At 38.9% G+C, this 72,089-nt stretch overlaps 1 gene segment (V, D, J or C); it reads left to right on the top strand.

Moving 5' to 3' along the window:
* Window positions 1-38,820: 38,820 nt before the first annotated feature.
* Window positions 38,821-62,046, top strand: LOC102695699 (T-cell receptor alpha chain constant-like). The segment is given in 5 exon segments: window positions 38,821-38,842; window positions 59,662-59,901; window positions 60,108-60,158; window positions 60,529-60,636; window positions 61,139-62,046. Coding segments are annotated over 4 exon segments (405 nt in total).
* Window positions 62,047-72,089: the final 10,043 nt, after the last annotated feature.

Below are 72,089 nucleotides of genomic sequence, written 5' to 3'. Positions count from 1 at the left end.
CACATCTGAATGTTTTCATTAATTTCGCAGTACAGGAGAAGCCTCCAGGTATTTGTGAATGAGTATAATGCTTTCGTAAAGAATCCCTGTTTTACAGCTGGTGTTTGTGAATTTTGGGCAGTAGAGGTTAGGGCTCAGGATGCCGAACCAGAGGGCAGAAGGTTCAACGGCTGCTTCAGACTGTCCAGTAAACACTGGTAAATAAAATGCTTGATTGTTGGGTCTGCAAGTCCTTATTATGAATGAGAATTTTATTTCTGCTGAGGTATTTAGTTAAATAAAGGTAGAAATATGTTTCATCCGAATTAATGGTGCTTTCTCTGGTTGTGGAAAGTCACAATCATGAAAGTCTTTCAGGTTCCTCGTAAAAACATCAGGTAATAAAGATGTGACACAGGCGTTTCAGAGAAATTCTAAACTTTATTAGCAGTGGATTAGTCCAGAAGGGTCCACAAGGAGTGCAGTAGCTCAAGTTTTCATTCCAAAAGCGATCTTTAAATTTGAAATTCTGATAGATCCCCTGCTAATCTGGCCACAGAGAAAAAGAGTCAAGTGCTTCCAGCGTGATGATTAATTTCCAGATGCCCTCAGGGTGTGTTGAGAGTGCTGTCCTGTGATGGAGCTGGTCTGGGAGAAGGTGGGATACTGGGTTCTGGGGGTGACTGAGTTGCTGAACACTTGCCTCCTCTTTGCTTGGGCTGATTCCTAACTTACCATGAAACCTTAGGCTGTCTTTTGTCGGTAGGTGTAACTGCATCTGAAGAAACCTGTTAAACAAGGCTGGCTGAGGCCGTGGCATCCTTCAATCAAATGTCACGTCATCTGTATGCCGAAACTCTATTTAGGAAATGGTGGGCAGGCAGGGAGCACAGGACCCTACTTTACAAAATAGTCTGAAAATTTGAGAAACACCACAGTTTGTAAATACAAAACAAAATGTTACACAGTGTAATCAGAAATTAGTGACAACATAACAAGAAGGGACTTCGATTTCCCTTACACAGATAGAGAATTCTCAGCTGCAATAGCTGAGGCTGACATGAAAACACCTTTGTTTGCTTGTCAAATGAATTTATGAAGCTGCTCTCAAAAGGAAGGTTCTTGTCCCAGTCTAAGAGTTCTAAATAACCTAGGCAGAGCTGAGAGTTGGATCCATAAAGTGGTAGATTTTAAAACACTAGGTAGAGTCTAAAGCTGACATTCTTAGTTTTACACTTTCAGAAAAGCAGCTGGCAAAAGATGATGGCAATTTAGAAAATAAGAGAGATCTGTTACAATTGCTAGTTGCCAATCAGTACAGAACAGACTGTTGGATTGCTCATGTATATTGGTAGAGAGACAGAGCCAGTGCTTAACTGATTACAAATGTGTGCTTTATATATATACAGACAGACTTCTTATTCAGCCTACAACTTGATGAAAAATGTTAGCTACTTCATAACCTTAAGGGACTCTTCATGCCCGCTTTTCTGGTAAACAAGCTGAAGACGCAAAGAGAGAAAAAAACCACCTGATACGAATCTAATTCACGTCTCGGTTTCCGAGAACAGGAAGCTATTCGTTGCTCAAGTGGTTTCGGTAGCTAGTGTTTAAAGAAACTGTTACACCACAGATCTCATTTTTTTTTTCCTGTTGATTTTAGGTTTCGGTTTAGGTAGAAAATATTTATGAGCACTTTGCTTATTTTTTATAAGATTATAAGATTGAGAGATTAGGTCTCACACGCCTCAACGAGACATATCCTGGAACTATTTTCTACAAAGCACTGATCTTGCTCTTCCTGTTGTTATTATCGGAATGCACAGAGACACACTTACAAACGGTTGAGGTGTTAATGGCGTTCCAAATGGCAGAAAGCTCAATGCAAACGACTGCTGTCTTCTGTAAGGTGTTTTTAATTTGGGCAGCAGGTTGGAGCAGTGGTTGGTTAGTGTGGGGGGGTCTGGGTTCAGTTCTCGACCTAGGGTGGGATCTGTGTGGGGTCTGTGATGTGACGAACTGCTGTCTCTGTCCAGGGTGTACCCTGCCTTGTGCCTGTTGCTTGCTGGGATAGGCTCTTGCTCCCCCATGGCATTGCATTGGAGGAAGCAGCAAGAAAATGGATGGGTGTTAAGTATTTTCCCTCATCAAATATTTTGTCCAAGATTTGCTCATGTTCCAGTAATTAATAGAATTGTTTCATAGTAATAATGCATACATCAGTACACTTGAAATCATTGACACCCAATAGTACAGGCAAACTTAAAATAATAGATATATTTTTTTTAAATATAAATATATATGTATATATAAAACTTAAAAATTTAAAAAATATACATTTAAACCAATTACTGTATATACAGTAAGTTGTATTCAGACAACTGGATCCCCTTAAAAGATCAATTCTCCTCATAGGTGATCATTTAAATTTAGTTTTTAGATTTGTTTCCATTACCTCACACATAACAGAAAAGGAATTTATATGTAACAGATGTCAGACTTATTGGTCTGTAAAAACCTGGTTCACTTTTCTTACCCTTTTGAAGGATGTGTATATACTAGCAGTTCTCTAGTCCCTGGGTGCGACCTGTCTTAAGGAACTGTTGACGAGTTCTGTCAATAGCTTCTGAATAACATATTTCATTTTTAGTACAAGGCTAAAATCCTGTTTGGCTCGAGGGAAGTGTTAATCTGGGTGCTTCGCGTATCCAAAACACTTCTCCCTCTTGTGTGCCAGTATTATTTTATAATAATATAATATTATTATGATATTATTTATAATATTCAGGCCCTAACAGAGCCTGAAACGTGAGACTTTTTCATTAGGGAATACCTGAGTGAAATATTCCTTTAGCACAACAGCTTGACTGTCTAAATGTTTCCCATGTTTGTGCCAATATACTGCATAATCTACTCAAAGTGCTTTACAGGTAATGGGGACTCCCCTCCACCACCACCAATGTGCAGCCCCACCTGGATGATGCGACATCAGCCATAGTGCGCCAGAACGCTCACCACACATCAGCTATCAGTGGGGAGGAGAGCAGAGTAATGAAGCCAATTCATAGAGGGGGATTATTAGGAGGCCATGATTGGTAAGGGTCAATGGATGCCGGGGTTACACCCCTACTCTTTTCGAGAAACACCCTGGGATTTTTAATGACCACAGAGAGTCAGGACATCGGTTTTACATCTCATCTGAAGGATGGCACCTGTTTACAGTATAGTGTCCCCATCACTGTACTAGGGCATTAGGACCCACATGAGCCGCAGGGTGAGCGCCCCCTGCTGGCCCCACTAACACCTCTTCCAGCAGCAACCTTAATTTTTCCCAGGAGGTCTCCCATCCAGGTACAGACCAGGCTCACACCTGCTTAGCTTCAGTGGGCTGCCAGTTGTGAGTTGCAGGGTGATATGGCTGCTGAAATAACCAACTTTCCTTCCCATTATACCTGTATTCAATTGTGTTTCTCCTTACAACATCTGCTTTCCAGAGACTGTCAGTTTTTTTGCTTTGGTCTCAACCTGAACAGCTTTAAAATATACTTCAAAGCTGACCACGATCACAGTTCCTGGTAGGTTCTCTCCTCTCTGATCGCCTCACTCTGTCTTGATCGAGTGAAGAGACATGATCTGCACAGGCATTCCCTCTTGTACAGTACTGTAGGTGCTCTGGGTAAGAGAGCAGTCATTAACCCTGTCCAGCATGTCAGCCTGTGCTGCTGATATTGCTGTAGGTCTACATTGGGAATGTCTGCCATAAAAACTGCTTCTTCTTTTGCACAGAAATTCTCCATTTCATTATGCAGTTCAGAATTAGAATCAACATCTGTATTTGGTGGTATATACTATAAGCTTTACATGACACCATTGGAGTGTGTTTGTTTTAATTATTCTGACCCACCTAGATTCGGAGATTCTTGATTGTTCTATGTGAAGTTCCTGAACCCGAACAAACTTTTCTTGATATTATACAGTGTGACCCCTTTTGTCTGTCCAGAACACAGCAATCTTCTAATTTTTCAATCCTCCCCCTTTATTTTCAGTCAGCCGGTTACCGTGACTGAAAGAACAACTGAATACCTGCTAATTTAGTGGCTCGGATCTCAACTAATTTGTTTCTGATCATCCCAGCAGTTAGGCACGAGAAATGAATTACCTGATCTATTAAGGGCTCGGGTGAAAGAAAAAAACAGCAAACTTCTGGATCTCCAGAACCAGAACTGCCCTCCCACCCGACGTATCGTCTACTTTAAAATGTTACTTCTCGTGTAACACTTTAAAAAACATGTATCGCTATCGAATGTATGTCATTCAGAAAAAGGCACACTAAACACTATTATGACCTACTGGCTCAAACTAATGCTTGGGGAATGATTATGGGACGATTGCAGCCCCCAAATTCCTCTTTTCTTATACTTATTTACTTCTTAAAGGGATTTCTACAGCATCACGCTGGCGTCTTATAGCGGAGTTGCGCCATCTACTGATGTGTGAAGGGATTTGGGTAAAGGCACGATACTCATAGCACCATGGTTAGATGTGGTTTGTCACCTTCAGGGACGGTCTTACTAGTGAGGCGTCCTGGGTATTTGCAGAGGGACCTCCCAGCGGCAGAGTGTGGGCTCGCTTTTAACTCTTAATTGAACTTTGTACAGTAAGTCTTAGACACGTCATACTATCAAAACCGTGGTTCACGTTCCTTTATGTCACTAATATGCCCTGCGATGGACCGCTGCCCGTTGCTTGTCCGGCTCCCTCACACACCCCCGAAATAATGTATAGGTTTTTATTCTAGATTTCTCATACTGCACATTTGTCACCTCTTTTCTATTACTGCTCAAATCTGATGCGAGTGAAAAAAACATCTGGACTCCCATCTGCATTTCCGCACCCTTAAGAAAAAAGGTTTTTGCTCGGAGGGCGCGCTTTCTGCCTCACTGTGTGGTTTGAGAGCGCAGTAATAAACTCCGGCGTCGCTGAACTGAACCCCCGACACCGTGAGAGGAAAAGTTTTACTGGAGGAAGCTTGAGGAGCCGAAAATCTCCCGCCCGTGAAGTCAGCGTCCCGCTTGGCGCTGTTATCTCTGTACAGGACAAACTGGATCACCCCGTCGCCATTCTGGCGATACCAGTAAAGATCGGGGTTGGATCTGCTAGTGTCGTAGCTGCAGGAAATTGTCAATTTACTCCCCTCGGTGACCGTGAGCGGCTCAGACTGCTGGCTCACAGAGTCTCCACAAACCAATCCTGAAAAAAAACAAACCAGTGGAGAACAAAAACTGTTAACACGGTATAATTCAAATCTTCTCACCCCTTTTCGGTGATTGAAAGGTTACGTTTGCACTGGCTGATAAGAGCGAAATCTCCAATTCGAAAAAGGAAATCATTTGAAAACGTTTTCTCGTCTGCGCTGTGTACCCCGTACTTACTCAAAAGCAAAAGACTGAACACAGTCACCACGGCGGCGGTGGTCATTGTTAGGATGAAACGCGCAAACCGCCCTCCTAGCACAACTGCTTTGGGACAGACTTGGAAAGCGAACCCCTCCTATAAATGAACAGACGCCCGGTGTTCCTGCTGGGGACAGCAGAGCTCCGCCCCGTCTTCAGACCCGGCCTCCAGCTCAGAGTTATTTCCCGTGACGATGACACATAAGCGCCTGAGAAATCCTAGTCTTGAACTGTAATGACACTTTCCAAGTGTGGATTGTGTTCTTGTGAATGGTCACCAGCGACGAGCTGCTCTCTGTGCTCTGGGGAGTCTCTCAGGCCGGTCCCCCGCTACTTCAAACAGCGCCCTAATTCACCGCATGCATCAATTCGACAATTACGTTATTCATTAAAAGCAGCGGGCCCTTTGCAGACGGGAAAGTTCTGATTTGTGCTCTAATTGAAATTTAAACTATTTAACTTAACAGCTCGCCTGCTGAGCTAATCAAATTCTTGGGGAATTGGGGAATTAAGAGCGACTTGAGAAACGTGTTGAGAAGGCTATAGTCCCATATCTCGCCTCTTCCTCCGTTCAAGGTCAATTCATCTGCACCCACCGTACAGACAGCGTGAGGTCCTCGCACAGACAGTGAGCTGTTGGATAGTGTATTAGACAGAGGTGCACTTCCTACTACACTGTGACAGATACTCTGGGATTGGAAAAACATTCTTCCCTAAATTAATAGATCTAATCCCAGAGTTCCCACACCTGCCAGAATCACAAGGGGTCCCAATCCTACTGGGAGAGGGAGGAGGGAACTCAGTTGAACTGGCAGCCCAGTATGTGATCTCCTGTCACAGCCTGAGGAACAGTGAGCCTGTCTCCCAATAATGCTCCATCTGTTTACAGTATATGTACATATTTTCTGATATGTCTTTGTTGTAAATGTCTGTAATATGTCTGTAGATTTTATTTTACTTTTATTTTTTGTTTTGTTTCATGTGAATTTCATTATTTTATTTGCTTTGGCAACACTGATTGTACCCATCGGTCATGCCAATAAAGCACCTTGAATTGAATTGAATTGAATTGAATAGGGCTTTGGACCGAGTGTTTTCTTCATCTCGGTGCCCCGCAGACCTCAAGCACGCGTGCTTTTTCAGATCGTGTGTGTTTCCACGCTGTATTCATACGTCACGTGTTCCCCTTCCTCCCAGCCGCCCTGAACCACAACCTCAGCAGGTTTTTGCTCGGAGGGCGCGCTTTCTGCCTCACTGTGTGGACTGAGAGCGCAGTAATAAACTCCGGCGTCGCTGAACTGAACCCCCGACACCGTGAGAGGAAAAGTTTTACTGGAGGAACCTTGAGGAGCCGAAAATCTCCCGCCCGTGAAGTCAGCGTCCAGCTTCCTGCTGCTATCTCTGTACAGGACAAACTGGATCATCCCGTCGCCATTCTGGCGATACCAGTAAAGATCGGGGTCGGAGCTGCTAGTGTCGTAGCTGCAGGAAATTGTCAATTTACTCCCCTCGGTGACCGTGAGCGGCTCAGACTGCTGGCTCACAGAGTCTCCACAAACTATCCCTGTTACAAAAGAACAAATGAGAAAAAAAAACGTATCTCAACCTACGAGTAAACAATCGAATAAAGTCGATTTAAAGTTTAATTTACATTAGTTAATGGAAAGAATGGCACATTCGGAAAAGGAAATGTTTCAATTTGAACGTGTCGTCTGTGTTTGAGTACTTACTCGACTTTAAAAACCAGAGAAGTGCCACGATAACGCCGTTAATAATCATTCTTAAACAGGACCTCCTGGTACCTAGTGTACGATTAATCCCGTCTGACAATGAAAGATTTTATACGGGAGACAGGAGTATGACGTTATTCGTGACGTCAGCCGCTCCCTGCCCTCAAGGGCAACGTCACTCCTGTGTGTTTGATGACAAGCCCAGCTCTCCAAGACACAAGCGAATGAAATACTGCAAGACTGTAAAAATACATGCAGTTACTTGGGGCTCAGACTTTTCGTGTGTGACTGGAAAAACAGGAATCCTAAATGGAATGGCGTTCAGATGTTTTAGTAAAGATTATCACAGAACTACGTTATTTCTAAAACGTATTTAATCATTAAATATGTTCAGACCGAGTCGCTGGTTTTGTGAAGGGTTCCGAGTCACTCATAGAAATCCTGCTTATCTTAATCCGCGTCATTAATGGGAAATGAGATATTTTAAACCCACCAGCCGCTCTGGATAATCGCGAGGTGTCTAAATCTAATTTTTCGCAGCCCTGACCCTGTTCGTTTTAAAGAGCATCGTATTATCTGCTTGTAAAAGCTTAGAAACAGTCAAATATCGATCAAATAAGCTTGCACTTTATTTAGACAACTGGTCCTTAATGACTGAGTAAAACGTTGATTTGCATGATATCAGAATGACTTTAATCTAACAGGGCGCCTGTTTAACTGATCAATGTGTTGGAGAAATATTTCCCGCATCCCCTTAAAAGACAGTCAGGAGTCTGTCTCAGAAACAAACAGAGATGCTCGGTGTGTTTTTCTTAAAGTAATTGAACTAGAACAATCCTTAAATATATTCCGTTATCTATCACGCTTCCCTGTGCTTTACAGATTGGCAGTGTTTCAAAAATAACTTCTTACAACTGGTTACTTAGGTTCGTAGCACGCATTCCTAATAACAGTACAGAATTACACAGTAGCCCTTATGTCCAGCATTCGTCCAATCCAGTTCAAACCGGTTCTAAATGTCCACCTTATAAAATATTGCAGCTTCAGCAGAAAAAAGTGTGTACAAAGTTCAGAGAGACCCTCTGAACACATGTCTCTGGAAATAGTTAATTTAATACTTAATCGTAAAATGTAAAAATGACCGGGTTTAGCGCTAGGCTTACACTGAATGGAGAAAAGGCGTCTCCTAGTGGCGACCTTCTAGAAAAGATTCACATTACTCTTCAATCGTTTGCTAATTAACCTGTGGGAAGTAGCTTCCATTTTCAGCTCTTTTTCAAGGCGAATGTGTGACGCGGGAGACACGTGTAGCTGTTTTGAGTCAGTGAGCGCTCGTTTCGCTGGCTGTTCCTTTTGAGGTCTCATTCTCAAAAGATCGGAAATGTATAACGCGGAGCCTAAATTCAGTTAAACTAAAGTGCACAGAAAGTGTGTGTAACGTAAATGAAATAAACACTAGCTCTATAAAACACACACAACATGTAATAGATGCAGATGAAAGTAACAGAAACGCATATTTCAACAGGAACCGAACTTGCCCCACTACAAATGCAGGTTTCATTGAAAATAGATCACAAAACAAGGCCAGGTCATACAGTCTTTTTAATTTTATCTTTGGTTCCATACATAAATACAAACAAATACTCTATACATAATTACGGCAAAAGAAAGCTGCACACAGCGTATTTTATTTTAGAGTGTAGGCCGCATCTTAGCTGCAATGGCTCCTGTAGACTCGAGGTTATTCCCAAAATAACGAGGAATCAAAATGAAGGACTTCTTCAAAAAGGAGAGACCAAGAACAGCCAGCCTGTTACCCCTACTTTTCATTGAGGCAAAGGCAGTGCATTTATAAAAAGAAAGAGAAGTGCTAATCCAGCATATACCTGTTCAAAGCCCCGTAATTCAATGGGAAGACAGGTGTACTATTCAGAAATGATCAAGTCTTTACTTCCGTCTCAACGGCGACCTCTAGTGGGCAGTGTGATGCGTCACCAAAGCGAGTCCAGTCGGAGGTGGGAGATCGGAAAGGCCAGAATGAATAGTGTTAACACACCATGTACCGCCGGCCTGGCGTCCGGTCCGGTCCGGTCTGTGCCCCGCTTTTCACCCGACTCCCCTGCGACCCCGAATTGGAAGGAGTGGTTAGAAAACCGAATGGATGGACAGAGGAGCCCTAACAGGTTAAGACACACTTCTGTGAGTCAGTGTTGTTTTCAACCAAAAGGCCTTTCTGTCTGAAGTAAACCTATTTCAAAACGTCGTCCAGCTGCGTCGAGGTAGCGGGAGCAGGTGTCTGACGTGGTTTGCAGGACCTGCTCAGCAGCACCAGCCATCAAAGCAGCAGGTGATGGAGATGGAGAAGCAGCAGGCGCAGGTGATAGCTGAGGCCTCGTGTTCCCCACGGCCTGCTGTACTACACAGTGACACAGAAATCTGTTCTCTGGCAGATGCCTCAAGGTGTCAGTTTTGAAGGTGCCAACACAGTGGGCAGACAGTGACGGCTGTGAGGAAACACCCCGTCTTTCACTCTGTGGAAACGGGGAAACCTAAGCTTTTAGGCTGGGAGTGATTTGTGGACTGGGAATATGACCTGAGGATCTCTTGAAGTACCTGCATTTATTTAGAGTCTTTTTTCATGCAATACAGTTGCCAAGACATTACATAAAGAATGAAAATATATATATATAGTTAAGGACTTTTTATATAAAAAGTAGAATAATGTGGACTGTCAATATGTATCAATTTGGGAATTGAAATCAGACTGAAATCAAACTCAGTTTACATTGCACATCCTGAAGTGAGAACTCCTGAGTGTAACAAGCGCCCACCATCTCTTTTCTAAGCGCTTCAGCCAATTCGGGGTCTCGGGGTACCCGGAGTCTATCCCGGCAAGCAGGACGCAGACACACAGACACAAACACCCGCAAAGCATCTCTCAGGTGCTTACACTGGTGTGATGATCACTGAGGTATTTCTCTGCTGCCTCAGACTTCTTTGCTAAAGATTGCCTGGTGTGCAGAAGCAAAAACAATAATGTATTGCCATAAATCGTCTTGAGTCTGTCTTCTGCAGCAAGCGGTGTTTATTAGCGGAAGCAGAGCACTGTTAAACGGAATCAGGGCAGACAGAGCAGGGAAGGACCGTGAAACATCTGATCACACTGTAATGATTTTCTTTTGTAGGCATTAACCATTTGAGCAGATTCGATCCCTGTTTTACACGATTGGTGCATCAGTCTCCATGAAGGTAGGACCGTGGCCTATCGCATTATGAAGACCACGTGAGGCGTTGTTTTCATTCGCTTTCAACTCCCTGAGACAAAAACCCCGAACGAGCAAAATGTAATACAATAATCTGACAAAACAAAGCGTGTTTTGTGTTGTTTTAAGCAGGAATACCTGGCAGATGGCACCTCCCCTAACAGGGCTTGTTCTGCTGTATAGACGAGTTTGTGGGCCAGTAGGTCATGCTCATTGACACCTGCGTCTACGTCATTTCCTCTACTGTACCACCTTTTTCACACCCAGCGACTATCTCAATGTTATATATATATCTGCTTTTATGTGTCTGTTTATTTGTGTGTTTGTTCAACGAAACACACGGAGCTTTTGGTTAGCCGTGCGCAGTCCGGAGAAATTATATTATCTGGGAAAGGAAGTCTTCACGTCTTATCAAGCAAGTCGATGTTGTTATTGCTGTTGTTGTCGTTATTGCTTACCTATAAAGGCGAATGTCCCATCTTTACTTCAATAATCATCAAATTCGTTTTTTTTTATTTCAAAATGTCTTGACGTTTGTTGTTTTATGTACAATGGGTGTGGTACCGGAGATATTTCGATAGTATATTATAATTATGTATACTGATTATAATTATATATCATACTTTGTAATTCAACACGTATATTCTGAACCGAGCATGCTAAAATAGGCACGCGCAATTGAGAATGTACGTGTTGAATTAACAAATGATCGTTTATTTGACCTAAGAATATAGTATTTTCACAAGCTTGTAGTCGTTTTTTAGAAGCTGTAGTTGTAGAAGGGGCTTAGAAGTTTCTGACAAGTTAACAATTGTAGGTACTGTACTGTTAAGTGGACCAGTCTTCAGTCGGGATTGCTAGATAGCAAGGCGGAGAATTTGATTTGACTTGAGTCACTGTGGGAGTTATGTAAAATCAGACAAACCGATTTTTGGAAAAGGAACCCGTCTGACAGTGGAATGTAGTAAGTACAGTACATTTAGATACTGTTGGCTGTTTTTTTTTTGGGGGGGGAGGGGTAATTATGTACAGTTTTACTGTTACTTTGGACAAAACGATCAGTCCGAAGTCTTGATCAAGGATTTTGCCTATTGAAACGTGACGGACAGGGCTGTGTATCAGTTCTTCTGGTTTATCGCTCTAATAGGTCTAATTTAGTTCTAATCTACAGCATTCTAAAACAGCTATTGTCATTCTTATGGCGAACACGTTTAAATGCCCTGATTATGACAGAATGGCTGCATTTATTCCATTTTCCCAACTAGATTTATTTCTTTAAGAGTTTAAATGCGATGATCACCACTTTCGTTTAACGGTATCGCTTACTGTGGTTGATTTCACCAAAATACTCAGGAAGACGCTGAAGGAGATGCCTTTTTAGAAATTTGAGCCCAGGTTGGTCCTGGGGTTTTTGCAGTGTGGTTTTACACTGTGTGATGTCGGGGGTGATAAATTACTATTTGGAGGTGGAACAAGGCTGGTTGTCGAAGCAAGTAAGTATTTTAGTTACTTAAAAATGTTATTTACGTATGCCTGAACAAAACAACGTTTTCATTAGAAAAACACGTGCAGTGTGGTGTTTACATCTCTTGCTAATTAGGCTAATGAATACCTGATTATTTGTTGATTGGAAAGACCTGTGCTTAATCTGCACGCAATTAAGATTTTTAAACTATGATATTTTCTGCTCTTCGATGGGTGCGCAGATACAGCGGGTCCAAATTCCCCATGTCTTGAAAAGATTAGATTAACATTTCATTAATGGCGTTTAACTATATAACTCTTCACTCATAACTCTTATTAAGTATGACGTAAAGTAAGACTAAAATTATACCCGTCTATAATTCGCCGTTTAAAATGTCGTTCCCATTATTAGGGGGAATTTTCGATTAACTCCACCACCACTATTGCTAGTCTACTCCTATGATGAAGAACTTTTCTACGGTGAGTTTGCAGTTCCGATTTTAAACCATTGCCAAACGGGGGACAGTCGATATTATAATGCAACAATCGATCAAGAAAAAAATGCACTTGTCCGCAATGCAACGGACACCGCACTGTCGAGAAATGTGACCGTGACATTTCAGTTACCGCGATCCATTGGCCATTGGACTAATTAGGCCATTGGACTAATATGTACAGACGAAAATACGGGGGGCAGTTTGTTCACTGTATTGTTATCCTGGGAAAACTGGGGAAGTCAGGGAGTATTTTTTACGCGTACAGTACCTGCAGATTCATTCGAGGCAGAAGACGGAGGAGCGCATTGGAGCCTACAGGTGTTTTTGTTATGTCCTGTATTGCCGTGTGGTTACGGGGAGCGCTAACAAAGTGGTCTTTGGATCGGGCACAAAGCTACTTATTTTACCAAGTGAGTGAAAATGCATGTCGTCGTTGTCTTTCCGTGTTCTGCTACATTTATGTTCTCTTGCAAAATTTAGTGACGGATACAGACCTAATGCCGAATCTCCGGATTTGTCCAAGAGATGCTGTGGTATATATATTATGAATTCACTGTAAATTGACACCTGATGGCTTGCAGAATGGTAAATGATATTTTATTTTATTTTATTTTTTTGTCGTGATTTGACTCAACTGCCGCAGGGACCAGTCCATCAGAGCACAGGCGTTTTGTTGTTACTTTTGATCACGTTACAGTGTCCTTAGTACTACGTTCTGTGTATAAGATGTACGTTTTTGACAAAGGTTATGATACGGTGTGAATCAGCAGGGAGTGAACAAGCTAATATTTGGGTCTGGGACAAAACTTCGAGTTCAACCCCGTAAGTACAGTATTACTTTAATACTCTACTGCCCATCTCTGAGGAATACTTTAGTACTGTACCTTAATACCCCTTTGGCTTCTACTGAGGAATATTCTTTTAGGTTTAATTATTACTCATGTTGGCGTTAATGCAGCGTAAATATGGAAAATAGGTTCAGGACTAACCATGTAAAAACATCGAGAATGCAGACATTTTAGAAAGTCAGCACCAGAAGAGACGTGTAGTCAACAACCCTGAGAGATTTAAGGGACGCACTGAAATCATCCGTCATCTCAGCACTTGGCCCACCTTTGCTTAAACCACTGAGATAGATATTTGGTCGATTAAGGATTGATGATCCGAAATTGACATTCCAAAAGTTGTAGCTCTGTCGGACCCCGGTTTACTAAGAACTCTTCACCTGGATAAGAAGAAAACACTTGAATTCTCCGTCTCAAGTTGAAATGAAATTCTCACACGAAATCGTAAAAAAAAAAACAATTGATTTGTGAGTTTAGAAAACAGTGATGGAATTATACAGTACTTTACAACCGGTAAAATGCAAACCGTGAATTTCTAATAATGTGTCAGTTTAAAATATTTTCACTTAAGTCAACGTCGCACATTAACACAACACATAATTTTAGCTCAGGTAGATATTAATTGCAAAAACTGCCCCAGGACTGTATTTGTCACGAACTGTATTGATGTGTGACTTCGTCTGGAGGTTATAAGATCATCTTTGGATCAGGAACGCGTTTATCAGTGGAACCAGGTATTTGCAAACCCAGCTTTTAGTTTTTAAAATACTTTTATAACTGTTGTAGGATAGAAACGGATTTTGTTGTGATCCGTAGCAGCGTGTGAATGCTGTATCAGGACAAAAACTTATATTCGGGGATGGAACCAAACTGAGTGTAGATACACGTAAGTACTGCGAAAGAAAGTCAAAATTATTTTAACGTTTACTTCAAGATTTAAAAGTATGAAGATGATATTCATTTTTTTACGTTTTAATTTACAAAATTGAAAAATAACTTAAACAAATTACATCGAAAGAGATTAATTTCAACAATCCTTTTCCTAATTTTAATTGGGGATTTATGGAGTTTTAGTTCGTTCATAATCTTGTTAAAACTCACAGATAGTTGGGTTAAACCGATTATATTGTAGCGGCACTTTTAAAGTCTTAATAAAAGCAAACATTTCATCCTATTCCTTTCAGTATTACACAGTTAATGCAGATATCCCATATATGATTAAACGATGCATTCCTATTTCAATTCCAATTGACTACAATGTGACATTGTGCTATAAGTACCATTGGTTTAATTTGCTGAGGACGTCTATGGGTTTGCACAGGGATATTTTAAATATGTTTAATGAAAATGTTAGATCCTCTCAAAGCACGAATTTTGTATGACGAGGAACTGATGTGTGACTACTGGGAATTATAAGACGATTTTTGGCGAAGGAACGACACTACACGTTCAGCCCAGTAAGTGTTACTGTTATTTCCAGGGATCATACTTATTAAATCATATTGTACGAGAGTGAATATTAAAATATTTTTCAAGGTGTGTTCGACCAGCAAAGGCACGTATGTACATAATGTCTATTCGCTTTAGTTGTGTTACTGTTCAGTTCAAATGGGACGCAGGCTGAGGAAATGCTGGTTCATTAGCTTTAAAACAAATACGAATTCTGCTTTTTATTCATCATGGGTTTTTGCATCCGTGGATATTTAACCGTTTTTTTAATTCGAGAGAATATATTTACGTCCAGCAATTAGTAGGTTTAATATTAGATTTAAGTAAGTAGTGTAAGGGAGATTTTGCATTGGTCTGAAATGGCGTGTGACACAGGGCAGTGGATACGGAAAGCTGATATTTGGTACCGGTACCAAATTGAAAGTCCAATTAAGTAAGTCTGTGCTTACTCTTCTTTATGAATACTGTGAAATTTCATTCATTTAAACATAAGGTCGTAATTACATAACTAAAGATAAGCCTTTATTTAAACATTTAACCCCATAAACAAATACCAGCAGGAATTCTTGTGATACAGGCTATACAGTACATCAGAGATATCAGGACTAAAATGCATGCATGTATGCATTATGAAGTTTTTTTTACATGTTGTTTCTGAACCAGTTTGTCATAACATCTGATCTTAAGAGCCCCGTTTTCTGTTATGATGTGTGAAGATGGATTTGTGAACGGTTCTCTTGCACTGTGTGACTGATGGGAGCAACAAGCTCATATTTGGACACGGAACTAAACTGACTGTCGAACCTCGTAAGTTCAATTTTGTTGAAGAGCAGTATTTATAGTTGATGTGTTGTTATATGTTGTATTCTAACAATCCCAAGGTAAATTATTCTACAAGTACAGTTAATTACCTTAGTACTATAGGTGTTCTCTGACCATACAGATACAGTAATTAGTGTTCGTATTACACAAATTAGCTATGAAAAGTTAGCTATGAAACTGAATTTTTCTATATAGCATACCGAAAGTAGGTTGAAATTAATTATTATTGGACTGCTACTCCGTTATTACGTATACTTCTAAATAACTACCCAGGAATCTGGAGCGGAGAGCTGTGTCAGTGAGTGCTGACTGCAAAATACAAGTACAGTTCAAATCTTCGTAGAAAAATAATATATATATATACGCAGCTTTTCAGCTGTTTTTCAATTTTGACTAACTCAACACCGGGAATGAACTTTTACAGTTAGACTTTTACAGAATATGAAACGAGAAAATCTTCCAAATGACAGTTATCGAATCTTGTGTTGAAAAACGTGCAAAATCTGTGTAGAGGAAAGACAGACAAATTTATTGCTCGCTTAGCAGAAATGATTGTGATTAAGTTACTTCTATACTTGTTTTACTTTCTGCTTTCTAAACGAAGAGAGATGATATCCGTACTCTTCAGTCGGGGGGGAGTTTTTGAATAGTTCTCTGACACTGTGTGAATGATGGTACCTACAAGCTTATATTTGGACAAGGGACTAAACTCATCGTTGAACCTGGTGAGTTCTGATTTGTTTAATGCAAGCCTAAAGGAAAGTTGAATTCAGTATTCTGACGTCTAGTAAGAATGCCATTAGATTCTGTGGTTGACATACAGTATCAGTCTCAGAATCGGCAATCGTATATCTTTCATGAATGTGTTGAGGCACAATTATTGAACTTTCTGTGCCAATGTGAAATTGGCAATTGGCTCTAACTTCTGGGTAACCAAGATTTTTTTTCAACAAACAGAAGAGATATTTGTGCAGACGAATACTGTAAATAGCAGGTATGAAAAACCTTAAAATACAAAGAAGGTTTTAAGGAAATATTCAGCAGCTTTTTTCATGATTCTTTCAAAAAGACCATGTTATTCAGTCATGGGATGAATTCAGGAATCTGAACAATTTCACTTTCTGTAAACTGAATGGTTAAGCATGATCTGGAGCCGTGTTTCCAGTAAACGGAAAAGTAGAGACAGTTTTATGTTACATTATTGTGGAAGTTAAGTTGTTTAGTTATTGCTTATCTAATTTATAAGAAAGAGGTTGTTTTGTAAAGGTCTTTAACTCCAGTTGTTTTGACTGGAAACTAAGCTGCTACCGGGAGAGAGGTGATAGTAGAACCGGAAAATTATCGGGAAATAAACCATAGGGAACACAATCAATTAACATATAAAAACAGATGGATTAAAACAATCCTAGCGCATATTAATGAGGCTCCCTTCTTCTGATAACCAAACACTATCAAATAATTCTGCATGAGCTCAGATGTGACTAGGGCTGATTTAAGCACGTCCTGCAGGACTTTTTTGTCTGGGGGTTTCTGTAGAGCTCTGTGCCAGTGTGTGAATGCTGGGGACAGAAAACTGCTCTTCGGAAAAGGAACTAAACTGATTGTGGAATCCAGTAAGTAATAAGCCTTATAATTCAGAGGCATGGGGCGGATTTAGAGGAATGTGTCCGGTAGTGAAAGCCATTTAAGTTCGAACGGGATAAACGTGCTCTTCTAATCTAATTATGAGATGATTGTGTGAATTAGAACGATGTCATTGCATTGGAACTTCTGTAGATATAAGGTTCACATTCTCTGTGTAAAACAAAGACAATTCATGCATGTTGCTAGAGACTTGCTACCTTTCAAGATTTTTGACAGGAGAGTTTCCACTGTGTGAATCAAGCAGACAAGCTCATGTTTGGAGGTGGTACAAGACTTTTAATAATCCCAAGTAAGTGGCTTTTTAAATCAGGTAAAAAAACGCAAAGGCAATGATTTATTTCTGTTTATTGCTCTACCTGTGTGCCCTCTTGATCTGTCAGATTTAAGCATTTCACATTGTAGTTTGATTTTGCTACTGTATATGGATATCACCATTATATCCCAGTAACATGGGAGCAGTCTGAACTGTTTCTGTATGGCTGTACAGCACTGTGTGAATACTGCAGGTGGACAAAAACTCATTTTTGGGAAAGGAACATATCTCCTCATTGAGCCACGTAAGTTCTTCTGTACTTCACTTGTGTGAAAGCAAGCTTTTGCAGGAAAGTTGGAAATTTAAAAGAGGTTATCACTGGTCAAGAATGTGTAGAACAATCTGGACTCATGGTCATGAAGAAATAAACCCAAGAGGCCCAATTTTATCTAATGTGTTATATTTCTGAATGCAGAAATACGAGTCTTAAAATGTAATGCTTTTTAATCTTTAGTAACAAATGAAAAACGTGATCAATCTTTGGGATAGTGAAAATCAATTGGTGCTCAAAGTCCTGGTTATATTGAACAAGAGCAACTGGTAAAGATGCAGTAAAGAAGAGGTACAGAACAAGTACCACAGGTCAACAGGGTTTTTGACAGGAGGTGTGATGTTGTGGGAATGCTGAGGGAGGATACAAGATGATTTTTGGCAAAGGAACTCAATTAAACGTGGAGCCAAGTAAGTGCAGTTCATGAATTGTGTTCAGTGAAGGAATATTGATTCTTACTGGGGCTTTGAAGTGATGGAATTTAAACGTGTAAGCCTGATTGTAAAATGAAAAAATACAAATGCTAACATTAAGTTATTAAAAGCAAAGAGCCCCTTAGTAAAATTACAAATAAAGCAAAAAAAAAAAATTACATCAATTAAAACGAATAATTCTAGTACCGTATTTATAATGTGAGATGGATTTTTGTTACAGGGACAAATAGTGCTGTTGATTGAAAATATGAACATGTACCTTTTGGAAGCAAGACCAAGGATTAACTTGCAAATATAGCTCACCTTGACAAAAAACACATTTAAACACTGGATTTTAGTCCAGCTCAGAGAGATTTACAGCAGTCTGTGCTAACGTTTTAGATTATGAACCTGTTAATAACTGTTGATAAACAGACTACTAATTTGTTCTAAAATGTATGATTTATCCACATATTTAGAGTTTAGAAATGTGTTTCAGTCTATAGTCAGGATTAATGTTTTGTTATTATCTTCTAAATAAAAAAGGATTTTGATACTTCACCTCTAGATCAGGTTTTTGCTGCAGAGTTACCTACAGTGTACATCAGCTGAGAAATTAATTTTTGGAAGTGGAACCAGATTGTTAATACAGCCTCGTAAGTAGAGCTGAATTACATTGTAGTTGTTAAATATTCAATTTTTTTCTCATCTTATTTATCTATCTTTCAACCGATAATAGTTCACAAATTCTAACAACATTAAGCTTTTCTGTTATTTCATTGTCCTGGGTATTATTGCTTTAATCCTTTATAATATACAAGATTGAGAGGCTATATGCTCAACATCCTCTTTAACTTTGCATAATTAGACCTGCCTCACAATTCGCAGGTTTGATTTTTATGGTAAAGCCTTCTAATAATAATTGAATCCCCTAGAATATGCTCAGAGAAATACACAGACAATGTGAATTGTGACATTGCATTTCTAAAAGCTATAAGCACCAGTTCATAGGACTAATATTCCCTGTTATTTGTTATACATATTAACCACTCATCTCGAGACATTCTGGAACCAGTAGGTTAAATAATTTAGGTTAATTTAGGAACAAACTATTTAATTTAACCTCTTCAACAAGTAGACCTGGTAGCTCTCGGTTTACGTAGAGGAGCTCGGCACTGTGTGAATGCTGGTAGTGGAGCTGACAAGCTCTTATTTGGGAGTGGAACAAAGTTGATTGTAGAAGCAAGTAAGTTGTGTATTTGTCTGTTTTGTGCACTTCCAAACCTTGCCGGATCTTTCCGGGAATGATGGAACTGAGGGCTTGTGGTTGGGCAGGAGGGAAATATTTGCAATTCACAGCATATGTATCTTTTTGTGTTACTGTAGCTACATTTCTCCGTCTCTGATCATCTGTTTTTATGTATCCTTTCAACAGCTGCACATAGAGTAGAGTAGTTAATCAAGGTTATCATTGCATGTTGCCACATGTAGGCCAATGCTTATAAATTGTAACAGAGGGTCTGAGGATTAATGTGATAGTTCAGCTGTACAGTAGATGTCTATGGAGCAATGGATATAAGAATTGGTGACCCATGGTGACTTCATAACCAGGTGAATAATGCTTTGTAGAGGAAGGGTGCCAGTGCTTTTGCCTGTAGCTCTAGGTGGGAGTTTATGTACTGCAGTGTGATACTGTGTGAATGCTGGAAATACAGGAAAGCTTGTATTTGGGAAAGGAACTAAGCTGGCTGTGCAGTCTAGTAAGTATTGTTTTCTTGTTCATTTGGAAAGAAAACAGTCCAACATAGAGGATTGTGCAAAAATTCACTGACTTCATTTCAGTGGAAATGATTCAATAGCTTCATGGACTAAAGTTGGGTTGTGATATTCCATTACACCCTCAATAACCTATTTAACATTTTATGTCAGTAGTGATTAAGACCCTTTTTATGTGCATTTAAACAGGATATTCTGTTTCCCATTGTAGCAGGATATTATGTAGTCCGTTGCTGTAAATGCCCATCAGATTAGTATAAAAGGTTTGCATCTTTATCATTAACCAGATGCATAGAAATAGATTATAGAGGCCAGTTGAGACAATTTATAACAAGCATATTGATAATGCTCTAATGAAAACATTTCACAGCAGGAATATGACTGGGAGCCCCTGTAGGTTTCTGTCAAGCTCACTGTCACTGTGTGACTACCTCAGGGGTTACAAAGCTTATATTTGGAAAAGGCACTCTTTTAACAGTGGAACCAAGTGAGTACAGTAGAAATCAATTGAAGTGAATGTATACAGTATATGTCTCAAGAGAACATTTATAAATCATTCTGTTGCATTATTAAGAGGGGAAGGTGTAGAATGAACCAGTTTTTTGCATTTTAGGAATCGTGAACTTTATTTTGAGCTTCTTGTTAATTGAATTGTTTGTCGTACTTATTATTCAGTTTAAATAGTATACTTCAGACATTCTTTTGGAAGGCTAAAGCAGTTGGCGAAAGGACTTGCCTGCACTAAAGATTTTTGATAGGAGAGTTTTCACTGTGTGAATCGAGGAACAGACAAACTCATTTTTGGGAGCGGTACAAGATTGCTGGTTGTATCAAGTAAGTGAACTCTTAATTCACTTGAGAACATCTATAAGTCAAACTACATTAGCTCCTTTTACTTGTATCTGTCTATCTGTTTAACTGGCTGCTGTAGAATATCTCAGTACAGTACATCTACATATCAGTTATACTGATATAACTAATACCCTGGTTAGATCAATATGTCACATACAATACATCTTAACTTCAGTCACTTACATAGAAATACACTGTTTTTGGAATCAGCTAAATCATTTGTTTATGTGTTTCATAAGGATTAGAAGAGAATCAATCCCATTATGTGAATAGTCCCTGCAGAGTTGAGTTTCTGTAGAGGGGTTCAGCACTGTGTGAATACTGGTGGTGCTAACAAACTCATATTCGGGAGTGGAACTAAGCTCATTGTGGAAACAAGTGAGTGTTTTTTTTTAAAAACATTAAATTACAGAATCTAGGAGCTAATTATTGCGTGACAGAAGCAGGACAGGTGTAACTAATCATAAAAAATAAAATTTGAAAGTGTTTATATACTGTACTGTGCACTGTACTGAGTGATCCCGGCAGAGTTGAGTTTCTGTAGAGGAGCTCAGCACTGTGTGAATACTGGCGGTGCTGACAAACTCATATTTGGAAGTGGAACAAAGCTGATTGTGGAAACAAGTGAGTTGGTTTTTTTAAATATTGAATTACAGAATATAGGAGATAATTACTGTGTGACATTAGCAGGACAGCTATAACTAATAGTAAAAAATAAAATTTGAAAGTGTTTATATACTGTACTATGCAGTGTACTGAGTGATCCCAGCAGAGCTGGGTTTCTGTAGAGGGGTTCAGCACTGTGTGAATGATAGAAGTGGTGCCAGCAAACTCATATTTGGAAGTGGAACAAAGCTGATTGTGGAAACAAGTGAGTTCTTTCTATTGTCCTAGGTATTTGTGTGTGTGTGTTTTTTTTAAATCTATTGCAGAATCTAGGGGCTGATTACAGTGTGACAGAAGCGGAGCAGGTATAATTAATCTTAAAAAATAAAATTTGAAAGTGTTTACATCCTGTAGTTATCCACTCTACTGAGTGATCCCTGGGTTTCTGTAGAGGGGTTCAGCACTGTGTGAATACTGGTAGTGCAGCTGATAAACTCATATTTGGAAGTGGAACAACGCTGATTGTAGAAACAAGTGAGTGTGTTTTTCAACATTGAATTACTAAATCTAGGAGCTAGTTACTGTGTAAAAAAAGCTGGACAGGTGTAACTAATCATAAAAAATAATATTTGCACATTTTAACATGCTGTACTGTGCACTGTACTGAGTGATCCCAGCAGAGCTGAGTTTCTGTAGAGGGGTTCAGCACTGTGTGAATACTGGTGCTGCTGCTAAACTCATATTTGGAAGTGGAACGAAGCTCATTGTGGAAACAAGTGAGTGTTTTTTTTTAAACATCGAATTACAGAATCTAGGAGCTAATTACAGTGTGACAGTAGCAGAACAGGTATTACTAATAGTAAAAAATAAAATTTGAAAGTGTTTATATACTGTCCTATGCAGTCTACTGCGTGATCCCAGCTGGGTTTCTGTAGAGGAGCTCAGCACTGTGTGAATACTGGTATTGTAGCTGGCAAACTCATATTTGGAAGTGGAACGAAGCTGATTGTGGAAACAAGTGAGTTGTTTCTATTGTGTTTTTGCATGTTTTTTTAAAGAATTGAATTACAGAATCTGGGGACTGATTGTGATGTGGCAGAGGGTGCAGGTCTAATTAGTCTTAAAAATAAAATATTAACATTTCATATACGTTTACAACATTTACACACTCTACTGCATGGTTTCTGTAGGTTCTGTAGAGTTTCTGGGTTTCTGTAGAGGAGCTCAGCACTGTGTGAATGCTGGCAATGCTGACAAACTCATATTTGGAAGTGGAACGAAGCTGATTGTGGAAACAAGTGAGTTTTTTTTTAAAACAACACTGAATTACAGAATCTAGGAGCTAATTACTGTGTGACAGAAGCAGGACAGGTGTAACTAATCAGAAAAATAAAATTTGCACATTTTAACATGCTGTACTGTGTACTGTACTGAGTGATCCCAGCAGAGCCTGTAGTTTCTGTAGAAGAGCTCAGCACTGTGTGAATACTGGTGTAGCTGGCAAATTCATATTTGGAAGTGGAACAAAGCTGATTGTGGAAACAAGTGAGTGTTTTTTTTTAACATTGAATTACAGAATCTAGGGGCTAATTACAGTGTGACAGAAGCAGGACAGGTGTAACTAATCATAAAAAATCAAATTTACACTGTACCAAGTGATCCCAGCAGAGCTGGGTTTCTGTAGAGGAGCTCAGCACTGTGTGAATACTGGTATTGTAGCTGGCAAACTCATATTTGGAAGTGGAACGAAGCTGATTGTGGAAACAAGTGAGTTGTTTCTATTGTGTTTTTGCATGTTTTTTTAAAGAATTGAATTACAGAATCTGGGGACTGATTGTGATGTGGCAGAGGGTGCAGGTGTAATTAGTCTTAAAAATAAAATATTTACATTTCATATACGTTTACAACATTTACACACTCTACTGCATGGTTTCTGTAGATTCTGTAGAGTTTCTGGGTTTCTGTAGAGGAGCTCAGCACTGTGTGAATGCTGGTATAGCAGACAAGCTCATATTTGGAAGTGGAACGAAGCTCATTGTGGAAACAAGTGAGTTTTTTTTAAAACAACATTGAATTACAGAATCTAGGAGCTAATTACTGTGTGACAGATACAGGACAGGTGTAACTAATCATAAAAAATCACATTTGCACATTTTAACATGCTGTACTGTGCACTGTACTGAGTGATCCCAGCAGAGCTGAGTTTCTGTAGAGGAGCTCGGCACTGTGTGAATACTGGCAGTGCAGCTAATAAACTCATATTTGGAAGTGGAACAAAGCTCATTGTGGAAACAAGTGAGTTGTTTCTATTGTTCTAGGTATTTGTGTGGGGTTTTTTTTTAAATCAATTGTAGAATCTATGGGCTGATTATAATGTGGCAGAAGGGGGCAGGTGTAATTTGTCATAAAAATAAAATGTAAAAGCTTGAACATACTGTACTGTGCACTGTACTACATGATCCCAGCAGAGCTGGGTTTCTGTAGAGGAGCTCAGCACTGTGTGAATACTGGTATAGCTGGCAAAATCATATTTGGAAGTGGAACAAAGCTGATTGTGGAAACAAGTGAGTTATTTTTGTGTGTTTGAAACCTTTGAATTATAGAATCTAGAGTCTGATTACAATGTGGTAGATTGGGGACAGGTTTAATTTGTCATCAAAACATAAAATTTGAAAGTTTTAACGTACTGGACTGTGCACAGTCCGAGTGATCCCAGCAGAACTGCGTTTCTGTCCAGGACCTCAGCACTGTGTGAATACTGGTGCAGCTGATAAACCCGTATTTGGTAGTGGAACAAAGCTAATTGTAGAAACAAGTGAGTTTCTTCTGTTTCACAGTTTTTTATGCGCTTAGGAAATTTCAATGAACTTTATTAAAGATGACATCAAATAGCTAATGTGACTGACAACAAGAAGGAAAGATATTTATGAATACAGTACCGTATAGGGGTTATCTTTTTTATTTTGCTATATATTTACATGACTAATAATAATGGGCAGCACAGTGTGCAGTGGTTCGCATTACTGCCTCCCTGGGTTCAATTATGGACCTGGGGTGCTATCTGTGTGGAGTTTGCATGTTGTTGCCGTGTTCATGTTGGTTTCCTCAGGGTGCTCTGGTCTTCTTCCACAGTCCAAAGACATACTGGTAGGTTAATTGGCTCCTGGGAAAATTGTCCCTGGTGTGAGTGTGTGCGTGTCTGTATCTGTGTTTGTTTGTCATGGGCAGGTCCAGTGTCCCTTCCAGGGTGTACCCTGCTCTGCGCCTGTTGCTTGCTGCGGCTCCCGTGCGACCCTGAATTGGACCCAGACAAATCGGTGCTTAAAAAACTGCTTAGAACAGATATTTAACAGTTCAGAGTCCTCATAGAATGAAAACAGTTCTAATGGAATTGTGCCCATACTTGTGCCTGTGTCTGCGGACTTAATGCTGTGCAGTGTAACACTGTGTGAATAGTGGAACAGCTGGGAAGCTTGTGTTTGGAAAAGGAACTAAACTGGTTGTTGTGCCACGTGAGTATTTCAGGGTGTTTTGAAAGAGAATGTAATATATTCAAGTTTAAAAACTGAGTTACACATCCACTCTACTGTCATGAACTTGAAATTTAACAAAGTATGTTGGTGTTACTGCAATCTATTTAGCAGTATTTCTTCATGGAGATGTGGAAACCCGTACTATTCTAAACATTGTGATTACTTGGTTATGGTTAAATTAATTCTGCTAATATTTTGGCTTGTTTACATGTACATTCTCCATATTTAGGCAGAGCTAGATTTCCCACTGTGCTTTAGCGATTTGGTTCTTATTATAAAAGCAGATTTTCAATTGCTTCTTGAAATAATTTTAAATAGCTTTTTGTTTTGCTGTAATGTTGAAAATGAGAAAACATGGTTTAAAACTGTATTAGTCATTGATTATGATCTTCATCACAAACAAAGGAATGTTGTTGTTTTTCTAAAAAATTCTGAAAGGTCATAAATTCACAGGAATCAGAAAGGTGAAAATTCTGTTATGTCCTGTTACAAAATAAGGCAACTTTAAGGATTTTAACACAGTGGAGGCGTTAGGGCATGTTGTAGGTTTTTGAAATGCTCAGGCTCATTGTGTGACTGATTCAGGAGGCAGAAAGCTCATATTTGGAAAGGGAACTCATTTGAAAGTTGAACCAAGTGAGTCTACTTTAACTTCATTTTTAACAGATCGTAGATAACAGGAGTTCATACTAATATGTTCTGTCTTGCTGTTTTTAATGCATGAGCTGAAAAAAGTTGATTGTGCATTAGTAAGAACAGACAATTCTCATTTCACTGGAAAATCTACCAATGGCTTGGTGACACATGCTTATTTTTGTTTTTTATAAAAGTTCTTGACACCTTATTTATGTAAAAAGAGTCTACATTTCTGGGGAAGAAAAGCCCCCTCTTGTAAAGCTATTTGTCAGGAGAGTTTGTACTGTGTGACTCGTGGAGGAGCAGACAAGATCATTTTTGTAAGCGGTACAAGTTTGGTAGTCGTCCCAAGTAAGTAAATCATTTTCTAGGTCCTGCCTGTTCTAACTGTCTGTTTCATCGAATCCTTTAATGGCACACAAAGTTTTCTTACGATTAGCTCATGCTAATCTCAAGTAGTACAAATACAAAGAAATGTTCAGTGAGTATGTTTATAAAGTACACAGCCGCCGACGTAACTGTATCAAGGAATTCTGTTTTAAACAAGAAGCTCTGTATTTTGAAGCCAGGAGTTTACGAAGGGCAGTGTAGCACTGTGTGAATTCTGGTGGTGGGGCACAAAAGCTCATATTTGGAACAGGAACGGAGCTCATTGTGAAACCAAGTGAGTTTTATTTTTCTTGTATGAGAGCAACGCGTTTAGAATTTCCTATTATGTGATTCTATATAATACCTCATATATTAGCACATTAGATTAGTGTCATTGTACTATTATTCTTTTTCTGCTGTGGTCACCAACAGTGAAATTCATCACAGCAACAAGCAAAATGTGTATTTTAATGTTTTCCTCTTCATAAGTTAAAAGAAATATCTTCTGCTTTATTACTTTGTTGCATTAGCCAGTACAGTATATAACATTTATAAATAACATAGGCACCCATATTAACACACACAGGGCTTGTCAAAGAGGCGTTCTCTCTCACAGCTGACTCTTGTGAATTTCAAGCACATCTAGAAGTCCAGTGATAACTGCTGTGTCCATGTGTTCTAATTAACCTCCAGTTTGAAACCCCCACACCGATACACCATTAACTAGCCTACAGGCTAGGTGTTTATGTAGTGCAGTACAACACTGTGTGAACATGGGTAGTGGTGTTCAAAAGCTCACTTTTGGAAAAGGAACTCAGCTCCTGGTGCAGCCAAGTAAGTTTATTTTCTTAAAATACCCAGCTTAGAATCTTCTTTTAAATATCAGAAATATTGCTCATATTTATTAGTGAGCGATGTCACGCATTCAAGGACCTTAAACCCATTAATATATAGCTCATAATTAATTATTTTATGTAATTTGTTTTACGGGAATCCGGTGGTCATGTACAGTACAAACATATTCTAAGCAAATGCTGCAAGTATATCTCCCTATGAAAATAGGCACTAAACCAAATGTGTGCTGAAGATTTTACATTGTATAAGCAGTTAATAATTAATGTTAATTTTAGTCTTAATTTGAACCTGCAGTCAGAAGTTCATTTTATGGTATAGTAGCTAATTTGACCCATCTGTGTCTCAGTGAGTTTCTGATGGCTGAAGTTTAAGGGTTTTCCAATCCTGTGGTAATTTTGAAAATGATGTGCTCTAGCTTTGTAAGTATAGAAATCTTTGCCAGTATTGCTGAAGCGAGATTATTGTTCATATTAAGTGAAACATTTGTTGGTAACTTGTACAGTACGTTTTTGTTAGTTATGATAAGAAGCTACAGAGTGTTGCTTATATTATGTCTTCTAATATTTGTGTATATTATGACAAGTTGATTTTTTTCTCTAGTTATTCCTCGGTTTTTATGTGTGCAAGTCGTGACAGGAAAACAATGTAAAATAGACTCAATGTGGTACTTTGTGTTGTGTGTTCACCACACACGATGACTTTACTAAACATCTTGTGCTTTAAATATATGCTAGTTTAGCGATTTTCTATCCAGTCAATGCTGGTCTATTAGAATTGCTGTGTATTTCTTCATGGAAGAGCTTTGCCTGTCTATCTGCATGCAAAAGGCTGCCAGTATTTGTATTGAGATGCACTGATGTGTGAATGCTCAGTTAGGAGGATATAAGATCATTTTTGGAGCTGGAACGAAACTTAATGTAGAGCCAAGTAAGTAAAATTTCACATTATGCTACTGTATATGATCATTAGTGGTGGTAGTATTCATCTAGTAGTAGAAGTATGCATTATTTAGTTATACAAACAATAATGTCATATTTTTTTCTAAAATGCATTCAAAAGCCAATGACCGAGAAAAGATGACTGCTCTCCTAACAGTTCAGAATAATCCACTCCAGACCTCAAATATGAAGTATTTGTCCAAACTTGATAAAATTGATAGGATAATGAGAGAGAACTTATGAATAATAGTACCTTAAGGAAAGAATTAAAAAAAACTTTTAGTTCAACCAAGCCCAACAAAAATGTGGCAAAATTCAAGTCTAGATGGACATCCTGGTCAGCAGAGAGGGGCAAGTATTTGCCCTGCAGGTGGAGTTTCTGGTCAGGAGAGCAGTATTTGCCCCACAGGTATAGATTCTGGTCAGCAGAGAGGGGCAAGTATTTGCACTGGGGTAGATCAGTGTGGGGTGCTGGAGGAGGGCTGAACAAGCTGGTGTTTGGCACTGGAACGCAGGTGTCTGTGGAGCCCAGTGAGTATCATCTGGGGGTCGAGTCCAGCAGGGAGACAAGGGGAATTCTGACAAGCAGCAGGGATGAGCATTTCTGTACAGTTCAGTCCATCCTATGGAGCCCAATCACGCTATGAGCAGCAGACTTCTGTCGTATCAAAATTGTACCTTTGTTCAACACAGGAAAAATGTTCAAACGTTTTTTCCTTTCTAGTTACAATTCCATACATCCATGTTTCACACTCATTCACCAGTGTAGGTTAAAACGGGTGTCGTGCAAGTATTGTATTGGCAAAGCAAAAGATCTTGTTCAAAATGAGATTCCAGGTTTCAGCAATATGCACAAGGCAGGAGGTTTAAGGTAGGATATCAGGATTTCTTGCTTATTTTATTTAGTGTGAAGTTGGTGCTGGATGAAGACAACAGGTGTCAAATTAATTTCTGAAAGCAGAACCAGACTATTGACACAACTGATAATTGATATTGATCTTTTGTAAGGAAAAATAAGACATCAACCTGTAGTGTTTCTATTCATGTGTAATCTGCATTTAATCGAGAAGGTTTAGGACATTGTGTACCCTTCTTATGTACTTTTCTTACAAACAATTTAACAATTTTACAAAGCCCCTGGGATTATTGCAGAATGTTTTTCTAATATAATGGGAAACATTAAAGGACCCCAACATATTGAACAGATAATTGACTCCAATTCCTGTATTGGCATTATTATTATATTGTGTGATTAGATACAGACAGCTTGGAAATTATATGAAACACCTGCATGCTTTTTTACTGAGTGGACTCTCAGAGCCTGTAGTTTCTGTAGAGGAGCTCAGCACTGTGTGAATACTGGTGGTGGTGCTGGCAAGCTCATATTTGGAAGTGGAACAAAGCTGATTGTGGAAACAAGTGAGTTTCTTTATTGTATTTATGGATGTGCGAAAACGTCCTGACAAATGTCAAATTTATAGAAAGTCCGGGGATGTAATTTAAGAAAACTACGCATTTGCGCTGCATTAGGAATTCTTGTACAGAGTTGGTATCTCTGGTGTATGGGCGTTCGCCAGAAGAAAGAAAGAGAAGAAAGCTTTTAGGGTTAATAAAAAATAAAATAAATGCTGTGCTTGTAGTTAGGATCACAGTCATATTGGCACATATGGGTAATATGGTATAAACCTTTAGCATATATCTGGTTTTGTGAAAAGAAAATAGTTTTTTTTTCATTTTCTGTATTATACAGTATATAACATGTGCTCATGTTTTAGACTGTGAAATCAAGCATCCGGATTGTGATTTGTCAAAGGGCATGCAAACCTTGCATTGTGTTAAAATGCAGACATTCCTGCTCTCTGCTTGTTCAACGTTAGTCTTTTTAGGAGATTTAAGAGATTCTTAATCATGCTTCCACTCTTACAACGAACAGGCATCAAAATTTAAATAAGAATCTATTCATGTTTTGGATTACAATACTGTACAAGTTAAGTACCTCTCTACAGAGTAAATAATACTTAACCCCTGAATACTGTCTTACAATGGCTGAAAGGGTGATGATACATATTCAGCTGTAGGTTCTTGTAGTGAAGTGTGATACTGTGTGAATACTGGTGCAAACATTGTGTTTGGAAAAGGCACCAGGCTAGTTGTGCAACCAGGTAAGTTCCTATCTTTTTAAAGCTTTTAGTTTTCAAGCATATCCGAAAATAATAACTGGATTACACTCAATGTTATTTGAGTCATAAGGAGCATGAAAGCTCGTTCTTGGTAGAGGAAATCAGTTAGCTGTTTGTGAATGCAACATTTAACATGAGTGAATGGAGTGGACGAGCCTGATTAATGTGGCATTTTTAGAAACAGGAGCCATACTGCTGAACCACACTGCTGTGCATTCAGATCTTGTGTGATGGGACAGTCTGTGCTCTTATGGTTAGGCATTTAATAACCACTGGGATTCAGGAGGCATACAGAAAATTGTTTTTGTACAGGAATTAATAGTTTAATCAAATTCCATATTTTACGGTTAGGATTTGCAGTCTTTTCCATTGTAGTTGTACTTTGAAAGGATGTATTCAGGAACGTCACTTGGCTGTTTTGGCAAGAGACATCTCATTTGTTGGCACATACAGTTACAATACACATTTAATATCGGCTTGATAATAGCATCTATATACTGTACGCCATCAGTCCTGTTGTGCTGTCTTGCGTACTCTTTTGTATGGATTTATTTCACTGAAAATGAAAAAATACAATTAACACGTAGGTCCCAAGTAGGAAACAGGTATTTGTTGTGGATTATTTCAGTGTGTGAATACTCAGTCGGGCTATAAACTTGTCTTTGGCACTGGAACAAAGCTGAATGTGCAGCCAAGTAAGTAATGTTAATGGTTTTATTGTCATTTTATCATTGTTTGCTGATTTAGGGTTATCAAGTCCGTTAATCAGGAAATAAGAAAGGAAGAAGATTAAATCTGCATAAGAATTATTGTTCTTTTATTATTGTTCCTCTTATCAAAAGATCTGATGTTGGTCAATTTAGTTTCATCAGCTGCTTCAGTGGAAACTGTAACCTGTGTGTAAATTGTGTGGTCATTCTTCATGGGAAGAAGATAGTGTTCTAATTAACCCTGGAGGTGGGACAAAAATATTCCAGTTCTGCAAACAGAAATAAAAAAGGACAATTTATATAATGGAAAGTGTTCCAGGATGGTGTAATTTCAGGAAATGTGTTTTGTTTCTGTGTCAGTTCTGTCTTCCTGGAACAGCTAGGATTTTTGATGTAGAGTCTAACACTGTGTGAAAACATCAACTGACAAGCTTTTTTTTGGAAGTGGAACGAAGCTATTGATACAACCCAGTAAGTAGAAACAGATAGTGTGGTTTGTGTTCGTACAGTACACTGTATTTATTTCTTATGTATACCAAGTGTTTAAAAGCTTTATTTACAAACCATATCGCAGCAATTGTCTTCATGGTTTTCAAAAACAGTAGGCATGAAAGATATAGACACTGCCATATTTCTGCAAATTACCTGAAATTTAGGTTGGCAACTAAGGACAGAAAATAAAACTCACTTATCGATGAGATCCCACTGGTCTTTGGTTTCTGTAGCAGTGTTTAACACTGTGTGAATGACGGAACTGACAGACTGGTATTTGGAAAGGGAACTAAACTGATCGTGGAAACAAGTAAGTCATTTGTTTTCATACTGCTCTACTTTATTAATACCGGCAAGAGAAGACACAACATCTGAATTCAGATCCAATAACAAATCGACAATTAGGACAATAGTTTTGTTGTCAGTCTATGTTTGTGTGTAAATTATCTCATATTTTTTCATTGTTGTAGAATGCCATGGTTTCATTCTTTGGTAGGTAAACGACATTATTAAACTCCCAATGTGAAAAAGTGTGTTTCTGTCAATGAAACTAAACAATGTAGGTAAGCACTGTCTTAGGATATTGTTGACATGATATTGTGTTTTAGTAGAGTGCATAATGCATCATTGTAGTTTACAAAACTTTTCTATTACTATAACAGTTCAGAAAAAAAATAATTAAGGGGCTTGCTGGTGTCAGGAAGCAAAGTATTTGCTATCTAGTCTCGCACTGTGTGAAAGGCCAGGGGGGAGTTAAAATCTTTTTCGGGACTGGAACGCGTCTGGGTGTGGAGCCACGTAAGTTCATGGATTTTGTGAGTCTAGGGCTGTGGACGTTCAGTCGTGCTAGTTGTGTAGTTGTGAGTCAGGACATGAGATTGTTGTTGCTGTTAGCAAGCCAAGCCTACAAGTAACAAATATATTAATTGACTGGTGCCAATATATTCAGAAACTCTTGTAGTCCCTGTCAAAGGGAATTAATGCAATTTGTTGTTGTGCTGTAGTTATATTCTGGACATGGTAGGTACACATTTTTTGCTGTTTGTCAGTGAGTTTCTTACTGATGGCTTGTTCCTTTCATCTGAGATGATAATAAGACAGTGAAAGAATCTTGTCGCAAGAGATTCATTTATTCAATCATCCAAATCGAGTATCATCTGTGCTGCTATATAGTATGGACAGAGACAGGAATTAAAATAACATGTTTATTCTCATGTGCACAAACTTCACAGTGACAGTGATTGTGTCTGGATCAGCAGTGTATTTAACCTGGAATTTATTTTATATATTAAAAAATAAAGTTTATTAAAAGAGTGTCGCCAACTGTCAATGCAGTAACTGCAAAAGCATTCTCCATCTAGCTCAGGTGTTAAGAGAGACAAACTTTTTGTTAAAGAGCTGAACAGTGTGGGTGACTGGAGATGGGTGGAACAAGCTGATGTTTGGTTCTGGAACCAAATTGTCTATCGAGCCCCGTAAGTTAACAGGACTTTAATAGAGTCCTTTCTACCACTTTGACACGTGCCAATAATAATTGAATAATAATAAGTGAATATCTAAAGATGGTGATGGAGCTATAACACAGTATAGTATAGATATGAATAGAGAATTCTGTAATTTCCTACATTGTATACCTTTTGAATTGATCATAGTTTGAAATGTATGTTGCACAATCATACTGGTTATCTTAATGTCTTGGCCTCCTTTATTCTAATGAGGAACCTTTTCAAACTGGCTGTAAAACGACTCAGACAGTTTTTAGTGTGGAGTCTAGTACTGTGTGAATGGAGCAAGTGACAGACTGATATTTGGCAGTGGAACCACATTGTTAGTCCAGCTTTGTAAGTAGAAATTCCTATGAAACATATTATCTTTCATTTCAGAAGACTCCTGGAATTGTGGTTAGGGTTTTCTAAAAAGTCAGTCATTTCTCATATTAGTATTTAAAACCCAATAAAACCGGGAATTGTAAAAATTATTAATTATTAAATTACACAGGTCTGAAATTATTGCGAGTGATAAAGTTCACTATGCCTTATTCATGATGAGCTAGTTTGTTTTATGGTTCATATAAAAGGAGAACAATTTCACAGCTACAAAAAAGACAGAAACAGAGAGCACAAATGGCAGGTATCTTAGAGGGTTTTTGATACAGTTCGTCGTGCTGTGTGAATGATGGAGGTTATAAGTTGTTTTTTGGACAGGGAACAAAACTTGTCGTGGAGTCTGGTAAGTGATATATGAACAACATGCAGGAGTTTTCTTTGAGTTAGGAAAAGCAAAGTTTGGTAATGTGTGTACAAAAGAGATGTTGAGGAAGAAAAAAGTGAAAAACTTAACCTTGTGGATTAGTATCTAAGGATGGCTTGTCAACTTTTTTAATGACCCTCCACCAAACTAGACGTGACGAGGTGATGTGTACCAGTTAGAAAAGAGTTTTAAAGCCCTGGTCACTGTCACTGTTGTCTGGTGTCCTGTCTGTGTGTGGCTGTTGGTTTGTGTCATGATGTTTTCTGCTGTGTGACTACTGGGGCAGGAGACAAGCTCATATTTGGAGAAGGAACTCAGCTAATACTAGCAATAAGTAAGTTTATCAAACTCTTGGATTTAACATGCATGGTGAGAAATAAGTAATCAGGAGGAGAGGTGGTTACTGATTTTGTAAAAAGAGCAAGTCCTTTTGTCCAGGTGTCTTGCATAGAATGGACTCTCTCAGGGGAGTCTGTGGCAGACAGCTGGAAGCTCATGAATTCATGGAACTAGAATCAACCTGAATCTCTCCTGATTGCTGAGGCTGTTTGGACCTTTTAGATGTGCTGCTCCCCACAGGTAGCCAGGCATGAAAATAGAAATTGTTTTTTTTTCAGATGAGGCTGAGATTTGTCTGGGACAGTCCTCAAAATCGCAAGCTGTTCCAAGAGTCAAAGTATAGAATTTTCCACAACTGGGTCCAAGACATTGGAGCCCTAGACCCTTGATATTTAATTTTAAATTTAAAATTCAGTTGTCAGTATAACTGAAACACCAAGGTTTCACATGTTCTCATTAGAACAGAGTAATGTACACAGCTCTGGGGTTATTGTAAGGAGAGGTTCTGCTGTGTGAATAATGCTGGCACAAAGATAATCTTTGGTTCTGGAACAAAGCTTCTTGTAAATCCTGGTAAGTGCAGAAGACCACTGAATACAAATTACTTTGGGGAAATTTTGTTTGCACGTTTATGGTCCTTGGAATTCACGTTGGATGCCTAACTATTGTTCCTTTAAGTACATTGCAAACTATAAGCAGGCTTCTTCTGCATCCATATTTATTTGATATCCATATCTCTGACAAACTTCATTTGTGTTCCAGTGTTTTAAATGAATTTATCAGCTATCAGTAGTACTAAGATGAATAAGTTGTACTTATAAGTACTAAGATGAAAGAGTGAAAAGCTATTAGGTGTGTAATAAAGTATAGCTTAACCATCAATAACTATTACACTTCATACACTGGAGATGGGGAATATTAATAATTATGTCTGTAACTGGTGTTTGATACTGTTTCACTCCTATCAGAAGGTCCAAGAGCGGAGAGAAGGGTGGAAGGTAGAAAGAGGCACGTTCAGTTTTTGAATTGAGATTATATGCAGTGTGAATGCTGACAACAGAAAACTGACTTTTGGACAGGGGACAAGGCTAACAGTTGAACCAAGTACGTATTTTCTTATCCTAAACCGTGGTTTTTTTGAAAGAGGTTGCAAATATTTTCAGTGGGAGACTTTTTTTCTTATGAACATGAACACCTGAGAAAGAGGTAGTCCCATAGACCTGGACTGGGCTTTCTTTTCTCTTTGGCAAAAGCCCAGGAGGTTTAATAGGATTCAATGTGAGTCCTTGTAGAGGTGATCTAAGGAGCCAAAGGCTCTTCCAGTTGGGAGCTGAAACCACTTGCTGCAGATGAACGAGCAGCTATCCAGCTGTTTTCGTATTGCTGTGCACAGCTGTGTGAATGCTGCTGGTACAGGCAAGCTCATTTTCGGAAGAGGGACCAGAGTACAAGTTGAGCCAAGTAAGAAATAATTAGACAAGTTTATTACAGTTATATTGGGTTGTTCTGGGTTTTGATCTGTAAAGCACCTCAATCCTTTTTTGCCTTTATCCAGCTGGGTGAATATTTTTTACATCTTAATTTGGACATAATGAGATGATTAGTTCACAAAATCACAAGACGTGGCTCTATTTAGCATTTTAGTTGAGAAATTTAAGAGGAAAAAATGTATTTGTAAAATCCACATTACTTGTTCTTTCGAAAGTAGCAGTGCCTCATGCTTGTTTTTTTTAAATATATCTCCAGAATCCGTTTCTTGCAAAGTACAAAACAGTATATTATTATCTTTCACCATGTTCACAGTCTTGTTTGTTGAGAAATAAACTAAGCATCTGGCCTGGTTTCAACATACAAATATAAAACTAAAGAAAATAACACAGAAGATATGGCTACCATAGTGCCAACTTATAAAAGGGATATAAGTTAAGAGTTGCACTGAAAGGGATTGGAAAATGCTGATTTTCAGCTTGAGCTGATTGAGTATTGCAAATTAAGTCAGTCATAGACGTTTAAAGTTTGTAATAAATCAAGTGAATGAATATTCAGAACATACAGCAGAGTACAATGTGCTTCCTGTGTCACAGTTATTGTAAGGATAGATAATGTTGTGTGCATAATGCTGGGCAAAAGCTGGTCTTTGGTTCTGGCACAAAACTTCACGTTAGTCCTGGTAAGTACAGAAAACAGATGAAAACAGGGTTTTATTCTCAGATATAAATATTGCTTCTCTCCATCTTTAACAGTGCTATTTGCTACGTTATTAATTGTGGTGGATGTGGTTTGTTAGACTGTATTAATTTGACTAGGTTTTTACTGATTTTATTAATTTGATCTGATTTAGCCCATACTTTATAAAGCACCAGAAATATGTATAAGGTGTCTTAAAGTAGTTAATCCACTGTATGTGTTCATTTTGCTATGCACCTACCAGGATAGGTCTTTAGTAAACATAGAAAATGAGAGATTAAAAAATTATTTAGTAATCAATACTTATTGCACTTAAATCATTTAATAGCAGTGTGTGAGATGGATGGGGACTCTGATCGGAATAAACGCTGTAATAATCAGGATGGTAGAAGCTGGTATATCCAGCATGTCCTCATAGATTTTGAATTGACATCAGACACTGTGTGAACACTGGTGCTCAGAAACTGATTTTTGGACAGGGGACAAGACTAACCATTGAACCAAGTATGTATTTTGAACTTTTTTACCTGCAATTGCAAAATGATTTGTAAAAGCAAATTTCTGCATATTAATGAAAATGTGTTTATTGTAGCCGGGTACGAAAAGTAACATTAAAGGAGATCCAGAAACCACTTAATTACTAAAATAATACTGTACTTACAGTTTCTTTCTATTTGTCATGGGTAAAGAATTTAACATTCATAGAAGCTATGAAGATTCATATTTTTATCCTATAGAAACTGTAGGGCTGTCAGGATTAGTAATAGAACAACAATTAAAATGTTGACATTCAATGGGTTTTGTAATGCTGTTTGAAAACTGAAGGCACAAATAAATTGGTATCTAGAATTTCAGTCTGAAATTGTCAGAACCAAACTGAAAAGCTGGAATGAAGTATATATTAGTAATTAATTATTGATAAATTGGCATATTTGAGATTTTTATTTGTAGGAAGCCTGATTGTTTAGTAACATTATTCAGCTGGTTGCGTACTTAAAACATTTGGGAATTAAAATAGGATAAAGTATAAACTGTAATCCTTTCTTTCTTTTAAAAAACAAGATTTGATCATTCAGAATTCCTAAGAGTCTTTTTAGTTCTGTATGTAATACCTTGCTGGTCATTCATAAAAAGCAAGCACAGCATTAAATTGATAGCTCTTATAGGTAATTAAAAAAATTGGTACTTAGATAAACTGGAGTAGAACTTTTTTTAATTGCCCATCAAAATAATTACTTTTGTTTTCAGCAGCATGCTGTTTATCTGAGGTTAATGATAGAGCTGTTTTTGTACCAGTGTTCTGTGCTGTGTGAATATTGGAAATACAAAACTAACTTTTGGATCTGGAACAAACCTAATTGTGATTCCCAGTAAGTGCTAATTTAAACCAAAAAAATATTGTAGAGCGCATCCTGGGAGTTTGATGATAAAATCATTGTATCAAGCAAATATGTTTAATACTGTGTAACTTTTTACTGGGCACTTCTTTCAGTACAGAACTAAAAAAATATACATTCTCCAGGTAATGTTTTGATATGCATTTTCTAAAGTTTACATTTAAACACAGGAGGTAACCTAGAATATATACAGTAACAATACTATCGTTATGTACAAGAATTTTCATTATAAAGCTTCACAATCTTTGTAGGGGTATTGAATCAACAGTGTTTATACAGTATAAAGCTTTTATGGATTATGGAATTGCAGGAAGTGGATTTTAACCTTCAGAGCCTTGTGTATATATAGTATTCCATGGACATTAACTTTTGTCAACATATAGCTCTATATAAACCAAGTATAATGTTTCTATTGATTGCAAAAATATAAAAAAATGTGGTAAGTGACATTGCTAGATAATTTACTAGAGTCAGCACAAGATCTTTAATCCAGTAAAGTTATTGTAAGGAGCAGTACTGTTGTGTGAATGATGCTCGCAATAAGCTGCTCTTTGGTTCTGGCACAAAACTGCATGTTAACCCTGGTAAGTGCAAGAGACTGCAAGGAGCTGTCTTATTTTCTTGTTTTATATAGGATTACGTTGAAATATATTTGTATTATTGGTATAAAAAGCCTAAAAATAATGGGTACAAAAATAATAATCAAAAATCAGGTTAAAATTAAACAGATGAACATGAACATGAACAACTGGTTCCTGTGATGAGAATGTAGATACCAAAAGACTTAAGGCTGTACATGCTGTAGAACAGAGCTCTACAGAGTATTGTGTGCATATGGGTTCTCAGAAATGGACATGTTGGCAGGGACCAAACACTGACAGATGAACCAAGCATGTATTTCATTTTTTGGAATGGAAATATTTGGTCAAATAAATGACTCGTTTGGAGGATAATGCAGCATATGTACAGTAGATATGCTGTCCAGTTAATTTACTAAACTGAAATTTTCCAAAGAAAAGTTTGGCCATGTTCTAAATAATTGAAGGACTGTCACAAAAACTTAAAAGCTCACTTGAACATAATTTGAGTAGCTCTCCTGTTGTATGCACAGGCAGGCTGACATTAGACAATCTGAAGGGTTTGTAATTGCTAGATCAGCATAATTAATTTTGGATTTGTAAAGAAGCTGTATCATTTCTTGCCATTGTGTGACTGGTTTTATCTTTTAAACATAATGTGTATTGAGGGATTAAAATAATGTAAAATGTAAAAATAAATATCAATAGTCCAATTTAATTCCATATGTCAGTTTAACTGTTATATTCAAAACCACAGCAGGCTGTGAACTAAAAACATATCAGAATTGAGTTAGAATTATTTTCAGGTCAGCAATGATCTATTCATGGATATAAACGTAAAAAAAATGTAAAATTTTAAAATATTTTAAAAACAAGAAACCTCAATCACTTTTTGCCAGTTGTATGAGATACAGGTTTTTATAGCAGTGTTCTGCACTGTGTGAATACAGGAGACTGGAAGATAATATTTGGATCAGGAACAAGCCTCATTGTGATGCCGAGTAAGTTTTGTTAAATTGCCAGAAATGTTTTCTCAGAAAAAGAATGTAGGCACACAACTTAGGTACAGACAGTAGTATTTTGTGTTGAATTCTACAAATGTGTCTTTCTGCAAATCTGAGCAGCATTTCCAACACATGCAGCTAGCTGGTCAATAGAAACTCCTTTCACATTTTGATTGAGTATCAATTCAAATTCAGCCCTAACGAGGTTTGTTCTGGGCCATCTGGGATTGCTTTCATAATTCTATATATGGCATTATCGTTGGAGTAATGCTCCATTTGACAGTCTTGTGCTGTGCTTCTTTGTGTGCAATATAAGAACACATATGGTACTGTAATATAATCTTATCAGAATGTTTTTGAACTATCTAATTAACTAAAGACAGCCAGACAGCTTTACAGATACTTGTTTTGAGTCTTTCATCTTGAGTTCTAAATTTTTAGAAGCATTTTCTTGAAAGGTCATTGCCTATTTCTTGTAATATATGAATTAATTGCGGTCTGATAATTCAGTGTGATGTTGTCAGTAGCATTAGGTGCCCTGGGTGTTGTCAGACATGTAGACAAGTTTTTGTAACATGACAAATGGCTGTGTGAAATATGGAACTGGAGCAGGGAAGCTAATATTCGGAAGTGGCACAAAACTTACTGTCAATTCAAGTAAGTGGGATAATTGAATAATCTTTTGAAATCTCACGGAATGTCTATAGATGTTTGGGGTATAGATGTTGGAATTCTGAGGTATTTGTCTGTAAAGGTATTTATAGTTACAGTGTCGTAGCTTATAGTCCAGATAATATTGAGTGACTGCTTGTGATTCTCTTTCTGTCTGACTGCTGTACATTCAGGTCTTAAATACATTTAAGCAGTTAAGAGAGCAATGGGATGCACAATGCTTTTACTGAGTGCTTGTGACAGCTGAATCGTTTTAGTTTATGCACTCCATAACGGCACAAAATTACTTTTGAGTTTGAAAATAAGTCAGTAAATAGTGAATCATAAAAAGGCAGTATAATACAGACTTCACTCAATTCAGTGCATGCTGAATAGAATATGGTTAATAAACAGTACTGAAGAGAATCAGAGTAGAGTGCAGGGGCTGTTTTTAAAAGGTGCTGTTAAAGAGAATTTGGTTTAACATCAGTGTGGGTATTGGCAAGGAGAAGTTCATGAATATGTCACCTTCCTCTGTGAGTCCCCCTGGGTCTGCTTGTGTTTTTGCACTGGTGTTTTGGACTGTGTGAATACTGGTGGAGCTGGAAAGTTTGTATTTGGGAGTGGAACTCGACTGGCTGTGGAATCAAGTAAGAATCCTATTTTGCACTGGTTTACTTTCAATCATTGGGGAAAAATAAAGAAGTAGAGGAATTTATTTTGATGCTGTTGTGAGTTTCAGATGCAAGAGGTGAATCCCAAATTATGTAAGAAACACTTATTTCTCATCCCTGCTTTATTCAGAGATAAGTTTCATTGAGAGTATCCAAAACGTAGTGAAAAATCAAGCACATCCCAGTGTAATGCAAGGTTTAGCCTTAACAGCCTTAAAACAGTACTGTGTAGATTGTTAAAGAAATGCTTTGAGCTTAGGTCTCAGGGGGACTTTGATTAAATTCTTACTGTACTTTGTTTATAATTGTTATAAATGTTATAAATATGACTAAAATCTGTGGCCAGAGTGATGTAACACTATCATAAGTATTTGATGTTCAACTGAAGAATGTGTAAGGAAGATAAGCAACTTTGTGAGTTTGTTCCTTTGGCCTCTGCTCTGATTTAAAATGCAGAAAGCTCCAAATTTCAAGAAGAATTTAATCTGATATTATTATTATTATTATTATTATTATTATTATTATTATTATTATTAGTTGTCAATACCACTGAACCCAGTACGACAGTGCAGTATAGTTATTGTTCTGGCTGTGCTTACTGTGTGAATAACGATGGCTGGAAACTGGTTTTTGGCTCAGGCACCAGACTGCAAGTACAACCAAGTAAGTAGGAAGAAATGACCTTTTCAGCACTGTTACATGAAACTGATTTAAGACAGGAACTTGTAGCTGTGTTTTACACAGATGTGAAGTATAATAATATTTAAAATAATATAATATTTACATATAACAACAATTTTAAACTGTTTAACTTAACAAATTTCACCATAACTTATTAATTACACACTCAACCACTGTAATGTCGGTGAAATGTCTTTACAAAATTAGAAGTTTGCATCTGTAATGTAAGGTCCTTTTATTATTCAATTCTCCCTGGACTAATCATTTGGATACCGTCTAAAACTGTTTTGTGCATAACATTTGTCAGCTACTCATGCAGATTTTAAAGATCAATTTTGGTTCCTTCAAGAGAATGTATGGTTAGTTGTTTTTAACAGGCAGACATTTTCTATGTGTTTAATATGAGAAAACAGTTTTCAGCTATCCAAATCAAAATGAAATTAGATTCTTCACTTGAAAATCTTAAGAGATAACTTTATCTTAGACCTTTAGGATCAATGCCTTTTTTCTTGAGTGATGTCTGAATATATTGCTGTATTTTATATCAGTTTTGTATTTATTTCTATGAGTTTAATGAGCACTTTAAAGCTGGGTGAAGTCCTGGGTGGTTTTTGAGTGAAGATCAGATAGTGTGTGAATGCTGCTGGCAATAAGCTCATATTCGGCACAGGAACAAAACTCATCATTCAGCCAAGTAAGTTTTTATATGTGATTTTAGATCTAGAATTTGAAAGGTTTGGGCATGTTAGGAAATAGTTCATCGCAGCTGTGGGTTTATAATTTGAGATATTCTGTTATGTGTGGACATGAAACCCCATTCGACTGGCTCTGTACACAGTGTGTGGAGTTTATTGACATTTTTAAAGACCCATTCAATGAAAAGTAAGTTACAGCATGTAAAAATGGAAACCTATGCATTTCAGTCAGTATTAGTTCATAAACAAATTGTACAGTGATGTTTTTAAGAACAGCAGAATGAGAAAAGGAGGTGATGGGAGCTACTGTTTACTCTGTGGATTTCAATTGACAGTTATATAATTATTAAATTCAGCTTTGTCTATGGGGGCTGAACTTTAGCCATGAATTTATAGATACTGCCTCCATTACAACAAGAAAACAGCAGTAAGCAAGTGCTCTATGTGATGAGATTCTGCATGTAGTATTACTGCCCAGTGACTGGAGTCCTCATCAGAAATGGTCGACTGCAATCCTGGCTTTCAGTATGATACTCATTTGTCTTTAGCTCCATAGTAATCAATAGTTTTCAAAGCTCTGTATGTACTGTATCGATTTATGGAGCACAGGCAGGCTGGTTAGGGAGAATGGGCAGGAATTCTGTGTCGCAGGTTGTTGTTAAAGCACGAGTGACTGTGTGAGTTATGGAGGAGCAGGAAATAAACTCGTATTCGGAGCTGGAACCAAACTGCGCGTGCAGCCAAGTGAGTCTTTTTAAGAATTATTCAACCGTAGGCTGAAGCACGGCTGTTTCAGGTGCAAATATGACCTGTTCTTGTGTGTAGATAGACGCTGATGGTATTTGAACCCAGAAAATAAAATAGTGTTTTTCTTACAGCAAAGTATTTACAGCAGGAGTGTAAAAAGTGTCTTTCCTCTAAGTACTTTATAGAAACCTGAACTCAGCCTCAGGTCAAATGAATGGAGATGGTCTTGACAGAAAATCAGTTCTCACAGCTGGCGGTCTTGAATTGGGGGTTGAGCTGAAGTCCAGTGACAGTGCTGGGGTCCAGGTACGGTACAGTATATGGAGAACAGGAGTTCACTTGTGTTTACAGAGGCCATACAAGGATGGAGACAGGAGAAGTCCTAGATGAATATTGATAGTTCACCAGATCCTGCGTTAAGAGGAGTTATGGATGAAATCAATAATTCTACTTAACGTTTTAGAACAGTGTTCTGGATCGGCGTGTTTATTTTAAAAAGCTTAGGACTTTACTTAGGCACTCATCAAATTGTATATCCGGAAGATTTTACTCTAGCACTCATGAAATTGTTTTAATTCAAAACCTTATTCAAGCACTCATTACATTGTGCGTTCAGAGCCTTATGTACTGTATATGATCGCTGATCAAATGAAAGAAAGTTTTTGCAGAGCAGAAAATGACTGTGTGAATACTGGGCAGTACAAAATAACATTTGGACAAGGAACTCGGCTCTTTGTGGAACGTCGTAAGTAATCATGTATTTCTCAACGTAACAAACAATGAGTTCAAAGGAGACATTTTAGAATTTTCATCTACTTTCTTAGGTTGACTTTTTAAAGTTGGATGTGTAGCTTCCAGTGTTTCAGAACCACCAGAGAAATACAGAATCCAGTCCTGAAATTGTACTGTACTGTTTAAAACATCGTTGGTCCAGCAGAGAGTTTCAGAAATATAAAAAAATTGACCCAATCCAGGTATTTTTTTCAGCCCTGGGTTTGAAGTTACCCGGTTGGCTATGTTTTATTCCTTCTGAGCTCTCATTTGTTTCATGGAACTCTTAATTAATTAATTGGATCTCTTAATGTCTTTAATGTCTTTATTTCCTTAAACTCCTTTCCCTCTGGGGTTTTTGATTTTCTTGACAAATTTGAGGTCATACTTACCCAAATACATTTTACCTAATTATCAGCTCCCCTGATCCTGACAGTCCAGCTGCTATTCCTGTTATTCCAGATGTTAATTTGTCACATTTAGTATGGGAAAAACACTCCAAACAATTAAGTACCTCATGACAAGTTTCAAATAAGTGCCTTAACGTCGGTTACATGGGAAAACTCTCCAAAAATGGTATAGTTTCTTAACCATGGGGAGAAACTCAGTATTTGCTGTGTTCACAATCACTGTGTGACTTATGGAAACAACAAGCTTATTTTTGGCACTGGAACAAAAGTGGCTGTTAACCCCAGTAAGTGTATTTCTATACTTTCTTAAATGATTGAAGAATGTGGCTTTTAATATTGTAAAAGGTACACTTTAAAGCACTGCCTCACATTTTAGTGTTTTCAGGAATATATATGTGCAGTGGTCTCCATGTTTTAAAAATTATTTAGGGAAAAGAAGGAATTGGAAGGTGGAAGAAAATACTACTTAATATCTGAGAAATAAATGGTTCTTATAGATGTATTTGACATGCTGTTCAGCAAGAGGAATTTTGCTATAGGCTGTGATGCTGTGTGTCTGGATCTGGATACAAACTAATATTTGGAACTGGAACCAAGCTAAAGGTAGAACCCAGTAAGTAGCAAAAGCTAAACTTTGGTGTTTTTGTGTGAAAAGAATGATTAGGCTCAGATTTCATTATGAACAGACTTAAGCGGCTCTTACAACAATGAAGTCACAATGGTGTACAGGATTTAATAAAATTCCTATTTTTATTGGATTAGCTACTGCTAGGAGATACAGACAGATTTTAATTCTTGGTGCTTTAGTATTCCTGGCACTGTGGGGCTAAGAGGGATACAGCAGGGTTTAACCAAGCAGAAAGATCAGATATTCAATCTGCACTGGTAAAGCGATCTAATGCCCTAGTTTGCAAGTTACATGTGCTAACGTACTCCTCATGTGCAGTGTAGGAGAAAATATTCAGTTTTCAACTTGAACATTAGTGTACAAGAACTAACTTGTTTTTACTGAGATGCGTTTGCTTAAGAGTAATAGTGCATCAGAGATGATTGATCCTAATAGTAAATACTGAGAGAGACTGATTTTGTCTACAGCAAAATGTGTCAAAAAGGAGCAACATCTAAAAAAATGATATGGGGAAATGGAATAAGGATACTGAACCCAAAGATTAGAAATACTGTGCTCCTAAATGAAGTTTGAAAATGGGTTGAAAATTGGCTTTATAACTCCTGCAGATTAAAAAATGATGTATTTGGTCTCTATAGTGATTTTACAGTATAGCCTAGACATGTTTTTTTGTTTTTATACCCCATATGGAGATGCTAGTGTCATAAGATAATGCATAGGGGTGTTTCATTGTGTGTCTACTGGATCAGGCAACCTGAAGCTTATCTTTGGCACAGGAACTAAACTCATTGTTGAACCAAGTGAGTACGATTTTAAATTTTAGAAGCATGTTTTCTGTGTATGGAGCTCTAGATGTATGTAGTGTTAGATTATTTAAACTATAAATAGACGGCATTTCACCATGCAGATCATGAACTGCGGATGAGATCACTTCTGCTCCTTATTTATAGTTTCAGAAGAAGCTGTGCAAAACCTCCAGTGGTCACACAGCTCAAAGTGATGCCATTTTGTGTGAGGCAAGTCTTTAAAAATAATCTGAGAAAAAAAGTTCAAAACTCTGATGTATACCCCTGCGACTGAAAAACAAAAGTAGAATGTGAAGAAAGTACTGTATTAAATAAGCAAAATAAACTTTGTTTTAAAATACTAAGGACACCATCAAAATATATGCTGCTGCAACAGCAAGTCACCTCTTACCCTTGCTGTGCTGTATGTGTAAGTGTCTTTTTGCAATGCGTGGACACACTGTGTGACTACTGGAGGATTTGGAAAGACTGTCTTTGGAAGAGGAACCATCTTAACAGTTAAACCAAGTAGGACTGGTACATTTGGATGTATAGAGCAAGTTTACGGTTTAAGATTTTAAAACGGGCAAAGTTGAAGGCCATTCTGAAATGACAAAACAGATATCAAAAGAGAGAAGATGGACACTCTTTCCAGACATACAGTAGTGTGCCATCCTGAATTGAACCTCCTAGATCTCCAACCCAACTAACAAGCATTTATTAGATACAGTGATAGCTCCCATTTTAAAGTATTACAGATTGCCAGTGAGGATATGTATAAAGGGGAGAGATTTGCTGGAGAGAGGTGTGAGGTTGGGGGTCAGAGGCCTCTCTCCCTTCTCTGGGTTTTTGGTGTGGGTGGATATGCTGTGTGAATGCTGGAGGATCGTATGGAAAGATTGTCTTTGGGATAGGAACCAGGTTAATGGTTGAATCAAGTAAGAGTTCTTCTTCTTTCTTCTGAAGCAATGGCTCAGGAGGACAGGGAATTAAAACTGGTAGTGTTGGCCGTATGGCACCTTGCACTGTGCAGACTGTGATTGCTAAGCCCAGGTAGGGAGAAAAATCAGTTATTCAGCTCTGCTCATACTTTATTTATTGATTATTTTTTTTACCTCCGCTCACAAGTACAAAGTACCACGAGAGTAGTAAAACTTGTAAATTCCCCACAGATGGCCCTGACAGTTTTTGTTAGGCAAAACCATACAGTGTGAGTTTTGGAGCTGCTAAACTGATCTTTGGAGCTGGGACAAAACTCTTGGTTGGTGTAGGTGAGTGTGAAAAGGATTTGTGTGGCTCATTGAAGTACAAATAATAGGAACTAATTGCTGTTTGTGAGTAACAGATTACAAAGTAGTGCTTGGGACTGAAGAAAATGTGTAGTACTGTAGCAAGAGATTAATAATATAAATAATTTTGATATAATGATATTAATAGATTTGCATGTTCTGTAAAATATTAGTAATATTAAAGCATATATAACTATAGTATATTAGTAATAATATAATAATGATGTGCTAAGCCTTTAGGAAATATATTCAACAGCATTAACACATTTTAAATTAATGTTTAATTGAGTAAATAATATTCACCATGAAAAGAGGTACATTAAATTGGTAATGAAAGAGAAGAAAACTCAACCTGCCAACATTTTGTTTAATGTTTGGAAAAAATGGTACTGAAACATTTTCGGGCTGTGTGGCAGCAATTCTGCAAACTGTTTCTAGAAATGTACCAGACATCAGTTTTGTTCAATTTCTCAGATGTCTTTGAATTTATATTTGGAGAAATCTGAATGAAGGTGGGTTCTCTGTGCTGGTAAATTCAGAGCACAGCAAGACTGTCGATTCCACCGTATCTGAAACGGTCAAACTGCCTGTGAGACCTGCGATCAGTGAATCTACAGGGAGTTTTTGTAGAACAAAACTGCACAGTGTGAATACAGGAGGCAGCTACAAACTCATTTTCGGTGGAGGGACAGCGGTCGTTGTTGAACCAGGTAGGTAGAATTCAGATTCTGACCTTAAATTGTGGGACACCTGGGTATCTCCGATCTCTGCACATCGGGATAATGTAAAACTGGAATTGCTGGATTATGAGGCGTATTATTGAACTGCAATGTGAAGGAAAACTTTCGGCAGCGTTGTATCAGAGATTGTTTTAAAAATGAGAAGTGGTAATAATCTGCACATTCAATATGCCTTGGGTTTCCCACAAAGCCTGGGGTGTGTGATAATCTTTAATATGAGCTGTTTTTAGTTTCAGAGAATGGTTGTCTATTATGAGCACTTAAGACAGAAAACGAGTCACTTCTTTTTCATGAGCTGTAGGTTCTTTGTGGAGGACAATGCTGTAGAGAATGATAAAATCTCTGTAGTACATTTTTACATTTTTTAAAAACCTGCAGCTCCTTGTGATCAGTTCTGTGGATGATAAGGGTGTGGTAGTAGGGTATTTTTGTTAGTGTTTTCACTCCCTGTAGAAGGAGTCTTATTTTACAGCACATTTAACATAAAATCAGTATGGATGGGACTCGTAGCTCCCACTTCGTCTGTCTGGTTCTGTGACAAAAGAAGCATGTTTGAACAGAGCTCCTTAGGGGGACAAAAAACATTCTGATAGCACAGGATGTGTAAGAAAATGGACGTCTCTTTTTGTTATGAGGAAAGAGGCTGTGTGACTACAGGGGTGAAGTTAACGTTTGGAAACGGAACTCAATTAATCGTGCAACCAAGTAAGTCATTTTGGAAAACAAGCTGGAAAACATTTCATATTGTCATGCAAGATTCCTCTAGGGTAACAGAGTTATTGATGACACCAGCATTAATAACATTTAATGCTTACTATCTCAAGATTGATGATACCAGTATTAGTCAATTATGGGCAATGCCAGTTCTTTATATAAAGGCAGTAGAAGTCTGATATTAGCTCTAGGCACATTTTAAATGTCATGTATCACTATTTAATCTGGGAGTTTTTGTAGGGGAACTAGTTGTTGTGTGAACTCTGGAAGTGCTAGCTATGGAAAGCTGATCTTTGGCAGTGGAACCAAGCTGTTTGTTGAAACAAGTAAGACTCTCATGAAATACTTTCATTTGTTCACAGACATATTTGCCGAATGATGAGAAACTACATTTTATCCAATTAACAGAGGCTGGGGGTTTCGTCATATTTACAGTAAAAACATTCACCAGTTGTAAAAATAAATTGTAAATCAGATGAGTAAAAGTTCATAATTGTATTACATAATTGCACATAACGTGTAAGGATACTGGCTAAGCAATTTAAAGTGCTTATTGCGTCAGATTTTAGTGGGTATCTAGCTTGTTGTCCTATACTAACTACAGGCTGAAGAAGTGCCGGTTGATTTAGTAGGATTATTAACAGTCAGATGTAGCAATATCTGTGTATAATCAGCCATCCAAAACCCTCTAATTGATTTAGACTGAGATCACATTCAGTCTTTCACTGTACTTCCAAATGCAGATTCCAAACCTGATCTTCTGAACCAAGAGCTGCTCTAAACAGACCCAAGAGTCACCCAGTGGAACTCATAGATGCCAGTGGAGTAACATCAGCTTTTATTTCACCTGACCCCTAGCTGATGATTAGATATCAGTTTTCAAAACCACTGGCGAGCGGCTGGCGAACCCAGAGGCGATCTTACCTGAAAATAAAAACCTGTTCAACGCCAAGCCCTTCAGGTGAAATTTCCATTTCGGTCTCCTAAGTTATTGTAGCAGCTAAGAGTACTGTGTGACATCGGGGAGTGGGTCTTGGAAGCTTATATTTGGCAGTGGTACCAAACTACATGTTCAGCCTCGTAAGTAACCAATTTATCCTTCTGTAGACTTTCCATTAATTACAGCTCGAGTCACAAACATGAATGATTGTGTGAAAAAAATAATATTTGTATTGTCGATTTGGAGTCATATATTCACTGTGTGGCTTCAGTATTTTGTCTCTTTTGCATAGTTTTTTTTGCTTGTTTAGAGTGAGAGATGTTGTCAGTTGGACAATTGAAGCAACAGCTCTGATTCTGATTTCTTTTTGGGGGATTTGAAGTCGGTATGGGGGATAGTGTAGTGGTGATTTTTGATACGAGAAGCAGTAGTTCATTTCTGGATTATGGCCTGTTGGGAAGATTGTTCCTGGAACTGGAACCAAATCACAATTCAAACTTCACAAGTACTTGTTATTACTGATTTAATTAGAGCACATTTGAAATGTAATGAGTTTTAAACAGTGTATTGCAATACATCACCTACATCATTGCTGCTAAGGGAATTTAGGAAATCTTGAATTGCTAAACTGACTTAAAATTGAACAAGGCTGGTCTCGCTGTGTGCTTTAAAGCTTGGTGTCACACTGCTAGCAAAACCAAATAAGTAGTTTTAAATGCAATCTATAGGAAATTTGTTTAATTCAACAGTGATGGTTCATGTCAATGGTTGATGGTTGTTGAACAGGTTGTTGGTAGTTCCTGTGCTAGAAAGCAATTTTGACGTCTCTCTGGATTCATGTTAGTGTCCTAACCATGCTGGCTACTCTGTGTTTACAGCTTGTAGCAGAGGTTGTGCTGGTACCTACTTTCATTTCACCCTCGTTGACGATGAAACTTACAATTGCTTATTTGTCCCCTTGTTACAAGTTTTGAGATTCATGGACGTAACTTAAATGAATAAAGATTCAGGGGCGACTCTGATGAAAAGACCTGCTTGTGCTACAGTGTCATGTAGGAAGCTGGAGGAAGATGGGCTGGTGTTTTTGAAGGGCTAGTTCGTGATGTGTGAATACTGGATTCGGAGGGAAGCTCATATTTGGCGCTGGGACCCAGTTAATCGTTCAGCCCAGTAAGTGAGTTTCTTTCACTACAAAATCTAGAACTTCAGATGCAATTGTAGAAAAAAGCTGAGTAGAATGAACTTGTTTACTCAATTGCTAATATAATGGAAGAAGATAATACTTAAATACTAAACATTTAATATCTTGTGCTATCCACTCCTACAATTCCCAGACAGTGGAACTGAAATCATTGTTATTCACTTGTTTTGTCAAACTGGAGAGAAAACACTTTGCCAAAGTAGGTTTAGGCGGACTTCAATCAATGTTAATAACGGGGTGACTTATTGTTCCTTCAAAGTCTTTTGCTCTCGTTGGTTTAATGATGGCTTTAAAAGTGCAGATATTGAGGTTGGGAAGAACTTGGATTATCTTTCAGCAAAGCGACACAGTTATCCATGAGAAAAACCACCAGTGCAATTATTATTCATTATGAAGAGGGAAATGTTACTGTTAACACACAGTCACTATACATCTATCTCAGCCTGACTGAATACATGCAGCCTGGTCACCATTTTAACCACATCAACTTGATCAGATGAGACTAGACTGCAGTAGACAAGACTAGATTAAAGTAGACTAGATTTAGAGGAGACTAGATGAAGAGATCATATTCATTATTCAGTGCAGCCCAGTGTTTGCCCATGTTGAGGTCAGCACAGGGTTTTCAGTCTTCAAAGAACGAGAACATGGAACCTCTAAGCCAGAGATGATCTTCTCAAACAAACTGTTTGGTCTAATTTAATCACAGAACTGGTGAAAATAGGCAAATAAACCAGTTACAAGCAAGACGCCTTCCTAGTCTTTCACCCTAACCAGGGTCCAGTTTAAATCAAAATCTCTGGCCACCAGCCAATCACAACTGGTCCTGCACGACCAGTGTAAAACCCGAACAGCCTTTTTAACTAAATCAGATCTTATGTAACAGAATTTCAGAAAACCTTTTATTTGAGGCACATCTATCAGAAGCGTGATCATCACAGGTTATTGACACAACGTGTGTTACAGTGTGAATACGAACTCCTACAGCCTGGTGTTTGGGTCTGGCACAAGACTTTCTGTTCAACCAAGTAAGTAGCCACAAAATGTGTCACAAAGTGTACTTCTTTCTGAGCTCGTTTGGAATATGCTTATATACCAGAGGAAAAACACTAGATAATGCCAAACTGAAAAGCTTCTATAGAAACACTTTAGAGAGATCAAAAAGCAAGTTAACATCTCAAACTACTGCATGGCATTGTATTTCAGGTAAAAACAGACTGAAAGTCCAGTCCTGAGTATGAATTCTAAAGGTTTCATTCTTATTTCATTTCCAAAACTGTCGGTAAAACTCCTATTGAGGGGGACAGGAAAATGAACAGGAAAAAAATGACAGAAAAACAATGAACCTGGTGAAATTTGCTATGGATTTTAAACAAAAGAGAGAATATTATTGGGCTGTTTTACTTTCAGAGACATTAGACAGAGTAGAACAGTTTCCCCGTTGAGGGATTGAAGTGTGTCTGGGGCTGGGCTCGGCTGCTGTTTTTGTCTTGAGACGCCACAGTGTGTGTCTGGAACAACTGGCTTTGGAAAGCTTATTTTCGGAGGGGGAACCAGGTTACAAGTACAGCCTCGTAAGTTCTTTTTTGCTAAATGAGTTTCCATTTAGCTTAAATAGGAATTTCTATTACAGTGATGTTGCTGCCTTTATTATAATGTAATGGATGTAATCGAATGGACAAATGTAGCCCAGTACAGCTAGCAGTGTGAGGGGTGATAGCTGATTTGCCTGAACTAATTTAGGTTTGCCACAGCAAAGGGGTGTGAATATCTATGCATAGTTAAGTTTGGGATTGTTTTTTTGCAGTTTCTGCATCTTACCCTTTGAGCATTCCAGGTCTAACTAAAAAACATTCCTTTCGAATAATGTCCGGACATCATTTGCAATTCAACAAAATGAGGATTGAGCGCAATTCAACCAAATCCCTTCGGAAGAGGGGGAATGCTTTTGGAAGGCCCTCTGTGAAAAGAAAACCACTCTCTATAGTTTAAGAAAGAAGCTGTGTGGATAGATAGGACACATTCGAAATGTGAGAGGAAAACAGAAATGGTTTAATTGAGAAAATAATTAAGCTGATTCATGTTGATGTCCCAAAGTCCATGGCTGACCAAATAACTGGTCTGAAATTGTGAGTGTAAACATATAAGTAATGACCGTGAGCTTGATGATGTGGAGATTTTTCTGAATATTCTCCCTTAGGGAAAGTAAATACGAGCCTTGATCCCCAGAGGTTTCAGGTTTTTGATGTGAAGTGTGTTACAGTGTGAATTCAAACAACTTCAAGCTTGTCTTTGGATCTGGCACAAAAGTTTGGGTTCAGCCAGGTAAGGAATTACAAATCAGTCAGCATCCCTCTTTCTCCACATAGAATATGTACAGACAGGTTCAGGAGCAAAACATATTTGTTGGGATGAAGCAAATTTAAAAAGACAAGCGTCTGATAACCGCAGGGAGGTAACACACCAGGATCTGCAAGATTCGATGATTTTCCTTGTAAAAATGGTTCATTTAAGACAAAAAATGAAAACGCAGAACTTGATTGTGAATTATGGCCTTTTTATTAAGAGAATAAGAAGAAATGGTCAATTACTCTTTGGAGGGCATCGAAGTTGAGCTAATTTCCAGTTCTGGTACAAAACGTAGAGCTTGTACCAGGTGTTACATGGCTCTTGAAAGTGTTGATGTGGAATAGGGAATAGGTTTGCCTGGAGACATGGTTAGAGACAATAATTAAACACTGAGTGGTAGCAGTGGGTCATGCCCTGACCTTGACCATTTATAAAACAAATCAATCTGGAATTCAAATTATATCCAACCTTACTCCCTTAAATATAAATAAATAGAACGTGGAAGATGTCCTAAGTCCTTAATTGCAACCCCTACATTACGGGGCTGCCTGTCCTCTGGTAATCCTTGGTGAACACAGCAATTGGTCCTCAGTTACAGGAGCTTAGGAAGAGTTGTTATGCTGGACCTCTGCTCTAAAGCAGTCCATTGTCCAGAAAGGTTTAAATACCAGGAAGTGTCTTTCAGAGCAGTGTTTTGATGGGAGAAACCCACACAGGCTTGAGGAGCTCTTAATGGACAGCCATGTTTTTGGTGAACTTTGTTACACTGTGTGAATGACAACTATAAGATAACCTTCGGATCTGGTACCAGACTCTCTGTAGAGCCACGTAAGTCCACATAATGTAGAACATACCTTGATTTTATGTGTGGGTAAATGAGTTACAGTAAGGCGAGGATGCTATAACTTAATTACAAGTGGTTAATTACAGATTTAGTGAACCCATATCCTTTTTTGCGACAGTAATTTTTCAGATTGCTACACTGCAATGTGTTTAATCATAATAACGGTAACACTATAAAGTAATGAAAGGCTCTGTAGGTATTTTTGTGGGTTTGAGCTTATGAGTCAGTATCTGAATCATGAGTTCCAAGACTGTGTTAAAACCTCTGAGAAAACATTTTCTTTTTTTTTTCTGTTTTTCATATCGCAGTCGGAACAGGGACGTCAGAAAGCGCAAAGCCAAAAATGTTGTTTTCGCTTATTTTAGAGTGGGATTGCTGGGGCCTGTTTTTGAACCTGATAAATAACATTTCATTTCATGGGTGGATCCTTAATTCTTTTTATAGAAAGAAATGATTGCAATCTACTATCATGTTTCTGTGAATACTGTAATTAGTTAAAAGTGAAAGATTTAGCTTGGCTGGAGACAGCAGTTAATGATAACCTCTGGCTCTTGGAGTGGTAAGCTTTTTGCTGCAGGGTAATTCACTGTGTGAATAATAACAACAAGATTATATTCGGACGTGGAACAAGACTGTCAGTACAGCCAAGTAAGTAGGAGTGTAAATCAGGGAATTTGAAAAGAGTGAGAATCGATTTTTGAACTTCTGTACAACTTTGGTTGCAGGTGTATCAAGAAAAGTTTAGAAAGTTTTATTTTCATTTCAAGGAGTTTCATCAGAAACTGCAAAAACAATGTTGTTTTCACTTATTTCAATGTGTGATTCCCAGGGTCTGTTTTGAACCTCTTACATAACTCAACATATCATTTCAGAGGTGGATTCTTAATTCCTACTATGCTAATAAATTATTGCAATCTACGATCACGTTCCTGTGAATAATGTGATTAAATGGGACAGATTTAGCCTGGCTGGAGAAGCTGTAAATGACAACCCCTGGCTCTTGCAATGTTAAGCTTTTTGCTGGAGAGTAATTCATTGTGTGAATGACTTCAACAAGATTATATTCGGACGTGGAACAAGACTGTCAGTACAGCCAAGTAAGTAGGAGTGTGAAACATGGAATTTGAAAGGAGGGAAACAGATTTTTGAACTTGTGTACTTTTTACAGGTTTGAAATTCCAGTGTAGAAAGTCCAGGAGAAGATTTTTAGATCTTTGCTGTTCCCTACGCTGAGCACAGACAGGTCCTGCTCATGGTGTGTTGATATCTAACTGGGCTTCGGAGAATATTTTGATTTAAACTGGGCATTTTAGTTACCCTCTAAGAGTAATTTCTGCAAAAACGTCCTACTAGGAAATGTCACAGCTTTCGAACCATGCTTTTTCTTATTTGGATTTGTTCTGGCTGTATTTTCGGAGAAAGCCTCAAGAGCTCGATTTCAGTCCAGTTGTGCTGCTGAGGTTCTTGCTGTGCTGGAAAGCAGTGTGTGAATAATTATGACAAGCTGGTGTTTGGATCTGGCACTCAAATCGTGGTAAATCCAAGTAAGTTTAGTCTTTTTATTAATGTTTAATACTGAAGAAACTGAAGAAAAGATAATTTCATGACTAAAAGGCATTCTTCCTACACACAGAAACGTAAGGCTTTGAACAAGAATGTACTGTAGTTAAAGGTTGAAATACTGTAAGCACACAGGTACAATTCATTTTCTAGAGTCATTTTCCTTGGTTTTGGGAAGAAGCTAGTTTTGTGATACTTGGACGATATGTTTTAAACAATGCTTGCATTAATTATAAAAACAAAATGGAGACACTTGAAATAACTTGGGGGAAAAAAAAATGACATTATTGACTGAGTGGAAAACATGACCTACAGTATGTTTTCAGGACAAACAGGCAAATAAAGAATTTTCTCTCAGTGCGCTATTTCTCGGTATTGTTAAGATTCAGAACGAGCAGATGGTCTTTCTTGTTCATGTGGTTAGCCGTAGAGCCGATATCCACAACAGGGTCAGAGTGTACCGAGCCAGAATTCTTAGTGTGGTCTTCCTCACAGTGTGAACGCTAACTATAAAATACTGTTCGGACCCGGTGCCAAACTCCTGGTGAAACCACGTAAGTCAACAACGAAACAGAATATTGTCAGTTACCATGCTGTGAGGCAAAACAGATTTTATAAAGGTAAAATAATGACTAATTAGATTATCGTTCTTCAGCTTAGTAAGTATACGTGTGAATATTGTATGAATTACACATACTGTATCTTACATTTAACTGAGGGCCAGAAATGCTTATTGATTCCTTAATGTGCTGACAGGATTCTTCCTGGAGTTATTCAGTAATCCTGAATCCTATGTTTCCATTTTATTAGTCAGTAACAAAAAGTCCCAGTGTACTTTGAGATATCCTTAAATACCATACATATACGTGTGTGTGTGTGTATGGATCAGAAAGAGGTGCTTTTTGAAATGGCATCTCGGACTGTGTGAATAACAACGTCAGGATGTTCTTTGGGTCTGGGACAAGGCTCTCTGTGGAACCCAGTAAGTAAATATCTGTGCATTCATGAGACTTGTACATTCCCCGTTTTAAATATATGGAGAAACGCCTAATCTGCTTTTGGATAAAGTTTACTCAAAATGTGATGGCATTCTCAACGTCAAATTCAAATGTAAGAATGACTTCAAGAGCTTCACAATACAAATACATTATTTCAGATGGGTGAGAAATAAAAGACGTGTTGCAATATGGAGATTAAAATATTGTGCTCGGTTTTACGGCAATTGATCTCATTAACGTAACTGCCTTTGCAATCCAAATGGTTTTCTTCTCGGACTCAAAATTTGCACTCAAAGTTAAACTCTTTTTGTTATCCAGTATATATTTTAAAGCATTAAAATGAATTGAGAAAACTCCCTGTTCCTTCTAGTGATGGTGTAAACTGTCTAATACGTATGAGTGTCTATTAGTTAACTGTTTCCCTATTAATTGGTTAATTAATAGGGAAATTCCAGTGGCAGCTTTTTTATTTGAAAACTGGATGCGTCGAATTTAAGGCATTTCCATTCCTTGTAAGATCAGTATTGGCCACGCTGTAAAGCTACAGATTTGTGTTCATTCACAAAAGCGTTTCTGGAAGAGCGGTTTTTTGAAAGGCCGTGACAGACTGTGTGAATGACAACATCAGGATTTTCTTTGGGTCTGGGACAAAGCTGTCTGTGGAGCCCAGTAAGTAAATATCGGAGCAATCCATGACGTGTGCAAACCTGGGATTTCTGCATTTAAAAAACCCAAAAGATCCAAAATAGTGTTATTGATCCAAAGAGTCGAGCATGACAGTACAGTCACAAATCAAGGATGTATATACATGGCTTGATATCTGGTATCAGATTGTGCCGAAATGTCAAAACAGAGATCTGTTTACAGATGTGTTTCATTCTGGAGAAATCTGTTGTAAAGCAGCTCATTATAACCAAATGGGAAGGAGATGTGTACTATGTGAATCCTGCAGAAAGCAGGATTGGATATGAAACTTACTGTGCAACCATGTTTGTATATACAAATTAATTCAGTTAAATTAATGCAGCATAAGCTGTGCCTTATTAAGAGCTCTGTATTGAATTCTTAATATAAACTAATTTGAGTGCAAGAGCTTAAATATTAGTGCACCATTTGAACCGTAATGAGACCACTATTAACAGTTATTTTTTCCTTTTTATATTAAAAGGAAAATATTAGTATCTCCATTAATCGATACTATTTATTCATATTAATTAGAAAAAGGTGGTACTCCCACTTATTGTAAATTATTTAACTTTTCAGTGCCTCTTTATGGGACAGCCTTGCTCTTCCTGAGTATTGATAGTCATATCCTTTAATATAAAAAGACTAAAACCTTTCTAATCTATACCACAACAATTTAAGAAGTGAAAAAATCAATAAGGTAGTAAATGTGTGCATATACTGTAGTAGTAAGTATTTTTCACTCAAGTATAGCGATTCACATTAAGCCAAATTTGGGCAAAATGTAAAATTTTAAATTGAATAAAAAGATGATTTATTTAGGCCAGATATGCCTCATAGGTACAGTATGAAACATGAAAATGGATCATTTCATTCTGCTGATCACGGTTATTGTTGAGGAATGTAGGTCTGTGTGAATGATCAGGGTTTCAAGTTGATATTTGGATCAGGAACGAAACTTCATGTTCAACCATGTAAGTTGTGCTTATTTCAGCAAATGAAATTATTACAAATATGTAGAAAAAGTGGGTAAAGGCTTTGTACTGCTTGACACTTAAATCTGTTCTGGTTAAGGGAAAGAGCCTAGCATGGAATTGTCTCGTTTCTGTGGTATAGACTGTTGGAATCGCCTCTAAGTTAAAATGTGTTTATATTTAGGCTCGTTGAGAAACTGAACAGTATTAATTCTGTAATGATGTCATATCAGTAAGGAAACCGCTGAGCATTTACAGGAGAAAACATGGGTGAAATGAAAAACACTATCACACAGACTAGAGCGCTTCTTTTTCGGACTAAGGAGATTTGTGTTATACCAAGGGCATGAACCAGCAAGATTAGAGGTGGACTGCAGATTGTGTTTCGCCTTGCGCGTCTTTGTGGGAGCACAGTCATCTCTGAGAAAGAAGCCCTTTGTACCGGTAGTTCAAGGTGTAGCTCGTATCCTCGTGTGAATAGCTATGGCCAAGTCCTGTTTGGATCTGGTCCGTGAAGTGAGTTACCTGCTGTTCCTACGGTACATTAGCCTTTATATCGCCCATTCTTCTATCCCGACAGTGCGTGGGGGGAAAATGGCTGACTTTGGGGATTTTTGATGTAAAGATTAAATTCTTCTCCTCTCCCGCCTTGCGCCCGTACCTTGTCAGGATAGGCTCCGGCTACACCGCGACCTTGTGTTAGACAGCTCGGTTAGAAAATGGATGGATGTTTCTACTGTGGCAAACACTTCTAATCTACATCACTGCAGTATTTAAAAGCCGTCACTCGTGGTCACTCGGCTTCCCTGAAATCCAAAACACGGAGAATAGCGGGTAGACCCGGTGGACCAACATTTCTATGCCCTCTGAACTGGTGAGAGAAAGGGAGTTTTTTGGTGCAAATGGTTCTCATCTGCGCAAAAATATCCACAGGACCTCCGAAAGAAAAATGTCAAATACTAAGTTTCAAAAGCGGCGTCTGCATGCCCAACAGAAAAGAGCAACGTGAAAGAATATCGTTTATGAAAAGCCTGGTGGATTTTGGTTCGTGCTGCACGCGTGTCTAGACTCTACAGCAAACGCTTTTGGCCTTTTCAGGAGTGAAAAAGCTCTTACAGATATGTGCGCGGTAGTGTCTGCTTGATTCTCAGTCCACGTAGACAGACAGGTGGTTTCTGACACCACTCTCTGTACTGTGTGAATGTTAACAAGATAACCTTCGGTTCCGGCTCAAGACTCGTTGTTCAGCTAAGTACGTTTTCACTGGATACATAAAGCAACAATGTCATTCGTTTCGAATCATCGTCGTGTCTGGCCAGTTCTATTGGAACAGAATTCTGTCTCATAAATGAACCTGGTGCAAGTGTATCGGGCTTCCCCTAGTTATTGTAAAATCTTGTCACTGAACAAAGTAATGGTTGTCACGTTTATAGTCTGCATGTGGTATTGTGTTTTTTCCATGCAGATATTAAAAAAAAATACGTAAAATTACTATATACAGTACATGTGCTTGTGAAGGGATTTTTGTAGACTCAAAAATCACAAAAAAATGATTTACTTTCTGTACAAAAATGAAGTTGCGCACGTCAAACTCTTGAGGAAAAGATCTGGAGTAAAACATATAACTTAATGCAAATTAGGGGAAAAAAAGTCAGTATTTTCAAAAGTTTAATTTACCATCTTACTGTTGCTATTAGTTAGCTTCCAATTTTTAAAGCTGTGATACTTTGTTTTAGAATGTTTCGCCTGAATCTTTTTTTGGTTAAGCGCTGTAGCATTGTGTGAATGATTATGGACAGAAAATAATTTGGGGATCTGGCACATACCAGGTTGTTGAACCAAGTGAGTTGTCTATTAACATTTGAATTCTCTGCTTAGGGACTGAATGAAATCTAAATTGTTGGGTTTTTTTTTTTCAAATAAGTGATGCACTTAAAGTAAGCCAAGAGTAACTAAGCTTAAGAAAAGCAACACAGTTCTTTCAAATTTTATACTCGTCTCATTTTTATTAGTATTACTGCCAAATACTTCAGTGTTCACAAGGTTGAAAACGTGGTGAACTTTGAATACAACAGAGCTTGAAGAGGAATTGGTATTCTCAGTCTTCAGTATTCATTGGACTAATCTCATTCTGAGGTTGGGGATTTGTGGTGACAATTTAAAAAACGGTAGCACTTCCACCCAGGATAGTATAATGAAATCTCTTTGGCCAGGTCAGATAATGCTTTCTTGGACTGGTTTGGTATTTTCTCTTGGTGGTGTACGAGCCTGGAGATGAATTTTAGACAGGAAACACCCTGCGCACTGAGCCCTGTCGCAGACCGTGTACACAAAGTTAGGATCTTTGCAAAACCCCATGACGTCCGCGAAAAAAACAAAGGTGTTAAAAGGCTCTCCATGCAATACTTAAGTGAAAATGTAGTTTTTAAAAAAAAAAACAAGCTGTAAGCTCATGTGTGCTGTTTTGTTCTTGTTTTAAAGGGAAAGAGAACACAAACCCATCTGCCTATGTCTTGGCATCAGCTAAAGGGCCTGGGGCCTGTCTGGCCACTGACTTCGGGTCATACAACACCACAATCTCGGTCAATGGGATTAACAGCGGTGCTCAGCCCAGTCTGATCGAGGGAGAGAAGGCCTACAGCATGGTGAAGATCATGCAGGATCCAAACGTTAAATGTGAAGTGAATTTCGGAAATGGCTCAGTTGTAGAAGCACAGAAAGGTAAGCATTTACACCTTAAGTAAGACTCATTTTCAATTAAATTATAGCACACAGCACTGCCAGACTTCCACTCCGAGAACAGAATGATATGGTATTTGTAAAGAATGATGAAGCTGCAGCACCATGCAAAGTCGTCACTGGTTGATGTTTTAAGCCGCTGGAGAGAGACTTTTTTCAACAACTGTTTTTTTTTCCTGTTTTTCCAGATGACGGTTTGGACCTGTGCAGCACTGCGGGAAACCAGTATTTCCAGACAGGTACATAGATATTGAAAATATCCCTAAAAAAATGTTTGCTTACAAAAAAAACCCCACAAAAACAACGCACCAATACTAGAAAATTAATTCATTTCCTAAATTAATTGTATATCTCTCCCAAGAATCCCTAGACATCAGATTCCCTGATAAGACATTCCTCTTTTTATGCAGAAACTGTCTGAACAATTATTGAGGGTTTATGTGCCTTTTAATTAATATAACGAAAAGCTACTGTTGCAAGTTTAATTATCAGCTATCTGGATCTTAGGTTGCTGCTCAATGAATCTTATTTCTATCTTTGAGGTATATTAAATGTTAAAACTAGACTCTTTCACATGGCTCACGTTTCCCTTGCGATCTTTAATTTCAGATGAAAAGATCAACTTCTTGTCCTTGACTGTCCTGGTCCTCCGAGTTCTCTTCCTGAAAAGCATCGGCTTCAACGTGCTCATGACTATCCGAATGTGGGGAAGTTAGGGTGAGTACTGGGAACTTGGAATCGCCACCACAGTCGCTGTCTCTGCAGTACCTGTGGCCGCCGCATGGCCAAAGACGACTGACCATCATCCAAGTCAGGAAACAGCTCTGTGGCATAGTTATGGCTAATAGAGACAAACTGAGAAGCGAGCAAAATAAGAACAATTAAAATCAGACACAGATGGGCTTGAGTCAAAAGCTATTACAATTGTATTCTAGGTCTCGAGCCTGAGCATTAGCCTCTATCACATAAATAAGGTCAATTATTTTTAAAATAATTCTTTTAAAACTTTAAATTTAACACTAATACAAAAATAGCGTATTCGGCGTCAACTAACTTCAGATCGGTTCCTCTTTCAGTCTGCACACTGGTAACAGTCTGAGGTTCGAGTTGCACATAGAATCTAGACTGCGAAACCAAGAGGGCAGAAACACACAGCACAAAGTCGTCACAGAGGCCTGCTGGACAAAGCAGTGAAGTGTTTTCATCGTTTGTTTTTCAGGAGGTGTTGGTCCCTCTAGGCTGGCGACAAGACAGAAAAGGAAAGAATGAAACAGCGAAAAAAAAAACCGTTCGGATTTGAGATGTTTCGGGCTTTGCTGCTTATTATCATCTTTCAAACAATGACAGCGCCTCTCTCCTAGTTTAAACGGAAGAATGTTCCACAAGTGCCCGTATCGTGCTCTATAAAGAATCTTCTATAAAGATTGATCTGCAGAGATATTATATTGTATAAAAGAATATTCCAAATGCATTGTCATCTAGGTGTATATTCCTAATCACAGACGTACGTGTGAAAAATGTATATGAGAACATTTTGTTCGAAAAGCTTTTTTGTTTGCGTTTTTGCTCGTATCAGCTTGTTAAACACAAAGGTGCTTGGTCTCCATCTGCAAGTCCTAGTGTTTCAGTTCTCTGCTGTTAGGTAGCGAACATCTTTAGAGCAGGTATGTGCCATACAGCGCCAGAATGGACTGGCCATCCAGACGTTAGTATGTGAGAACATGGCCTCAGGCACTGATACACATAGACTTGCAGAAGGTAGGTTCTTAGCATCTAAAATTAGCCAATTATCAATTTATCATTTGTAAAAAAAAAAATGTATCTTTAGTTATTCTTTACTTACAATTACCCATGTTTCTCTAGAACATGTTTCTCGGGAAGCTTTGATGGGTTTTAGGTCAATTCAAAGCCAGATGTAAACTGTCACGATGAAATAGCAGTGCTGTTGTGGTGCAGTAACATGTAAATGAATGGCTTTTAATCCATTGTGTTAACCTGAAATCTCAACCTGTGACATTCTGGTTTAGCCTTTGGCTGTATAAATGCTTTGTTTTCTGTTTTGAATATGTAATGAATATGTAATTTACTTCTGTGGCTGTGCTTAAATAAATCTAGATTTAAATACTGCTTTTTTTCTATTTTTTTATTACAAGTTGTTGCATTCAGCGTTGTGGATTGAGGAGAGTTCTCATTAGCTTTGCATGGGGTTAGTTAGCAGAATACCAGCAATCAGTGGACAAATTTCCTTGAATACGACCATTGGAGGGCAGTATTGGGGCCCTGTGTTCGGCTTCTGGACCTGGGGTGCTGTCTGTGTGGAGTTTGCATGCTCTCCCCATGTTCTTATGGGTCTCCTCTGGGTGCTCCAGTTTCCCCCCCCCACAGTCCAAAAACATACGGGCAGGTTAATGGGCTTCTGGGAACATTAGCTCTGGTGTGAGTGTGGGCATCACTGTGTGTCTGCCCTGTGATGGACTGGCGTCCTGCCCAGGCTGTACCCTGCCTTGTGCCCGTTGCCTGCTGGGATAGGCTCCGGCTCCCCCAGGACTCTGTACTGGATAAATTGGCTACAAAATGGATGGATTTTTTTGAAAAAGGTTGTTTTGTCTTACTGGAGTGTTTTAACATGGCTGTGAAAGAATAGGACTTGAAATATTTAAAACTGCCCTTCTTCTCTTTACTGCTGCCTGCCTCAACTCATACAGCCCCTCAGGTGAGTTCTCCCTCACCTGGATTTAAATTGAGCCTCCGTATGTTGAAGCAGTCAGTGCCAGAACTGGGCTGAAGGAGGATCATGACACAGTGCTGCAGTCTGACCTGTGGACTGTGTTAGATGCCATTGGGGTTTTTCTCTACTGCAGAGACTGAATCCATGTGACTAGTCAGGCTAAACATGACGAAACATGCCTGGATCTCCTGTGCAGATCTGCAGCAGCCTCAGACTAGATTCCTTCCAATGGTGCCACTTTTAAGCACTGAGATACTGGTGGCACCCACCTTGCAGAGACCTTCCAACACTCATGGGGAGACACGCTGACCAGACCCCCGACACTCACGGGGAGAGACCTTGACCAGACCCCCGACACTCACGGGGAGAGATGCTGACCAGACCCCTGACACTCATGGGGAGAGACCTTGACCAGACCCCCGACACTCATGGGAGGTCATCATCACCAAGCTCAAACACATCACCAAGTGTTAGAAATAACTAGACTAGTCATCTCAGCCTGGGTCATCAATCTCTCTGGGATTACAAGAGACACCAATAAAGAGTTACAAATACTATAATACACAAGTTCATATTAAATATGTTATTGGAAAACATGTCAATTAATTATACTTTTATAAAAATTATAAGTTGTTTATGGAAAATTATGGAAAGGCAAATATCATACTACTTACATGAATTAATATGCATCAAACATATATTTCATTTGAAGTAAAAGATTAATTCTTGAGCATAAAAATCACAGATCACCCCCCCCCCCCCAACACACAACTTCCTTCATTCGCATGTCCTTCTCCCCAGTCCCAGTCCTTACGCCACCTCCCCTTCCAGCACAGTTCCCAGTGAGCCCCTTTACCCCAGCTGCTTCACACTCTGCCCTGTGCTCAGTATTGGGGGTTTTCCTGGCTAGAGCTACTTCCATTTTCACTACGATTTACTACTTAGGTTTTTAGCTTCCTGACCCTGGTTTGGTCTCGGATTACATCTCCTGGCTTTGGGTTTTGGTACTTTGGTCATCATTCTGGTTTCGACTCTCGGCTTCTTGCTCCGCTTCTGGTTTTGTACTTGTGCACCGGCTTGTTTCCCTACAGCTTTCAGACCTCGCATTGTTCTATCGACGACGCCTCTGGAGATCGTTCTGGTTTTCTGCATAGGGCCCTCTCTGCTATTTCGTAACACCCAGCTGCTGATGCTCACCCGGCCACAGCATCGCTCTGCGCCTCTTTCACAGCCCCTGGGGTCCCCAGCGTCTGCGGGGTCCCCCCTGCCCCACTGGCGTCCCATCAGTGGACTTCTTCACCCTGTGGCTTTTACACACGGCCCCAGCCGAGACCCTCTCAGACGTGCTGAATCCCTACTCGGCCTTCAGGACCACTGCTGTAGCCTGAAACCCACCCCCAGCGGGTTCAGCTGCAGCAGACGGACAAGACGGGCCAGGGCGCGTCCGTTCTGTACGTCTAGCTCGGCTCCACCATCCTGGAGGCTCAGCCTGCCTTCCTGTCCGTTCTCACAAAGTTCCTAAACTACCCCCGCCCTGGGTTCGGCACAGCCAGCCACAGCCCCATGTGTTCAGGATACTACTTCCAGGTCAGTGTGAGCCTGGGCTCAGCGGCCATCTTGGAATCCCAGTCTCTGCCAATCAAACCTGGGACCGGCATTCCTCTGAACCACTGCACAAGTGGAAACGTCCCGATCAGCCATTAACTAGCGCCCTCTGACACACGCTCTGTCTTTGAATTATTCTGCATCCCATGTTAGGGGCTTCCTTTTACCTCTTTCTGGGGTCTTATCAGCCTTGACCTTCTAGTCAAAGTGCCATTACCGCAGCCAGGCGAGTTAGGCCAAATGCAAATAGGGTATCCATACAAACGCCATCATCTCGTTGTGTTACTTAAGATATGACCCAATTCTGACCACTACCGAAATACATCTTGACCTTTCTAAGAAAGAAAAACCTTCCTAATATAATATAATAATATAAGATTGGTGGTTTACACAGATAGCTCCCTCTACTGGGCGAGATGGTAAGAGCAAGTGAACAGGAGCGATAACAGAACACAGGAAGAAGGGGAGGGCGGAGTCTCCAGTTCTAAGCACCGTGGGTGACTCCCAGTCTTTATTAACGTTAATTAATAAATGTTTTTAATGTCAGTCAGAAAACATGGTTTGAATAAAACAAAAACGTTTGTGATTCTGCACGTGCAAGCCCTGCGGCAGAAGAAGACATTTCCGCGAGCAAGGAGGCAGATGTTTAATATTGAGCAAATCTAGTGTGAAAACAAAGCAGACGAAACCTACGATTTTATTTTCACCAAACAAAATCTGATTAACACCTGCAGTTGAAGAGTTCATTATTTTAACTATTTAAACCGAGAGAAAAACAAAAGAAACTCAGCCTAAATGTGTAATCAGTTCTACTAATGTAAAGTAAAGTTACTAATGATCAGTTAAGTGCTCCCGAACAAATGCCTTGCAGTCACAAGATAAATCTTGTATTCTAAATAAAAAGAGAAAACAAAAATCATCAGGAAACACTCATTTCCATATGTATCCTCATTGCTTTAAACGGCGAGATTGTTTCTACTAGGAATAAATCATTACACCGAGGCAGCAAACGCAGAGTATGATAAACAATCCAAGTTAGCGGGGTCTCTATCAAACACCTGTGTGCACGTTATATCAAGGTGAAAAGAAAATGACCAGATTTAGAATAAGAATTCCATAACTAAACCTGTAACATTAGCATAGATGGCAAAGTGTTCAGATGAAGACATGGTCAAATGCAAAGGTTATTATTGGAGCATCAGTATTAAGAATAAGAGATTGATATGAGTACAGTACACAGTTTAAGAATCTGTTCTGACTCTGTAGACAGATTGAAGTATCATTCAGTCAAAAGACTCACGCTTCAAACAGCTTCAAATGTTTTAAAAAGAACTGCTCGGACAATGAAGCAGATCGCCAAATTCGTGAGATCTTTCAAGACTGGCTTCCACAATCAAGAGAATCCGAATTTTATTTATCAAACTTTTTGACTGAACATTTACATGGGTGAAATTGGTTGTGCAGGCGATACGATCATGTGGACAAAGGATGTTTATCCTCTAACATCCATTGAATTCTTAACACTCGCTGGTTTGATGTGACAGGAACTGTTATATGCAGTACTGTATAACCAATACGCTTAATTCAAATATTAAAAAAACACTCACTTTTCAAATGTTTTTCCTCTTATTGCTATTCCGTTTTTATTCTTGTATGTTGTTGTTTTTGCACTTTCAATCGTTCGGATACAATAATGAGAAAATGTTCAATAAGATAGCTTCCGAGAAAACACCACCAGCTGTATTTCTAATCCCTTATCAAATAAACAGTTCAGAACTGACTAAGAAAAGCCTCGTTAAATGAGTTATCTCACACCGTCCGTTTGTAATGGAAACTCCCCCCAAAAATGTCAAATGTGGACTCATTACAGTGCTTCTTGAAATTACACAGACCTGGACTGAAAATAGATCGAAAGCCAACTTTGTCTTCTCTGTGAGCCTCGGGGCAGTAATACTCCATCTCTGTGCTGTGAAGCCGAATGCAGTAGGCTCATATCTTTGTAATAAAACCATTTTCACATCGTTATTTCCTCTCGAGGGCTAAACGCCTGTAATTGCACTGTGGGTACAAACACATGAAATTAAAACTAATGATTTAAGGCGGACGTCAGCGCTGGAAAGGCTGTTAAATACCATTTTTAACGGGCCGTGGGTTTTTTTTTGTGTAAACTGATACTCGGGTCATAAACCACTGGAGAAAAGTATTCCTCTCCCGAGGCCGGCCTGCTATCCTAAGTCTCTTGTAATGATAAATTCATGTTCATTACCTATGCGACATATTGCGCCTTCAGCACACTTTTCACGACGCAGTTCGGTCACACTATCTGAATTTGCCAGCTCCGTGAGTTCTGTTCCTGTCCTGGCGGTCCTCTCCGAGCTGAAGCCTTTTCATGCTCACGCGTCACTTTCTATTTGAATTGACGACCCAGTAAAACGCTTTTGCTTAACATCGGATAACGAATACTGTATAACGGCGTCTCACCGGGTCGTCGTGGTGTTTTAAGTAATGTATAACGACACAAAGCTTCCCTACTAAAAAAGGAAATTTACGGAACACCAAAAAACAGATCAATAACACAGACAGACATTAATTGACAGGCTTTTTTTTTAATTATCCAGCAATTATGCTGCGGTTGTGGAGATGCAAAGTCTACAAATAGCTTGAACAGTCTACGTTTGTCACTAGTCCTATTAAACTAGATCTAGGAATTGGAGCACCTTGTAACAAAAAAATGTAATTAGGGTAACGGTGTAAAACACAACGGCCTTGTTTACCGTGGGGAAAAAAAAAAAGTTAAGCGTGTTAAACGAGGCTAGGTGACAAAAAATATATATATTTTTAGTTCCGATAAAAGAATTTCCACTTCTGTGCCTCTGTTCCTAATGGTGCTAAACCACAACAGGTGCGCGCAGACCCTCAAAATCAGCGCCGCGTTTTCCACGCCGCGGTACAGCCAGCCCTGCGAGGCGGCTTCCGAGCAAATTTCAACTAATGAAAGCAGACTGCACGTGTAAGGCCAGCCAGCTGTTTTCCACTCAAACCCAATTATTGAGGAAAGTAGGTTGCCATCTGTATTGGTTGGGGTTCTGTTGTTGTTTCTGTAATATCTGTGTCAATATAAAAGCAAGAATACGTGTGTAACTCTGCGTAACACTTTTTTTTGGGCTGTCAAAACACATAATCAAATTGAAATCGAATGCGTTGCGTGTTTTTAACCCTTGCAATTAGAGTAATTTGTAAGTTGCAATGAATACGAAATGTTCGTCGTGAAAAATAAAGCGTTATGAGCGCCAGTGAATGTTTAATGTCAATTAATCGCTCGCTCTGCTGCTTTCGGCTTTCTCTTATAGTCATTTCCGCTGGCCTCAACCGCCACGCGTACTTTAATAACCCAACAGGGAGGGCTGCTTACAACTACTCACAGAAAGTGTGATAAAAATATAGCCAATATACATTAACTACTTCTTAACGCGTTGAAATAACAGTCCTGTCGTGAAAGGCAATTAATTTCGCTTGACGCGACGCGCCTCCAGGGCCAGTATCCTGGCGACCAAATTTTCAAGTGGCCTTAACAAATCACCTGCTCATTTTGATATGTCCCAACCAGCTATCGATCACCCTGGCGAAGTGACAGGAAATGATTTCACGTCAGAGTGACCAATAGTCTTCAGTGAGAGCTGGGCATTGTTATATACTGAGTGACACGCAGGACCCACTCAGCATTCACGCAATTACTATCGTTAAGAGCAAATCATGTCTAGCAGGAGAAACAGCTTTTTAATTTTATTCCACAGCAGAGATTCTGGTGTTTTCTCAGTCAGTGATCCAGGAGAATGAACGGGATTTATTGATGTACAGTAAGTGAGACCCATTTAGCTATTTCTTAGCTGTGATTCTTTTATATTTTATATACTGTTATTCTGAAAATCTGTGATTCTTTGCCTTATTTTTCTGTAATAGTTTTGTGTTTTGTAGTAATGAAAAATGAATGGGTAATGGTTTTGGCGCATTGGATCTGCAGTAGTTAAGTGTTCCCAGTGTTTCCACTAGTGTTAACATAATATACTGTTTTGCTACCTTGAATTTTAATATCCGGATTTTTAATTTAGGGCAGTGACCTGATTATTCAAAAAGTGTGTTTGTTTAGTCATGGCTCAGACTAAAGCTGGGTTATTATTGTTTTTGAGCAAGAGGTACGTTACTTATTGGAAAACAAAAATCTGTTTTGACTATTGTTTTTCCACAGGAAGGGGACAGTTTAAAAATACGAGTGACAAACCGCGATAAGAGAGGTGGCGGCTGCTGACGTCAGAGGTGTGTTTTCCGCCCGGGCCGGCTGCGCGGGCCAGACGTGCAGACAGGAAGCTCGTGGGAGGCCTGCGGGGGGAATATAGTGCAGGGCGCGCAGCACGCGGCAAGACTCTGCAGCTGAGGTGCCTGCAGGAGCCGGAAGCGCAGGCACGCTCTCATTGCAACTCCTCTGCGTGCATTCGGCTGCACTGTGCATTCGAGCCGTGACAAGTGTTTATTCCCTGGCTGCTGTACAGAATCCACATGGTCCTAATAGTGTAACTAAGTATACAGCAAAGTATTGCAATATATGTTTCAAATACAGCATATGGTCATTGCAATTCGTCTGTGTGCATTCATCTTTCCATTATAGCAGTGACAAGTATTTATTCCCTGACTGCAGTACTGGATCCACATGTTACTAATAGTGTAACTAAGGATGCAGCAAAGTATTGCAATATCCTGGTTGAAAATGCAGCATATTGTCACTGCAAAGTCTCAGTGTGCATTCTTCCACACTTTCCAGCACAGCTAGGGCAAGTATTTATTCCCTGACTGCTATACAGGATCCACATCTTCATAATAGTGCAATAAAGTGTACAGCCAAATATTGCAATAGATGTTGCAAATACAGCACATTCTCATCGCCACTCCTCTGTGTGCGTTCATCTAAACTTTCCATTAGAGCTGTGATGAGATTTTACTCCCTGACCCTATACAGACGGGTATACACCCTGACCTTCTGAGAAAGACCTACAGTTAGAAATAGCTTTCGTTTTTCAAGCAATTCATACGTATTCATATAACGCGTCTAATTAAGTTTTGAAACCGTGTCGTTGGGATCTAGTCGAGAGAATTAATGTGCAGTTCTACACTAGTGGATCTGAACTCAATCTTGCATTTTGCAATGTTATCTCAAGAAGAGGCAGTAAAGTGTATTTCTCTGAATATTATGTTTTATGGTAAAGTAATACTTAATGGCACATATCACAAAATCGTTTGCCTTCCGACAAAATGGAGAAGAACCAACTCAAATAAAGACTCATCTGACACCCTGACGCTTGAGGTGTAGAAAGGCTGGAGGTCTTCATTTCGTTGAGCTTTACTGACCTCTACTGGCGGATAAAGATATTGCGACAGTACCGCTGGGGCGTGGATGTCTTTGTGACAGGTCTTAGGTTGCCATCTAGTGGCGCTGTACCCACATAATTGCAATTATTATAATAATAATAATTCCTTACATTTATATAGCGCTTTTCTGGACACTCCACTCAGAGCGATTTACAGGTAATGGGGCCCCTCCACCACCTTCAGTGTGCAGCCCCTCCTGGATGAAGAAAACAGCAGCCATAGTGCACCAGAACGCTCCCCACACACCAGCTCTCAGAGTGATGGAGCCAGTTCAGAGATGGGGATTAGTTGGAGGCCATGACTGGTAAAGGCCAGGGGGAAACACTCAGGTGATGTGAAGAGAGGTGTGAAGTCAAAAGGAATAGAGAGGATTAGAAGGGAACGAGTCTGTCATTGAGAGAAGGGAGAAGGTGTGATCCTGGTGTTCAGGATCATTTTGGTGAGAATTTTGCTGGACACCCGAGTATCCACTGTGCTTCTCTCCTGCTCCCTGCTCCTCTCCTGCTTCATCAACTGCCGGTTTTCCTCTCTCCCTCACACCTGAAGACTCCACAGCCCAAACGTTGTGTCTCTTCTCTTTTCAGCAGGGAATAAACCTTCACTTGTTCCTTTGCAGCCTACGCATGCTACCACAGCCACCCACATGAATTACTTCATCATCACAATCAAACTCTCTGCAAACAATGTATTCATTGTTCACCAATAGAATGCCTTTAGGTATAAAGGAAGTAAATGCTCTCTTAGTCTTTATACAGAGGATCTAGTAGCTCCTCCAGAGGGGAGGAGAGTGGAAGAGAGGGGTCGTCTAAGATCTTACTTGCACGATTAATAACATATCGCTCCATTAGACGTTACTAGTCCAAGAGGGCGCCAGTACTCCTGCCACCAGTCCTGATCACCTTGTTCAACTTGTTTTTGTTCTGAAAGGATAAGGCACCTCCCCAGCTCTGAATACACAAGGCTAGAGATGCTGTGAGTAAAACACTTAAGTGTCATCAGTGTGCTTTCTACATTAAAACTCCTTAACGTCCTTAAACAACTCCACCTTTGTTGAGCCTTCAGAAAAGTTGGCTCTGTATTGGTGGTGCCAGTCAATTTACAAGGGTTTTATATTCGTTTCTTGTGTGGGTGTTGGTTCCTTTGACGGTTATTGATCAGCACCGGGGGCAGGTGCATGTGGTCTAGATGGCGATGCGAACAGTCAACAGCAGAGGGCGCCAGAGACACGCTGAGGCCTGTGAGCTGTCCACAGCCCGTGAACATCGGTTCGTGCTATCCATTCCGTTTTGTAAAGAAGCATATTGCGCTGTAATTATTATGTAATAAATATGTAATTACAAAATGACGCTGACCATTTGACTGTATGAACAAGCTGGTCCATTGTGCAATGACAGCACTTCCAGGCTACCAATTACTCAGCTGGAACTGTGGGTTAAGTGTTCCTGTTAATGTGCAGCTGTCCACGGACAGACTTTCTACTGGGATTTGTTCATGATGAAATGCTTAGAGTAATAATTAATAATAATTCCTTATAAGGTCATTTTGCGCTTTTCTGGACACTCCACTCAGAGCACTTAACATGTCATGGGGACTCCCCTCCACCAGTGTGCAGCCCCCCCCTGGACGATGTGACAGCAGGTATAGTGCACCAGTACACTCCCCACACACCAGCTCTCAGAGTGGTGAAGCCAGTTCAGAGACGGGGATTATCAGGAGGCCATGATTGGTAAAGGCCAGGGGGAAATTACTCCCTACTCTTTTCGAGAAACGTCCTGGGATTTGTAATGACCACAGAGAGTCAGGACCTCAGTTTAACATCTCATCCAGAGGACGGCGGCATCTTTACAACACAGCTTTCCCACTATACTGGGGTATTAGGACCCACACAGACCACAGGGTGAGCGCCTCCTACTGGTCCCACTAACAGCTCTCCCAGCAGCAGCCTCAGCTTTCCCAGGAGGTCTCCCACCCAGGTACTGGCCAGGCTCACACCTGCTGAGCGTCAGTGGGCTGTCAGCTGGGAGCTGCTGAAATGTGACAGTCTGTACCTCACGTGAAGGCAGTTTTAACCACGGGGACACTCACACAGATAATCTAGAACAAGAGTGCCATGTCATCGACTCAAATTGAAAGTCAGATTGCGATAATGTGTTGCGAGACAGCTGTGCGATCACATGATGATCACATCAAGTACACAAGAATGTGCTAGGTTGTAATTCCTAAATAATTCTCTTTCTCATGATAATGAGATAAATCAGGATTTTGTCCTTGATGGCAGCAATGGACTTCCATAGGTTTTTTTGGGTATTGTAACACTTTATCACCTCTGGAAAGTCAATTTCTGCCTCATTTAATGTCCCCTCAAACGGTTTGGAATATCTCTGGAAGTGTCTACAGTAGAAGCCTGGTTTATGGT

Source organism: Lepisosteus oculatus, chromosome 27 (genome assembly GCF_040954835.1).
Source record: "Lepisosteus oculatus isolate fLepOcu1 chromosome 27, fLepOcu1.hap2, whole genome shotgun sequence".
NCBI classification, from domain to species: domain Eukaryota; kingdom Metazoa; phylum Chordata; class Actinopteri; order Semionotiformes; family Lepisosteidae; genus Lepisosteus; species Lepisosteus oculatus.
The sequence above is the reverse complement of the archived record's forward strand: the minus strand, read 5'-3'. Positions and strand labels throughout refer to the sequence as shown.